The sequence below is a fragment of the Arachis hypogaea genome, chromosome 19 (genome assembly GCF_003086295.3).
Source record: "Arachis hypogaea cultivar Tifrunner chromosome 19, arahy.Tifrunner.gnm2.J5K5, whole genome shotgun sequence".
Classification (NCBI taxonomy): Eukaryota; Viridiplantae; Streptophyta; class Magnoliopsida; order Fabales; family Fabaceae; genus Arachis; species Arachis hypogaea.
The window spans coordinates 46,931,380-47,003,468 of record NC_092054.1 but is presented as its reverse complement, the minus strand read 5'-3'; the positions used below and the strand labels follow the sequence as shown (position 1 = coordinate 47,003,468).

The following is a 72,089-nucleotide window of genomic DNA, read 5'->3' as shown; positions in this document are numbered from 1 at the left end:
TATTATTCTTTATAAAAAAAAAAATTTAAAATACGATCATCAGATATTTTGCCCTATAAAAAGGGGAGGTAATAAACCTTTTCGTCCAAGTACATTCTGATAATTCATACACTAATTTGAGTATCGGAGTGTTTTTTGCAGATATCCACATCCTTTTGTGTATTCGAAGTCGAGGTATAATTCTGCCAATAAAAAAAAGTTCGGATTCATCCACCAGAAGACGAAATTCATCCTGGTAATTTATAGTTTGACTACAAAAGAACAATTGGCGCCTACTGTTGGACCTAAGAAAAACAAACCATTTTTTTCTTTTTCCTAGGTCTCACAATTTCTTCATCCACCTATGGTTGATCAACCTCCTCAACGCCCTCCGAGCTACTTCAGATGGTAACTGAGTTGTAATAAGCTAATCAGCGTATGGCGGAAGAGAATCAAAGAATAGCAAACCAAACTGGTCGAGTTGACCAATTCTCGAATTGAAAACAACAACAATTATAACGAATGAGAAGAGGATGAGGAACACGAGTCCGATCCGACACATGTTTTTGAAACCCAACCACACGAAGAAGGTCAACAAGCTGATGAAACCAATGACTTGGACAATGCCATAGGACTATTCACTACTAATGTCATGAACTTTCAAATGCCAAAGAGGCTTACTTTGCTGACGAACCTGACCGCATACGACGGATTGGGTGACCCAAAAGAAGAAGCACATCAAGAAATTCCGATCCATCATGATAGTAAACGGTGCTTCTGATCTTGTTTTATGTCGATGTTTTCCCACATTTTTAGACAGTCCTGTACTAGATTGGTTTTGTTGTTTGCCTGTAGATTCTATTTCTCATTTTCAGGAATTGGCAAAACTGTTCGAGGCTCAGTTCGCTGCATCTTCCATCTACTTACACGATTCCAATTATTTGAACACAATAAAGCAAGAACAGAATAAAAGCCTGAAGGACTATATTACTCGTTTTACAAAGATGGCCATTACTATACCAGATCTTCACTCTGAGGTACATCTGCACGCCATCAAAAGTGGCTTCGACCAGGTAAATTCCAAGAACCAATCACATTTGTAAAACCAAAGACACTCGCCAAGTTTTATGAACAGGCTAAAGGTCAAATGGAGATTGAGGAATTCCAACAAGCTCGAAAATCAGAAAAAATCCCCAACAATAATGATGACAAAAAAGCTCGGGACGGCAAGAAGACTTTCAAGCTAACTCCCTGTTATGACTCATACACGCAGTTCAACATAAAGAGAGACGATATAATCAAAGAGATCCTAAATTCGAAGCTCATTAAACCTCCCAGGAAGGCCGGTAACTATCAAGACACAAAGAATGTAGAAAAATCCAAATATTTCACATTCCACCAAAAGCATGGACACACTACTGACGAGTGTGTCATTGCCAAGGATTTGTTAGAGCGATTAGTTTGGCAAGGCCATCTAGATAAATATATAGTAGCCACATGCAGAAACGCACTACATCCTCTGCTGAACACACTTCTGCAGGACAATATTCTCCAGATAAGGAAAAAGAAACTCATCATCACCCTGACCAACCACGAGGAGTTATTCATTGTATATCTGGAGGTTTTGCAGGAGGAGGAGCATCAAGCTCATCACAAAAACGTTCATACTGAGCTATGCTCTCGGTAGAAGGAACTTCAAATGAGCCGAAGCTACCTCCTCATCTTCCATACATGACATTCCAGCCATTTGACTTTAATGCAAACATCACAAATCTGGACAACTCAGTTGTTATTTCTATCCAGTTAGGAGTGCTTCTAGTGCAGAAAGTACTGTTTGATCTTGGAAGCAGTGCATACATCCTATTTTATTAAACATCCTAAAAAATGAAGCTGAGCAATAATATACTTCAACCTTCTAGTGGAGACTTGGTGGGATTCTCAAGTGAAAGAGTCCCAGTATTGGGATCTGTGTTGTTACAAACCACACTGGTTGAGCATCATTTATCCAAAATCTCTGACATTCAATATTTGGTTGTCGATTGTTTCAATCCTTATAATTTAATACTTGGCCGACCTTTTTTAAATAAGTTTGGCGTCATAGTATCTACAATTCATCTTTGTGTTAAGTTTTCTATATAGGGCGACCTCATTACAACTATTCATAGTGACCATTGCGAAGCTCGCCAATGTTACAACATCAGTCTCAAGTAACCAAACCAAGCTATGGGAGCTCAAGTGAACAATGTCCACAATTCTGACGAGGTCCCAACACTGGCAGATATTGACCCAAGAGCCGAGTTCCTTGAACGACCAACACCAACGAAGGAATTACAGAAAGTATATTTTAATAATGATCCTAACAGGTTTACTTATGTAGGTATGACTCTAAGCCCGGAGGAAAAGATCGAAATTCAATAATTCTTACAGCAACATGTCGACCTATTCACATGGACTCCTGCTGATATGCTCAGGATTGATCCCTTGTCATTTCTCACAAGGTGGAACTCAACCCATTTGCCCGACCTATAGCACAGAAAAAGCTTAACCTCGGCATTGAGAAGAAACAAGCGTCCTTAGAAGAAACAAAAATACTCATCAATGCTGGCTTCATACAAGATATCAGATTTACAACATGGTTGGCTAATGTAGTAATGGTAAAAAAAAACACAATGGTAAATGGCGTATGTGCGTTGATTTCACCGATCTTAACAAAGCATGCCCAAAAGATACTTATCATTTGCCTTCTATTGATTCCTTAGTAGATAATGCTTCTGGTTATGCAACATTAAGCTTTATGGATGCATATTCTGGATATAACCAGATCCTAATGCATCACTCTAATCAAAATAAAACTGCTTTATAACTAAATATGGAAATTATCGCTATAAGGTCGGGCCTTTTGGACTAAAGAATGCAGGTGCAACCTATCAACGCCTCGTGGACACGGTATTTGCAAAGCAGATTGGACGAAATATTGAGGTCTATGTCGATGACATGGTCTTAAAAACAAAGCTCGGCAACAAACGTGTTGACAACCTCACTGAAATCTTTACTCAAATTAGACTCTACAACATGTGCCTAAATCCAGAGAAAATAATGTGCCTTTGCTGTACAAGGAGGCAAGTTTTTAGGATTTCTACTTACAAGCCGAGGTATAGAGGCTAATCCTGACAAATGATGAGAATTATTGTAGATGAAGAGTCCACAAACTGTAAAAGGAAGTACAACGTTTAACAGGGAGACTTGTTGCCTTATCTAGATTCTTACCATGTTTAGCTTCTAAGTCTTTTTGTTTTTTCCAAACATTAAAAAAGAAAAACAATTTCAACTGGACTAATGAATGTGAAAATGCTTTTTCTTCTCTAAAAATAACTCTTTCAAAACCCTTAATTTTACAAAAACTTTTTCAGGGGGAAGAACTTTATCTTTACCTATCAGTTACTGACTGGGCCATAAGCTCTGTTCTTGTTACAGAAAGAGACAAAATACAACGACCAATTTATCTTGTGAGCAAGTCATTACAGCATGCTGAGCTTCGATACCCAAAAATAGAGAAGCTGGCACTAGCGTTGATATTCTCGGCTAAACGTCTCTGACCTTATTTTTAGAGTCATGTTATCCACATTCAAACTGATCAACCATTGCGGCAAGTCCTACATAAACCAGAACTGGCCGACCGACTTATCAAATGGTCGGTTGAGCTTTCTGAATTTGACATAAGATACCAAAATAGAGGACCAATCAAGTCACAATATCTGGAAAATTTCATCGCCAAGTTCACTACTCCAAGTTCAGATGAGCAACACATTCAATTGACCCTTTATGTGGATGGCGCATCCAGTCCTCAAGGATGTGGTGTGGGAATCCTACTTGAAGGCGACAATGGTTTTGTCCTGAAACATTCCCAACATCTCTCTTTCAAAGAAAGTAACAACCAGACAGAATATGAGGCTTTAATTACAGGATTAAGGTTGGAAACTGAACTACAAATCTCGGAACTAAAGATATATTGTGACTCTTTACTTGTCGTACAACAGGTAAATGAACTTTTCCAAGTTAAAGACCATTTGCTGGCAAAATACTTAAACCTCATCTAGTCATTGATTTCAAACTTTACTACTATTCTGGGGGTTACCTAAAATATTAGGTCGGGTCTGAATGTGAGGTCCAAGTCCCCTCAAATGACAGCGTCTGACTTGTTGATGCCAAGGTGCCGCCTGTCCGAGTTCCTCGTGAGGAAGTGGGTAGTGGTATCTGCAAGAGACTCCGATGCTTAAGTTAGCAAGGGCTTTAGACAGGTGTCACTATAAGAAAAAGTAATATTTGTAACAAAAAAATTTGTTACAAAAAATCAAAATTTTAAAACCAAAGGAATTTGTAACAAAAAAAAGGGGTCGTTGCAGTATGTTCCGTTACAAAAAATTTTTGTAACAAAAAAAGAAATTGTTACAATTTAAAGTAATATTTTGTAATAAATTTTTCTGATACGAAAAATTGAAAGTCATTACAAAAGTGATAACAAATTTTGATCTTCAAAATATTTTTGTAACAATATATTTTTTCTATCATAAAATTTTATTACAAAATATAACTTGATTTTGTAACATTTTTTTCTTTAGTTACAAAAGCAAAATATTTATTTTGTAGTAATTTTTTTAATTCAAATTGCATGCATAATTTACCAAATTATTTTTTTAATTAACTGATATATTAACTACTTTACTAAGCAAGTCAACATTTATATAATATGTAAAAACATACATAATTCTAACATGTTTCATTTAACTAAAATTGTTTTAAGACAAGATAATATTAGTGAGTACATTGATTAGTTCTACAAATCATATTTCTTGCACAAGTTCAACCAAAAGTTAAAAGTCTAACATATATTAGTGTCTCTATGAGTCAAAATATTCTTGAGCCCTTAAGGTAGCATGTTGTCACCATTTTAACACTCCTATAAATAAGAAAAACCGAAACAGAAAATTAGAAACAAGATATAACACCAATTATAATTTTTTCCATTAACTTTTATCCAAAATGTTTAGAAAAATTTTGCTAGAACCTCCCCTAAAACTTGGATATTTTCACCGTCTACAGTTCCATAAAAAACAACCAATTCACTACTTATTTCTCAGCCAATACACAACCAAATTTATTAAACCAAATAATAGGACATTTGTCATTTCTCAACCATGACACAAGTAAAATATAATAAATAGATCCATATACAAATTAAACTATACTAATAATATACGAATCCTCTATGAATATGTATTAAAACCATAAGCAATTTTAGGAGTACCTTTAATTGTCTAGTTTCTTTCATTGTTAAACCATGCTATAAAAGAGTTCATAACGGCTTGTTGAGCTTCCAATTGAGCATTCACTCGAGGTAATTCCTCCTCTTGCTGTGTTCGTTGCTCTTCAAGTTTTTCTTTGAGCACATCTATCTCCTTTGTTCGCTCCTCATGGTCTTGCATTGCCTCTTCAAGTTGTGCTTGAATCCTTAACTTAGATTTTGAAGCCTTAATGTCATAACTTGCACCACTTTTCTCATCTCTCACAAGTAAAAAAGCTTCATTTGGAGTGATAGGATTTTCAGAATCATAGGATTCATTGATCATACAGCTAATATCATCCTGCAAAATCCAATTTTTGATTCTAAAACGAATAAAAGAATAAAAGGCCAGAGAATTCATAATATTATCCGGATTCTAGTTCCAAATGACAGTGACATTCTTCAGACTCAAAGGATAGTGGGGTGCCAAAACTATTTAGAGTTTTAGAACTATAAACCCCACTTTAAGGAAGACAGGAACTTAGTTGAGCACTTACTTCTCATGCAAAATCACATTCTAAGTTTGTATTAATTTAGGTTGCTTGAGGACAAGCAAAAAATATATCTCTTTGAAGTGTCTTTTCCGTGAGGATTTTGTCATTCCTCCTCCTGCGAATCCTCTATTAATCATATGGATGTGCCACTCCGGGATGTGAGAAGGGCGTTGTTGTCGTCCCTCTTCTTCTTCCCTTCTTTGCTTCCTCAGGTCATTTGACCTATCTGCCAGGTATCTATTGGTGCGGAATTTACAACCCACAAACTAACCGGCAAGTGCACCAGATCGTACCAAGTAGTACCCCAAGTTAATGAGGGTCGATCCCACGAGGATTGATGGACTAAGCAATAATGATTGAGTGATTTACTTAGTTAGACAAACAGAAAATGGTGTGTTGAGAGTTCAAAAGCATGAACAGTAAAGGTTTGTGAAATATATGGAGAAAACAGTTAAGGTTTCAGAGATATTTATTTTCCATATTAACTTTTCTTACCAACTATTTTAATCATGCAAGATTCAATTCATGCAAGACTATATATGACTAAACCCTAATTCCTTAGACCTCTTTAGTCTCTTCTAACCTTCATCAACTGCCAATTCCTTGGTCACTTGATTCCAATTAGAGGGTTAAGTTCAAATCTAGTTTATGTGCCACAGAAACCCTAATTACCCAAATATAAGAGGATTATATGTTACGTATCCCGTTAAGTCCAGATAATTAGTGATTTAGGAGAATTTATTTTCAAGTTGTTGTTCATGCAAAGAGCTTTTACATGTTTTACAACAACTCAAATAGAATAAGGGTCATACTTCCGTTCCACCCAAATTTATAAGATAAAGAACGAAAAGAATTCTTGAAATTGAAATCAACACATGAATTAAAATAGAAAAGTAATAGTATTAATCCATAGAATAAACAGAGCTCCTAACCTTAATAGTGGAGGTTTAGTTGCTCATGGTTCAAAGAGAAAACAAGGATTTTGAAAAACTGTAAAGTGCAGAATCAGGTAAGAGAGAAGAGAGGGGCCTGAAGGGCTGATTCTTTTCCCTTTTATATCTAATCCTAATTAATGTAAAATATATTTTCCTATTTTAAAATAAAATAAAATTTTAATCAGAATTAATAAAAGATTGCGTGCTGGCTTCTTGTGGATGCCTAACTTGGAGAAATTGGACTTGGACTTTGCCATGGCCGAAGAGATTGGAGTGGGCTTTCAAGCTTTGGCGCCTAACTTCGCTGGTGTGGCCTTCCTGGCGCCTAACTTCGAAATCATGGCACCTAACTTGGGAAATTCCAAGTTAGGCGCCACCTTGGCTGGAACGAATGAAGAAAAAGGGCATACTATTATATATTGTTAGAAAGCTCTAAAAGTTAGCTTTCCAATGCCACTAGAATCACGTCAGCTGGACCTCCAATGCTCAAGTTATGTATGTTAGAGTGCAGGGAGGTTAAGGTTGATATCATCATCCACTTTTTGCCTCTTCTTCTATAAAACTCGGTCAAATCCATCCAAATGCTACCTGAAATAAACAAAATTGAACACAACTCAAAGTAGCATTCATAGTGGCTAAAAAGTATTTAAATCTTTATTAAACTTAACAATTCAAATGCAAATTCACTAGGAAAAGATAGAAAAGATGCTCACGCATCATCTATCGAGCTGGCATTCTTTGGCCAACTTTTCTATGACGTTCTTCAGGTCGTAGCATTCATTGGTGGAGTGTCCATAGAGTTTATGGTATTCCCAGTACTCGGTCTGACTTCCCGTCTTCTTGTGTTTGATCGGATGGGGTGGTGGAATTTTCTCTTTGTGGCATATTTCTTTATAGACATCTACTAGGGAGACCCTGAGAGGAATGTAGTTGTGGTATTTTTGGGGTTTTTCCATGCTTGGCTCCTCCTTTATCTTGGGTTTCCATTCTCTATCCCGAGGTGAATAGGGTAGGTTGAACCTTGAAGGAGGTTCTCTTAGTCGGGAACTTTCTTCCATGTTGATGTATTTTTCTGCCCTTTCCTGTACCTCGTTTAAAGAAGACGGGTGTCGCTTGGATATGGACTGGCTGAATGGCCCTTCTTTCAGGCCATTGACCAAACCCATGATCACCGCCTCAGTTGGTAGGTTCTGGATTTCCAGGCAAGCTTTGTTAAATTTTTCCATGTATTCCGAGAGGCTTTGCCCGTCTACTTGCTTTACTCCTAGTAGGCTTGGGGCGTGCTTTCTTTTGTATTTTTGGATGGAGAATCTAGTCAGGAATTTCCTGGCCAGGTCTTCAAAACTGGTGACCGACCTGGGGGACAGGCCATCGAACCACTTTATCGCAGCCTTTGTTAAAGTGGTCAGGAAGGCTTTGCCACGAGTTGCATCAGAAGCGTCGGCTAGATAGATTCTGCTTGTAAAGTTACTAAGGTGGTGGCTCGGATTGGACATCCCGTCGTAGAGGTCCATGTCTGATCTCTTGAAGTTTCTGGGAACCTTAGCGTTTATGATCTCTTCTGTGAACGGATCTTGTCCTCCTAAGGGACTTTCGTCCCTGCCTGACCTAGTGGTCTGGGTTCGAAGGTCGGTCTCCATCTTCTAGAGCTTTTCTTCAAGCTCCCTATGCCGCATTACTTCTCTTTTCAATTCCCGTTCGGCCTCTTGCTGTCGCTCGGCCTCGCGTTCGAGTTGTCTGAAGCGATCTTGCTATTCGTGGACCATGCTCAGTATTTCCGTCGCTTAGGGATGTTTTTCTCCTTCGGGATGGCATGCGTCATAATGGGTTTTCCTCGGATGAGGGTTTCCCAGGGGTGTCTTTCTATAGGGTTCCTGTGTACGTTATGGTGGAGGGGGGAGCACGACGGCGTGATCCTCTGTTTGTACTTCTTCCTCAGGTTCGGATGCGATATGTCTGTCGTCTGGTTAGTTGTCCGCCATGGTTGTGGGATGACTTCCAGGGTCCCCGGCAATGGTGTCAATGTTTCAGGGATTACCTAAAATGTTGGGTCGCATTTGAACGTGAGGTCTAGGTCCCCTCAAATGGCAGCATTCGACTTGTTGATGCCGAGGTGCCGCCTGTCCAAGTTCCTCGTAAGGAGGTGGGTGAAGGTACCTGTAAGAGACTCCGATGCTTAAGTTAGCAAGGGCTTTAGGAAGGTGTTTAGTAGATTAGAACGTGAGTTATACCTGGGGGGTTGCCAGCATATTTATAGTAGAGTTTGATGACTTCCTTGTTGGCGCTAGTTCCATCTTATCTTATCTTATATCTTTTGTTGGAGCTTATCTCTCTAGTCACTGCTATCTAGAAGCCGTGACCTTGTTGCGTTGGGTACGTGGGGGTTTTTGGGCTCCTCAGTTGGTATCTGACCTTTTCCAAGTGCTCGGGTAAGGGATGGAGGGCTGATAATAGGATTTCTTATACCCTTTTTCACAGTATTTTTTAGTGTGTTTTTAGTTATATTTTATTAAGTTTTATTAAGTTTTAGTATGTTTTAATGCAAAAGTTACCTTTTGGATGCTACTTTGAGTTTCTGTATTTTTCTTATGATTTTAGGTGATTTTTGGGTAAAAATGGCAAAATCTGGCAAAGGTTGATTCAGATCAAAGAAAGGATAGCAGATGCTGTCAAAACCTGAACTCCGTACATTCTAATGAGCATATTTTGAGTTATAGAGGTCCAATTGATGCGCTCTCAATAGTGTTGAAAAGCTAACTTTCAGGGCTTTCCAGCAATACATAATAGTCTATACTTTTTATTCGGAATCATTGCCCAAAGTGGGCGTTGAATGCCCACCTCTGGAGTTCAACGCCCAAGAAGGACCAGCCTCCAAGTTGAACGCCCAAGACTGGAGTTCAATGGCCAAAGAGGAGCAAGCCCAGCGTTGAACGCCCAAGACTAGTAACGCCACCCAGGGAGCAAGGAAACAGCACGCTCACCCCCTTAATGGGTGCTCAACGCCCAAAAGCCCAAATTGAACGCCGAGCATACGAAGCACATGGCCAAAGTTGGCCCAAAGTGGATTTTAGAACTTCTTAGCTTATTTTATTTTCTTTTTGTAATTTTTAATTAAGAACAATATCTTTTAGGTTTAGTCTTAGAGTTTTTACTATAAATAAGGGACTTCCTTCTTCCTGAGGATCATGCCTCCCAGGAGGGGAGAAGCACAGACATATTACATTACACCTTCTTAAAGCAAGAGCAACTAAACCTCCTAAGTTAAGGATAGGAGCTCTGCTCATTCCAATGGATTAATATAATTACTTCTTCTACTTTAATATATGTTTGATTCCATTCTATGATGTATTTTCGTTCTTCATCTTTATGAATCTGGGGTGGAACGAGAGTGTGACCCCGTATTCTACATGACCTCTTGTGAAGCCTTAGCCGGATAGTATTGAGCTACAACTTGAGAGAACATCACAGGTTCCATGAGAGTATCTGGGCTAATTGGGATACGTGACATGAAATCTCGTTAGTCATGGGTAATTGAGCTCTCTGTGGCATTAAGACTAGAATACAGAGCATCGTTCTCCGATCCAGAAGATCTGACCTTGTCTGTGGCGTTTTGAGTAGGATCACCAGAGACTGAATTGCGTGAGCTTCACCTTCGTTCAGATTGGATGACCATTAGCACCGGCGTGTGATCTAGATCAGAGGAGATTAATGACCACTAGCCCTGGCTTTAATCACTTATAGCCTTGCCATTGAATGAATCACTCATTGCTAAAGTAGTCAGTAATAAGCATTAATCCAGAAGAACAAGCATCTCCAAGGCCTTAACTGATTTCCCATCATTGTTTCTATATCAGTTCTTTATTGTTTCCTTTATTGTTTTATTTTAAGCGCCTACAACAACAACAATTATCTTTCTATTTGCCTAACTAAGAACTACAAGATAACCACAGCTTGTTCAATCCAACAATTCTCGTGGGATCGACTTTCACTCACCTGAGGTATTACTTGGATGACCTGGTGCACTTGCTGGTTCAGTTGTGCGAGTTTCATTTTTGCACACCAAGGGCCCTCCTCTGAGGTCGGCCATTTTATCTTTGTTGGACCCAGCCTCATTCTCGGGCCAGGGTATGAACAACTACGTTTGAGATTCATCACATACCTTGGGGGCAAAATCACCGAGCAGATATCTTATCAAAGCTCAAAAGCACACAATCACATATTTCTTCTCTATATCAATCAACTTTGCTTACACCAAGTATCAATCTATCTGAAATTTTAAGTGTCGCTCAGGAAGAAGACTGGCGATGCCCCTATGGCCCTATGTGCAATATCTCAAAACCGGAAATATCCCACAAAATCTTCATGATGTTCGAAAATTCCGACGATAAGCATCTTTCTTCACAATATTCAATAATTCTTTATATAGACGAGGATTTTCTCGTCCTCTGTTAAAATGTCTTTCCAGGTCAGAGGTCGACCTTGCTATAGCAGAAGCTCATGAAGGTATTTGTGGAACCCACTTTGTTGCTCGAAGCCTATCCTCCAAGATACTTCATGCAGGATTATTTTGGCTGACCTTACAGCAAGATTATAGTGCCAAGGTGAAAGCTTGCTCTAATTGCCAGAAGCACTCTCCAATTATACACATTCTAGTTGAGGTATTACATCATTTTGACGTAAGTTGGCCTTCTAATCAATGGGGGCTTGATGTACTCGGCCCTTTCCCATTAGCACTAGGATAGGTAAAATTTCTTATTGTTGCCATTGATTAAAAATGGATTGAAGCTCAACCTTTAGCCAAAATAACATCTCAACAAATAATTTTCTTTGTTTGGAAAAATATTATATGTAGATTTGGTATATCTCGGCATATCATTACTGACAATGGTCTCCAGTTTGCTCATAAAAAATTCACCTCTTTTTTGCAGAACTTAAAAATAACACATCACTTCTCTTCAGTAGAGCACCCACAAAGAAATGGTTTAGAAGAAACAGCCAATAAGGTCATTTTACATGCCTTAAGAAAAAAATTAGATAATGCCAAAGGTCTCTGGGCCGAACTAACACCAGAAGTTATATAAGGATATAACACTACTATTCATTCAACAACAAAAAAATACCTTTTAGATTGGTATATGGATCTGAAGCCATGATATCTTTGCAGATCTCTTAGTCCTCCTTTAGGACTCTGATGGACGATTAAATTGAAGCTCGACGCATAGATCTAGACACAGTTGAAAAATCAGAGATATCACAACACTCTATCACCGAGCAATGCAGCAAAAGATAGCTCGGCGACACAACCAGAAAGTCAATCCCCGATCATTTCAAACAAACGATTTGGTACTAAGGAAAACAGAGCAGGCTAGACGACCTTCATCACATGAAAAGCTAGGCGCAAATTGGGAAGGCCCATTTCGAGTTATTGAAATTCTAGGAAATTGAGCATATCGTCTACAGTCCTTGGATGGTACAACTTTACCTAATACATGGAAAATATCTTCTTTAAAGCATTATTATAGTTAAAAGACAAGGATAGACTTGTACTCTTTTTCCTACTCACAAGATTTTTTTCATTAAAAGGGTTTCGCTGGGAGAGGTTTTAACGAGGTATGCCTACCTGCACCTTTGTAATAAAGGTCTATAAAAAGTTTATTCCAACTTCTGATTTATTTACTATTTGAATATTTTTATCAATTCAAGGTTGTGATTCATAACGACTAGTGCATTTTCTATAAATCAATCTTAACTCTAGTAAACAAAATATCCAACAATTGTTCAAATGAAACCAATTCATAAATTACCGATATCCAACATACTGAACAATCAAATAACACAGTATTAATCATGGTATAACATAATACCAACTACTTCCCATCAAACAGATCAAACAATTCAATTTCTGGTCACTACCTTCAAACTCGTAACCAAAACTATCTAACAAACCCATATATATACCTTGGAATATCAAACTATCAAAATCAAATAAGATTAAAAACTTATCCACTGATCAAAACGATCAATAAAGTGCACACTACCAATATCCAGAAAGATATAAAAAAACATACATTTGTCTTTAACTAAAATCAAACATAGAAAACCTAAGAGTTCCAATAACAAGTTACTCTGCAACATTTTCATCCCTTTCCTCAACAACTTCTTCATCGTCAATCAGACTCCCATCACGGACAAATTTGCCCGGATCCATCTGAGAAAAATCCTGTACAGAAACTAAGAACTTCGCTTGCATCAGTGCTCGCTCAAAACCCTTAGCGAATGCATCCATAATTTCAGTTTGTCGATTCTTCTCAGACTCCTTCAACTTAATCGTCACCTTAATAACTTAGTTTTGTAAGTTAAAAACTTTACTTTCTTTTTTCTTTGTAATCTCTGCCTCCTTCTCATACGTATTTTGAACTAACTTCAACTGCTCCTCCCTCTCTGTCAATTTCTTCTTCATCTCTACCAATAAACCTTCCTTCAAATTTAAGTCCTGGTTCAAAGTAGCCACCTCTTCAGTTTTCCCCCAACAACTTCTTATGTTTCACCTCCCTACTCTGACCAATACTAGCTAGTCGGAGTCCAAGAACCTAAAAGAAAAAAGATAGACAGAGTTATATTGCAAACCATATTCTGAAGAAAAATGAAACGATAGAATCAAACCTGCAAGAATTGATCTACAACAACATCACCAATTTCTTCAACCAAAGTCATATCAGCCGATGACTGCAACATTTCATCGGCTACAACCATATAAGGAAACTTCTCATTCCACAGGAACGAACCATCACCATTCTCAGAGAAACTGTGTAACCTCTATTGACTGTCTACAAAAGCACTAAGCTCTTCCAAAGGAATGTCCTTCTCCATTAAATCATCGGACACTTCCAAATCAACAACATCAGACTTCCTCTTTTTAAAGATTATCTTTCTTGTTCTAAGTTTTGGTTGATAAACCTCACCAACCCCATCCCCTTTGACAGGTTCGAGGAAGAACCTTCTCTCTCCAGATTTTTTGTTTTCAGTCGAGCTCTTAAAGTTGCCACGGAAACCCTAGGATATTTACCTAACAACATATTCAAACTCAAACTCAACCAATAGACATAAATATCCTCTATCACAAGCTTACCAAGATAGTTCAAAACAACCACTCTATCCTCCTCCCTTGGGAGCAACTCAAACACATACATCAAATTGTTTTGGTAAATAGACTCCACCAGAAAATCAATTACACACTCACTCATCGGTCTATTTCTTCTGGACCCAGAATATGTTGTGGTTGACAACACCAGTACAGAGAAAATTTCTCACCCAGATTTTCATCCAGGTAAAAAGGAAAATTTTCATCAACCAAATTAACTTTTAATAACATCTCTTTAAAATATTTGAAAGAGGATTTATAGAGTTTGAAAATTGAAAATCCAGGGGAGCTATTTAGGTTAACCTAAACTCACCTCCAAATCCCCTTGGCTTGAAACAGTGAAAAGAACAATTTTAGTGAAGGCTTTATTTTCAAAAATTCCATTAAAATTTCAAAGCACCTCAAAAACGCCCAACCTTTTGAGTGCAATTGGGAAGGATCACAATTTAGTTGTTTTAAAACTTTGCATTAAAAATCAATAAAGAGAAGCTTCACACGAAGTTCCTCTAACACACAGCTGTGCATATAAAATAACTCAAAACCACTCTTTCTATGAAACACACGCTCTACCATGGTGCATGGTAGCAACTCAACCTGAACATCCGAACCCTCCCTTATTATCTTTTTCACATCTAATTGACTCACACTATTTGCATCCATTAACACAGAACCCCGTATCTTCACATCATCAACCCACTCATATGAGCTATCATCATCAATCTTTTGTATCTTCTTTCCCTTTTTCTTATCCATCGTTTTTAGAAACCACAAGAAATATGAAGGAAGAAGCAAAAACAAAATACAAATAACAGAGTTTTGAAGCTTACATCTCTTACTCATTTCTTTAATACCTTCTTTTTCTACACATTTTTAATAAAGGAAATTAACTTTGTTTTAACTCTCAGGATTCTAGCACAGCATAAAGTTCAATTAATGAAATTGGTTGAACTCCTCTATACACTAAATCAAAATCGCTTCCCACTCTTTCAAGTCAACGGCTACCAATGCATTGGTAACTGCAGCAGTCTTTTCCCTTTCTGATTAATAAGATACGCTAAACAGGGGGCTCCCTAGTTATAACATGCCAAGTTAATACCCAATCATTCAAAGCTCAATCTACTTTATTAAAACACTAACAAGGCTGAGCTTGGGGGCTATGATATGGCTGTTATAATTCAGCGAATACATTATAACTCAGAGACAGACGTTAAAAGATCGGTTATCAACAAAATAGTCACCCAAATAAAAACGTCTTCATACCTCATTATTCTCTATAAAAGAGAAAAAATTTAAAATATGATCATCAGATACTCCATGATGAGCGGATTTTTGATGGTTTAGAATTTCTCAATGAATTCTCGTTGCAAGTATAGTTTCTAAACCAACAAATAATCCTTTCATGCAAAAAATTTGTTTGTCACAAGTAACAAACCCCAATAGAAATAATAACCGAAGTATAAAACCTCGGGTCATCTCTCAAGAAATTGCAGGGAGGTGTAGTTATTATTGGTTATGAAAAAGTATCTTTTTGGGGTTTTGAATTAGGAACAAGAAAAGTAAATTGCAAGAATTAAACTAATAGCTAATAAAGCTCTTGGCAAGGTATGAGAATTAGAAGTCCTATCCTAGCCATTCTTATCAATTGTGACATCAATTGTCCATTGCTCCCACTTAGTTAACCTCTAACTATGAAGAAAAGTCAAGCGAATGAATCAATTTGATTCCTCAAGTACTAGTCAACTCCTAAGGAAAGACTAGCTTTAGAGGGATCCAAATCAACTAGCAACTTTCAATTATCAATCAGCAAAGGAGTTTGATAACTCAAGAGTCTCCAATTACTCAACCAAAGCCAAGAAGAGAAAAATCTACTCTAAAATCCAACCAAGCATTTTGTCAAACACTTGGAAGGCATAACATAAAGGCATAGAAAAGCAATAAGAGAATGTAAATACTAAAACCAGCAATTGCAAAACCAATGATAACAAATAAAGCAAGAAGCAATAAACATGAAATACCTCAAATTGCATTAAATAGGGAATTGAATCTAACATGAAGAGTTCATAAATTAAATTGGGAAAATAAATAAACCAACAAGAGAAATAGATAAACTAAAGTACTAGAACTAATAAGAGTAGAAGAAAACTAAATTAAAGTAAAATAGAAATCTAAATTTGAAAAGGATTAAAGCTAAGAATCCTAAAACCTAGAAAACTACATCTAAACCTAAAATTATGTGAATGAATGTTGTCTGAATGAATGAATCATTGATTCCCCCACTCTGCAACCTCTAATCTGTGTTTTCGGGCTTGGAATTGGGCCAAAAGGAGCCTAGGAATCGCCCCCAGCATCTTCTGTAATTTCTGCACGTGGCGCATGTCATGCGTACGCGTCATTACGTGTACACGTCGATGGTCTTTTTCACGTGTCACGCGTACGCGTCAGGTACGCGCACGCGTTGCCATGCAATTTCGCTTTTCGCGCGCACACGTCAGGTATGCGCGCGCGTCGTTCCTCGCTGGTCAGCTCCTTAGTTTCTTATGTTCATTCCATTTTTGCAAGCTTCCTTTCCATCCTCTAAGCCATTCCTGCCCTATAAAGCCTGAAAACACTTAACACACAGATCACGGCATCGAATGGTATTAAAGGTCATTAAAAATACACAATTTAAAGGCGTAGGAAGCAAGTTTTCAATTATAGAACAGAATTAGGAAGGATTTGTAAAATCATGCAAATTGTATGAATAAGTGTGCAAAGACTTGATAAAAACCACTCAATTTAGCACAAGATAAACTATAAAATAGTGGTTTATCACTCCATCCTATAAAAATGGGAGGTAAGACACCTTTTCATACAAGTATATCCTGATCATCCATACACTAACTTGAGCTCGGAGTGCCTTTTGCTGGTACCCGCACCCCTCTGTGTATTCGAAGCCAAGGTATGACCCTGCCAAAGGAGAAAAGCTCAGATTCATCCAGCAGAAGACGAGATTTATCCTGTTTATTTATAGTTCGACCACACAAGAACAATAACAAACAAACATTTGCATATAACAATGAGTGCATGAAAATTAATGAGTAAAAATGAGATTAAATTGGATGTTAGTTCGTTCAACCTCCTCCATCTCATTGCAAATATACACCGACATCTGATCATCGGAATTAATGTATCACTACGAAAACTCCTTCAGCAAGTATACCGAATTGTCGTCAAGTAATAATAACTCTCAAAGAGTGAGGTCGAATCCCACAGAGATTAACGGATTAAGCAAACAATAGTTGATTGATTATTCTAGTTAGACTATCATAATTGGATGATGAGAAACAAGAAATGTAAATGACATAAAAGTAAAGAAAAGCAATAAAGTTCATGAAAGTAAATGGCATAAATGTAAAGTACAAGAAAGTAAAGTGCTGGAAATGTAAAGTGCAGAAAATGAAAATAACCATAAAGTAAATAAAAGAAAGAAAGATAAAATAAGCATTGGGATCAAGAGCTATTGCATTCTCTAGATTAATTAATTTCATCTCATCTTCAATCATGCAACTCATTGACCTCTTGGCAATCATGAGTGATTGAGTCCCAATTCCTTGGTAACTCAATTTCCCCAATCTTGATCAATAGCTAATTCCTTGGTCTAGTTGCTCATGAGAGGAGATAAAGCTTGTTCCCTGATTATACCACATATCCTCATAAATCCAAGTAGTGGGTAGATTAAATGTCCCAATATCCAACCCAAAACCCAAATCTACTCAAGTGTGAGAAAGGATTTCAAGCATGGTTTTATGATTCCTCTTCCAAGGTTCACATAAAACCGAAATACATTCAATCTCTTTTCCAAGATAATTGAATGCTAATATAAAGAACGAAATTCCTTCTAGTAAATCAAAGAGAGACGAAGAGAAGAAGAAGAATAAAAACAATTAATCCATCAAATAGCAATAGAGCTCTCTTTCCCAATGGAAAGAGTTAGTAATTCATAACTAAAATATTTACAAGTAAGAAAGTAGAAGAGAAGAAGAGAATGGTGGGAAGGAGGGTCCGAAGACTCACTCCTCCAATTGTGTCCAGAATGATAGATGATCCCCAATTTCTATGAAACTAAGGCCTTTATATAGGCTCTCCTAAATTACAAACTTAAATGAAATTGAAAGCAAATTACAATGAAATGAAAATAAACTATTCTAGATGCTTCTTGTGGCCTTGATTGGTTGACAATTGTGGCTTGAATAAGATTTGAAGTGGGCTTGGTTAAAGGTTGGGGACTGCAGGAAGAAGTTGGCGTGCCACGCCCACTTGAATTTGCCTTTGGAGTATGACCCACTTTGCAATGCTGAATAGATGGAGTTTTTTGGGCCTCAAATTGAATATCCATTATAAAGTATTGTATATTGTTAGAAAGTCCGAGATATCATCTTTCTAACACCACTAGAATCAACTCATTTGGACCTCTGTAGCTCAAGTTATGCCCATTTGAAGGTGAAGATATCAGTTTGTCAAATACCCAGTGTGCCACGCCTAGTCTTGGCGTGCCACACCCTTTGTGTCGTGAAACTGGCATGCCACGCCCATTCTTGGCATGCCACACCTTCAATGATGCATTAAATCTTGCTCTCTGGCCATTAGAACTGGCGTGCCACGCCCTTTTTAGGAAAGGAATTGGCATGCCACGCCCCCGAGCCGGCGTGCCAGGCCTAGGTTTGCAATGCTGAAATAATGGTCTTTTTCACCTCTATATTTAACGTCCACTATAAAGTGTTATATATCGTTGGAAAGCTCTAGATGTCATCTTTTCAATGCCACCAACATTACATCATTCGGACCTCTACAACTCAAGTTATGTTCCTTTCAAAATGAAGAGGCCAGGCTAGTAACTCTGCAGGGATGTGTTGTGCTCCTTGTGCTTTCGGGGTCAATGTCTTCCACAATTCTAGTGTCCATTATAAATTATTATATATGTTTGGAAAGCTCTGGATGTCTACTTTCTAATGGCACTAGAATCACTTCATTTTGAATTGTGTAGCTCAAGATATATTCATTTTAATGGGAGGAGGTCAGGCTGGCATATGCCCCGGCGTGCCACGCCCATAGTGGGGCTCAAAATTACTTCTCTGGAACTCAAGCCTGGTGTGCCATGCCCAAAACACCAAGTGGAACGCCCTCTTTGAGATCTTGGCTTCACAAACTTGACGTGCCACGCCCATAGCACCAAGTGGAAGTAACCAGGGGTGAAATTCGTCTTCAGAAAACACTGACGCACACTTACATGCCAGCGAATTTCTGAGTCTGCCTCGAGTCTCTTTTCTGTAGGATTCCTTCCATGTCTTTTCATTTCTTTTAAAATTCCTTGTAATTTTTATTTTCTACAATTTTCTTTTCCCTTGCAAGTTCTTTTCCTTTTTTCTTTAAAATTCTGTACTGTCTTTTAAATTCAAAACTCTATGACTACGTTGGAGGCATTTTATTACTTTCTTTAAAATTAAGGTCATTTACTTTGTTTTCATATTTTCAATTCTAAGTTTTTTAATCTTATTTTACATTTCAATTTTTTTTAATCGTTCGAAGAATGGAATATTTGGTGCACATTTGAAAATTGGTACTCACAAAGAGGAGTAAGTTTCACTCCTAGAATTTAGATATCGAACCAACTAAGATTTACTAAAAATCTGCATAACAAATTGGCACACCTGGTGGGAAAGTTTACAAAGTGTCAAAAACATCTTTTACTGATCTTGAACAAATGATTTAGTTTAGGCAACTTCAAAGTGACAGAATTATGAATATGGTTGATGAAGTTTCAAATAGCAATATTGAGTCATCTATGAATAATAATGTCCCTGTAATAATTCCACAAATGTTAGTAGAACTAACATCACAAACAGAAGGAAGCATTCAAAATCCAGGAAATGGTTTTGGAGATAATAATATAATTAAGGTTTAATTACTCTGTTGGTTCCTATAGTTTCGTGAAATTTTCAATTAGCTCCCTATACTTTTTTTCCTTTTAATTGGGTCCCTCCACCAATTTTTTTTTTCAATTAGGTCCTTCTTGGTAGTAATTGGCTTAATTGTATAGGGACCCAACTAAAAAAAAATAGTGCATGGAATCAAATAAAAGGAAAAAAAAAGTGTAGGGACTCAATTAGAAAAAAAATTGGTGCAAGGACACAATTAAAAGAAAAAAAAAGTATAGGGACCTGACGTGCGTAAAATTGCCGATTAAGAATTTATAGTGAAAATAGTGTTGCAAATATAGTTCTTAACTGACGAAAATTCTGCTTATCAATTTAGAAAGAGTTGTCACAATTTAAGAATAAAATACTGGGAGTAGAAATCCCAGGTCGTCTCCCAACGAGTTGACAAAAGAGTGCTATTTTATTAGTCAGGAATTTTTCCGAGAAATTTTAGAGTTAGAGAATAGAAAAATAAATGATTATAAATTAAAGCAATGAAAATTTACGAGAGAATTTATATAATTAAAATAAAAGCCTTGACCGGGAGAAGATTAATTGGAAGTTCTATCCTTGTTGAATTTTTCCAAGTGTAATGGTAATAGGTTGTTGTTTCTACTTAGTTATCACTTACCAAATAAAGGAAAGTCAAGTAACTGAACCAGCTCCAATTCACAAGTCCTAATCCTCTCCTAAGGAAGGATTAGGTTAGTGACTAGAGAGCCAGCCAACAACTTCCAATTTCCAATTAACATTTGAGTATTTCAACTCAAGGGTCTCTTTTTAATCAACTCCCAAGTCAAGTTGGGCGTTTACTCCATTGACATGAATGCCATTTTCATAAACGATAAAAGGGAAAGAAAAGAAGACATAGAAATTCAAATAAAATAATAACAAAAATTTAATTAAAGGTAAAAATAATTCTTTGCATTAATAAATTCCAAAACTATAGACATCCATATCTGAATAGGGTTAATGGGTGATTAAAAGAGTAAGGGAATAAGGAAACAAACTAGAATAAAGGAAACTTCAATAGAGGTAGTAACTCTTCTCAATATCCAAATCAAAAGCATAAAACTCTAAAATTATGAATATGAAGAACCCCAGAGGAAGTAGTATTTTCTCTTTAAGATTCAAAACTAAAACTAAAAACTGTGTAAAAGTGAATGTGTCAATGTGTGTTGAGTCTTTGCTTGTCTCCTGGCTCTAGTTTGTGTTTCTGGACCGAAAACTGGGTCCAAACTCAGCCTAAAATTGCCCCCAGCATTTTCTGTGATTTCTGCACGAGGCGCATGTTATGCGTACGCGTCAGTTACACGCACGCGTCGCCGTGCAATCTCGCTTCTCACGCATACACGTCAGGTACGCGCACGCGTCGCTGTGAAAATCTCCAGATTGCGCGCACGCATGAGTACGCATACACGTCGATGCTCGCTGGTCATCTCCTTTGTTTCTTGTGTTCCTTCTATTTTTGTAAGTTTCCTCTTCATCCTTTAAGCCATTCCTGCCCTATACAGCCTGAAAACACTTAAAACACAGATCACGACATCGAATGGTATAAAAGGACATTAAAAATATACAATTTAAAGGCTTAGGAAGCAAGTTTTCAACCATAGAACAAAATTGGGAAGGAATTGTAAAATCATGCAATTTGTATGAATAAGTGTGCAAAGACTTGATAAAAGCCACTCAATTTAGCACAAGATAAACCGTAAAATAGTGGTTTATCAATCTCCCCACACTTAAACATTAGCATATCCTCATGCTAAGCTCAAGGAGATAGAAAGAATGAATGGGGGAAAGTAAGACTCATGTAATGCAACCTATGTATGTGAATGCAGCTATATGCTAAGATGTTTCTATCTACTTAGTTAAAAGTAAACAAGTTCTCCAAGACAAACATAAATCAGATTCCACTAATTCAAATCACACAGTAAAAGACAAGTAAACTTGTAAGAAGATAGCTCATGAAAGCAGGGAACATAGAGTCAAGCATTGAACCCTCATTGGTAGTGTATATGCACTCTAATCGCTCAAGTGTCTAGGGTTAATTCACTCTACTCTTCTCTAGTCATGCTTTCTAAAACTTGTTCTTCATCTAACCAATCAACAAATATTTAGTGTACAAATGCAAACATCATGAGATCTTTTCAAGGTTGTAATGTGGCTAAGGTAAGGGTGAGGATATATGTATGGCTAAGTGAGCTATAATATGAATCTTTGACTAACTTAAGTTCTCATCTAACATACACATTCTATATCTATGAAATTATTCCTAGCTACCCATAATCTCACTTTTGGTATGTTTCACATACTCATATGTCAAACTTTCTTTAATTTCACCACATATGCATTGATCTTTTATTAAACTTAACATTGGGGTAATTTTGTCCCCTATTTATTATTTATTTATTAAAATCATTTTTTTTGAATATGAAAGCAAACATAACATTTCAATGCATATGGTTTTTCTGATTTCACATGAGTAAGCACCAAATTCCCAATATCTTGTCAATAAAACTTAGCATTTTCTCATTGATGAGCGGATAATTTATACGCTTTTTGACATAGTTTTTAGTATGTTTTTAGTAGAATCTAGTTACTTTTAGGGATGTTTTCATTAGTTTTTATGTTAAATTCACATTTCTGGACTTTACTATGAGTTTGTGTGTTTTTCTGTGATTTCAGGTATTTTCTGGCTGAAATTGAGGGACTTGAGCAGAAATCAGATTCAGAGGTTTCAGAAGGACTGCTGATACTGTTGGATTCTGACCTCTCTACACTCAAAGTGGATTTTCTGGAGCTACAGAACTCGAAATGGCGCGCTTCCAATTGCGTTGGAAAGTAGACATCCAGGGCTTTCCAGAAATATATAATAGTCCATACTTTGGCCAAGAATAGACGATGTAAACTGGCGTTCAACGCCAGCTTTCTACCCAAATCTGGCGTCCAGCGCCAGAAAAGGAGCCAAAACCAGAGTTGAACGCCCAAACTGGCACAAAAGCTGGCGTTCAACTCCACAAATGGCCTCTGTACGTGCAACACTCAAGCTCAGCCCAAATACACACCAAGTGGGGCCAGGAAGTGGATTTATGCATCAAGTACTTACTCATGTAAACCCTAGTGACTAGTTTATTATAAATAGGACCTTTTACTAGTCTTTTTGACCATCTTTGGTCTCAGTTTTAATCCGTTGTTCATCTTAGGAGACTATTGATCTCGTTTAGGGGGCTGGCCATCTCGGCCATGCCTGGACCTTTCACTTATGTATTTTCAACGGTAGAGTTTTTACACTCCATAGATTAAGGTGTGGAGCTCTGCTGTTCCTCAAAGATTAATGCAAGTACTACTGTTTTCTATTCAATTCATCTTATTTCGCTTCTAAGATATCCATTCATACCCAAGAACGTGATGAAGGTGATGATTATGTGTGACGCTCATCATCCTTCTCCCTTAGGAACGCGTGCCTGACAAACACTTCTGTTCTACATGAAATAAGCTAGAATGAATATCTCTTAGATCTCCTAACCAGAATCTTCGTGGCGTAAGCTAGAATGATGGCGGCATTCAAGAGAATCCGGAAAGTCTAAACCTTGTCTGTGGTATTCTGAGTAGGATTCAATGATTGAATGACTGTGACGAGCTCCTAACTCGCGATTGCAGGGCGTTAGTGACAGACGCAAAAGGATAGTAAATCCTACTCCAGCATGATCGAGAACCGACAGATGAATAGCCGTGCCGTGACAGGGTGCGTGAGCATATTATTCACTGAGAGGATAAGATGAAGCCATTGACAAGGGTGATGCCTCCAGACGATTAGCCGTGCCGTGACAGGGCATTGGATCATTTTCCCGTGAGATGACTGAAAGTAGCCATTGACAATGGTGATGTATCACATAAAGCCAGCCATGGAAAGGAGTAAGACTGATTGGATGAAGATAGCAGGAAAGCAGAGGTTCAGAGGAACGAAAAGCATCTCCACCCGCTTATCTGAGATTCTTACCAATGAATTACATAAGTATCTCTATCCCTATTCTATTATATAATATTCGAAAACACCATTATCACTTTATATCTGCCTGACTGAGATTTACAAGGTGACCATAGCTTGCTTCATACCAACAATCTCCGTGGGATTCGACCCTTACTCACGTAAGGTATTACTTGGACGACCCAGTGCACTTGCTGGTTAGTTGTACCGAAGTTGTGACAATTATGAATTAAGATCAGAGCACCAAGCTTTGGAGCCATTACCAGGATTTGTTCGAGCCTGGAGATCACAATTTCGTGCACCACTCATCAACCCAAGTTTTTGGCGCCGTTGCCGGGGATTGTTCGAGTTTGGACAACTGACGGTTCATCCTGTTGCTCAGATTAGGTAATTTTCTTTTTATTTTATTTTCAAAAATTTTTCAAAAAATATTTCAAAATTTTCTCATCTATTTTCGAAAAAAAAAATATAAAAAAAATGTTTTCAAATATTTTTATTCAAAATTTTTAAGAATGAATTCTAGTGTTTCATGAAGCATGTTGAAGCCTGGCTGGCTGTAAAGCCATGTCTATTCCTTTGGGAATGAGTATGTCAGGCATGTCATATCTGAATTACATGCTGAAGCTTGGCTGGCCATTGGCCATGTCTAGTGTTTTGGACCGGAGCTTTCATTGAAAGCTTGGCTGGCTAGTGAGCCATGTCAAATTCCTGGACTGAAGCTTTAGACTAAGAATGCAAGATTCCTGGAATTCATATTAAAAATTTTGGAATCCTTATTTTCCCTTTTCAATAAATTTTCGAAAAAAATCCAAAAAAATTATAAAATCATAAAAATCAAAAATATTTTCTGTTTCTTATTTGAGTCTTGAGTCATATCATAAGTTTGGTGTCACTTGCATATGCATCTTGCATTTTTTCGAAAATATCATGCATTCATAGTGTTCTTCATGATCTTCAAGTTGTTCTTGGTAAGTCTTCTTGTTTGATCTAGATGATTTTTTGTTTTGTGTCTTTTCATGTTTATCATATGCATTCTTGAATTCTTAGTGCGTAAGCATTAAAGAATTCTAAGTTTGGTGTCTTGCATGTTTTCTTTGCATTAAAAGTCTTTCAAAATTGTGTCTATGATGTTCATCTTGGCATTCAAAGTGTTCTTGGTGTTCATCTTGACATTCATAGCATTCTTACATGCATCACATGTTTTGATCTAAAAATTTCATGCATTGCATAATTTTCATGTTTTTCATAAAAGTTTCAAAAATAAAAAAAATATCTTTCCCTTTTTCTCTCATCAAATTCGAAAATTTGAGTTGACTTTTTCAAAAATTTTTAAAAATCAAGTTGTTTCTTATGAGTCAAATCAAATTTTCAATTTGAAAATCTTATCTTTTTCAAAATCTTTTTCAAAAATCAAATCTTTTTCAAAATTCTTAGTTATTTTCGAAAATTCCAAAAATATTTTTCAAAAATCTTTTTCTTATTTTTTTATACCAAATTTTCGAAAATAACATAATCAATTAATGTTTTGATTCAAAAATTTGAAGTTTGTTACTTGCTTGTTAAGAAAGATTCAAACTTTGAGTTCTAGAATCATATCTTGTGATTTCTTGTGAATCAAGTCATTAATTGAGATTTTAAAAATCAAATCTTTTTCAAAAACTAATTTCTATCATATCTTTTCAAAAATATCTTCTTATCTTTTTCAAAAATTTGATTTCAAAATATCTTCTCTAACTTCCTAACTTCTTATCTTTTCAAAATTTGTTTCAACTAACTAACTAACTTTTTGTTTGTTTCTTAACTTTTTCAAAACTACCTAACTAACTCTCTCTCTCTCATTTTCGAAAATATCTTCTCCCTTTTTCAAAATTTCTTTTTAATTTATTAATTATTTTAATTTTTAATTTTTAAATCTTAATTTTCGAAAATCACTAACATTTTTTAAAAACTATTTTCAAAAATCACTAACTCCTTTTCAAAATTAATTTTCGAAAATTCCCTCCTTCTCTCTCATCTTATTTTATTTATTTATTCATCTACTAACATCTCTTCCTCACATCATCACCAAATTCGAACCCCCTCCTCTATCTGTGTTCGAATTTCTTCTTCTCTTCTTTTACTAACAATAAGGAACCTCTTTACAGTGACATAGAGGATTCCTCTTCTTTTCCTTTTTCTTTCCTCTTTCTTATGAGCAGGGACAGAGAAAAAGGCATTCTTATTGAAGTTGATCCAGAACCTGAAAGGACTCTGAAGATAAAATTAAGAGAAGCTAAATTACAACAATCCAGAGACAACTTGATTGAAAATTTTGAACAAGTAAAGGAGATGGCAGCCGAACCCAACAACAATGCAAGGAGAATGCTTGGTGACTTTACTGCACCAAATTCCAATTTACATGGAAGAAGCATCTCCATTCCTGCCATTGGAGCAAACAACTTTGAGCTAAAACCTCAATTAGTTTCTCTGATGCAGCAGAACTGCAAGTTTCATGGACTTCCATCTGAAGATCCTTTTCAGTTCTTAACTGAATTCTTGCAGATATGTGATACTGTTAAGACTAATGGAGTAGATCCTGAAGTCTACAGGCTCATGCTTTTCCCTTTTGCTGTAAGAGACAGAGCTAGATTATGGTTGGATTCTCAACCCAAAGACAGCCTGAACTCTTGGGATAAGCTGGTCACGGCTTTCTTAGCCAAGTACTTTCCTCCTCAAAAGCTGAGCAAGCTTAGAGCTGATGTTCAAACCTTCAGACAGAAAGAAGGTGAATCCCTCTATGAAGCTTGGGAAAGATACAAACAGTTGACCAAAAAGTGTCCTTCTGACATGCTTTCAGAATGGACCATCCTGGATATATTCTATGATGGTTTATCTGAGCTATCAAAGATGTCACTGGACACTTCTGTAGGTGGATCCATTCACCTAAAGAAAACGCCTGCAGAAGCTCAAGAACTCATTGACATGGTTGCTAATAACCAGTTCATGTACACCTCTGAAAGGAATCCTGTGAATAATGGGAAGCCTATGAAGAAGGGAGTTCTTGAAGTTGATACTTTGAATGCCATATTGGCTCAGAATAAAATATTGACTCAGCAAGTCAATATGATCTCTCAGAGTCTACATGGAATGCAAGCTGCATCCAACAGTACTCAAGAGGCATCTTCTGAAGAAGAAGCTTATGATCCTGAGAACCCTGCAATAGCAGAGGTAAATTACTTAGGTGAACCTTATGGAAACACCTATAACTCATCATGGAGAAATCATCCAAATTTCTCATGGAAGGATCAAAAGCCTCAACAAGGCTTTAATAATGGTGGAAGAAACAGGTTTAATAATAATAAACCTTTTCCATCATCCACTCAGCAACAGACAGAGAACTCTGAACAAAATGCTTCTAATTTAGCAAATCTAGTCTCTGATCTATCTAAAGCCACTGTGAGTTTCATGAATGAAACAATGTCTTCCATTAGGAATTTGGAAGCACAAGTGGGCCAGCTGAGTAAAAGGATCACTGAAATCCCTCCCAGTACTCTCCCAAGCAATACAGAAGAGAATCCAAAAGGAGAGTGCAAGGCCATTGACATAAGCAAAATGGCCGAACCCAATGAGGGAGAGGAGGACGTGAATCCCAAGGAGGAAGACCTCCTGGGACGTCCAGTGACCAATAAGGAGCTTCCCTCTGAGGAACCCAAGGAATCTGAGACTCATCTAGAGACCATAGAGATTCTATTGAACCTCCTTATGCCCTTCATGAGCTCTGATGAGTATTCCTCTTCTGAAGAGAATGAGGAGGTTACTGAAGAGCAAACTGCCAAGTTTCTTGGTGCAATCATGAAGCTGAATGCCAAATTATTTGGCATTGATACTTGGGAAGTTGAACCTCCCTTGTTCATCAATGAACTAAGTGATCTGGATCAACTGACATTGCCTCAGAAGAGACAGGATCCTGGAAAGTTCATAATACCTTGTACCATAGGCACCATGATCTTTAAGGCTCTGTGTGACCTTGGTTCAGGAATAAACCTCATGCCCCTCTCTGTAATAGAGAAACTGGGAATCTATGGGGTGCAAGCTGCTAGAATCTCATTAGAGATGGCAGACAATTCAAGAAAACAGGCTTATGGACAAGTAGAGGACGTGCTAGTAAAGGTTGAGGGCCTTTACATCCCTACTGATTTCATAGTCCTGGATACTGGAAAGGAAGAGGATGAATCCATCATCCTAGGAAGACCTTTCCTGGCCACAGCAAGAGCTGTGATTGATGTTGACAGAGGTGAAATAGTCCTTCAATGGAATGAGGACTCCCTTGGGTTTAAAACTCAAGGATCTCCCTCTGCAACCATGGAGAGGAAGCAGAAAAAGCTTCTCTCAAAGCAGAGTCAACCAAAGCCCCCACAGTCAAACTCTAAGTTTGGTGTTGGGAGGCCACAACCAAACTCTAAGTTTGGTGTTGAACTCCCATATCCAAACTCTAAGTTTGGTGTTGGAAAGTCTCAACAAAGCTCTGCATATCTGTGAGGCTCCATGAGAGCCCACTGTCAAGCTATTGACATTAAAGAAGCGCTTGTTGGGAGGCAACCCAATTTTTATTTATCTAACTATATTTTTCTCAGTTATATGTCTTTATAGGTTCATGATCATGTGGAGTCACAAAATAAACAAAAAAAAAAAAAAAAAATCAAAAACGGAATCAAAAACAGCAGAAGAAAAATCACACCCTGGAGGAGCATCTGTCTGGCGTTCAAACGCCAGAACAGAGCATGGTTCTGGCGCTGAACGCCCAGAATGGGCAGCATCCTGGCACTGAACGCCCAGAACAAGCATGGTTCTGGCGTTCAACAGAAATGGCAGCAAATGGGCGTTGAACGCCCAAAATGGGCACCAACCTAGCGCTGAACGCCCAGAGTTGTGTGCAAGGGCATTTTACATGCCTAAATTGGTGCAGGGATGTAAATGCCTTGACACCTCAGGATCTGTGGACCCCACAGGATCATCTCAGGATCTGTGGACCCCACAGGATCCCCACCTACCTCATCATCTCTCTTTCCATTCATGATCATCCCTTCTGTTTTCCATTTACCACTCACATCCATACACCCACTACCTTCAAAATTCAACATCTCTCTCTCTCCCACCCAATCCCACCCATATGGCCGAATACACACTCCCATCCATCTCCTCCATATCTTCTTCTTATTCTTCTATTCTTTCTTCTTTTGCTCGAGGGCGAGCAACATTCTAAGTTTGGTGTGGTAAAAGCATAGCTTTTTTGTTTTTTCCATAACCATTGATGGCACCTAAGGCCAGAGAAACCTCTAGAAAGAGGAAAGGGAAGACAAAAGCTTCCATCAAGGGTCTATAGCTCAGTGGTAGAACATTTGACTGCAAATCAAGAGATCCCTGAGATACCTCAGGGGATACATTTTCTTCCACACAATTATTGGAAGCAACTAAGAGTGAAACATCAAGAGCACTCCATCATGCCTCATGAAATAAGAGAAGATCAAAAAGCAATGAGGGAGGAGCAACAAAGACAAGGAAGAGACATAGAAGAGCTCAAGGACATCATTAGTTCCTCAAGAAGGAAACGCCACCATCACTAAGGTGGATTCATTCCTTGTTCTTATTTCTTCTGTTTTTTGTTTTCTATGTTATGTGCTTATCTATGTTTGTGTCTTCATTACATGATCATTAGTAGTTAGTAACTATGTCTTAAAGTTATGAATGTCCTATGAATCCATCACCTCTCTTAAATGAAAAATGTTTTAAATCAAAAGAACAAGAAGTACATGAGTTTCGGATTTATCCTTGAACTTAGTTTAATTATATTGATGTGGTGACAATGCTTCTTGTTTTCTGAATGTATGCTTGAACAGTGCATATGTCTTTTGAAGTTGTTGTTTAAGAATGTTAAATATGTTGGCTCTTGAAAGAATGATGACAAGGAAACATGTTATTTGATAATCTGAAAAATCATAAAAATGATTCTTGAAGCAAGAAAAAGCAGCAAAGAATAAAGCTTGCAGAAAAAAAAAGAGAAAAAAAAAGGGGCAAAAAAAAAAATAGAAAGAAAAAGAAAAAACAAGCAGAAAAAGCCAATAACCCTTAAAACCAAAAGGCAAGGGCAAATAAAAAGGATCCCAAGGCTTTGAGCATCAGTGGATAGGAGGGCCTAAAGGAATAAAATCCTGGTCTAAGCGGCTAAACCAAGCTGTCCCTAACCATGTGCTTGTGGCGTATAGGTGTCAAGTGAAAACTTGAGACTGAGCGGTTAAAGTCAAGGTCCAAAGCAAAAACAAAGAGTGTGCTTAAGAACCCTGGACACCTCTAATTGGGGACTTTAGCAAAGCTGAGTCACAATCTGAAAAGGTTCACCCAATTATGTGTCTGTGGCATTTATGTATCCGGTGGTAATACTGGAAAACAAAGTGCTTAGGGCCACGGCCAAGACTCATAAAGAAGCTGTGTTCAAGAATCATCATACTGAACTAGGAGAGTCAATAACACTATTCAAAATCTGAAGTTCCTATAGATGCCAATCATTCTGAACCTCAATGGATAAAGTGAGATGCCAAAACTATTCAAGAGGCAAAAAGCTATAAGTCCCGCTCATATGATTGAAGCTCTGTTTCATTGATAGTTTGGAATTTGTAGTATATTCTCTTCTTTTTATCCTATTTGATTTTCAGTTGCTTGGGGACAAGCAACAATTTAAGTTTTGTGTTGTGATGAGCGGATAATTTATACGCTTTTTGACATAGTTTTTAATATGTTTTTAGTAGAATCTAGTTACTTTTAGGGATGTTTTCATTAGTTTTTATGTTAAATTCACATTTCTGGACTTTACTATGAGTTTGTGTGTTTTTCTGTGATTTCAGGTATTTTCTGGCTGAAATTGAGGGACTTGAGCAGAAATCAGATTCAGAGGTTGAAGAAGGACTGCTGATGCTGTTGGATTCTGACCTCTCTGCACTCAAAGTGGATTTTCTGGAGCTACAGAACTCGAAATGGCGCGCTTCCAATTGCGTTGGAAAGTAGACATCCAGGGCTTTCCAGCAATATATAATAGTTCATACTTTGGCCAAGAATAGATGACGTAAACTGGCGTTCAATGCCAGCTTTCTACCCAAATCTGGCGTCCAGCGCCAGAAAAGGAGCCAAAACCAGAGTTGAACGCCCAAACTGGCACAAAAGCTGGCGTTCAACTCCACAAATGGCCTCTGCACGTGCAACACTCAAGCTCAGCCCAAATACACACCAAGTGGGCCCAGGAAGTGGATTTATGCATCAAGTACTTACTCATGTAAACCCTAGTGACTAGTTTATTATAAATAGGACCTTTTACTAGTCTTTTTGACCATCTTTGGTCTCAGTTTTAATCCGTTGTTCATCTTAGGAGACTATTGATCTCGTTTAGGGGGCTGGCCATCTCGGCCATGCCTGGACCTTTCACTTATGTATTTTCAACGGTAGAGTTTCTACACTCCATAGATTAAGGTGTGGAGCTCTGCTGTTCCTCAAAGATTAATGCAAGTACTACTGTTTTCTATTCAATTCATCTTATTTCGCTTCTAAGATATCCATTCATACCCAAGAACGTGATGAAGGTGATGATTATGTGTGACGCTCATCATCCTTCTCCCTTAGGAACGCGTGCCTGACAAACACTTCTGTTCTACATGAAATAAGCTAGAATGAATATCTCTTAGATCTCCTAACCAGAATCTTCGTGGCGTAAGCTAGAATGATGGCGGCATTCAAGAGAATCCGGAAAGTCTAAACCTTGTCTGTGGTATTCCGAGTAGGATTCAATGATTGAATGACTGTGACGAGCTCCTAACTCGCGATTGCAGGGCGTTAGTGACAGACGCAAAAGGATAGTAAATCCTACTCCAGCATGATCGAGAACCGACAGATGAATAGCCGTGCCGTGACAGGGTGCGTGAGCATATTATTCACTGAGAGGATAAGATGAAGCCATTGACAAGGGTGATGCCTCCAGACGATTAGCCGTGCCGTGACAGGGCATTGGATCATTTTCCCGTGAGATGACCGAAAGTAGCCATTGACAGTGGTGATGTATCACATAAAGCCAGCCATGGAAAGGAGTAAGACTGATTGGATGAAGATAGCAGGAAAGCAGAGGTTCAGAGGAACGAAAAGCATCTCCACCCGCTTATCTGAGATTCTTACCAATGAATTACATAAGTATCTCTATCCCTATTCTATTATATAATATTTGAAAACACCATTATCACTTTATATCTGCCTGACTGAGATTTACAAGGTGACCATAGCTTGCTTCATACCAACAATCTCCGTGGGATTCGACCCTTACTCACGTAAGGTATTACTTGGACGACCCAGTGCACTTGTTGGTTAGTTGTACCGAAGTTGTGACAATTATGAATTAAGATCAGAGCACCAAGCTTTGGAGCCATTACCAGGATTTGTTCGAGCCTGGAGATCACAATTTCGTGCACCACTCATCAACCCAAGTTCCCACAATTCCTCACACTTAAGTGACACACAATCTTTATCTTAAGCTACCCAAAGATTCAAATGGGGTATTCATTGTGTTTTTTTTGTTTAAAGCTATTGATGTTGTAATATAAAGAACAAATGGGGATTAAAAGGCTCAAAGTGGCAAACAAGGATAATTGAAATGGTGGGCTATTTGAGATAAGTGAGCTAATAACAATCAATGGCCTCAATCATATGTATGCATGCAAATACACTAAACAATGGACATACAGAATGGAAAAAACCATAGATTGCAATCATAGAGAAGAAAACACACAAGAATAAAATTTATGGTTAAATAATATAACCATATAATTAAGCTCAAAATCTCACAGGTTGTGTGTTCTTAGCTATAAACCATGTTCCAAATTACAATCTTCAAACAAGTTTAACAAAAAAGTTTTTAATTTAAATTAGTGAAATACTATGAAATAGGGTCTTGAAAAGAAACTCATTACTTTAACCAAGCGAAACATACATGCAAACAATTATTATCATGTAATCTATCCTATCTAACAAAATAAAATAAAATATAATATTGGTGTTAAGAGAGAGGGATTACCTTCGGAAGTCAGGGACTGACCTCCCCACACTTAAGGCCTGGCACGGTCCTCCGTGCCGTCAGTAAGGAGCAAAGTAGGGTCGGAAGCATCGCCTTCGCTGTCTGGCTCGCCATGGCTCCCTGTGCTACTGGATGAGGGGGAGTCCAGGGTGTCCTTCTATTTCGGAGGTGGGTGGGTACCAACTATGAGGTCCTTCAGATAGTTGTATTGGTGCTTGTTACGGCACTCCATTTGCTCCATCCGCCGGTCTTGTCGGTCGAACCTCTCAAGGATCTGAAAGAACATCTGATGGGTGGATGGTGCTTGTGGTGTGGATGATGGTGGAGTAGAAGAAGGAGAAGTATCCAAAGATGGGCCTGCAGGCCGGCTCGCAGAGGGAATTGGTGGTCTGATGTACTTTCCATGCGGGACATACTGACCGACCCTTGGGATCATGACCTTCGTGTCTCCTGCCCGATAGGACACACCTGCTGCAGAGACTAAATCTGAAATCAATGCGGGGAAAGGCAGGTTGCCCGCTAACTACATGTGTCCTATGACCTGCCGGATGTGTCGGGGCAGGTTAAGAGGTTGCTCTGTCAGGATGCACCAGATGAGAACAGCCATGTTCGCGGTAAAGGTGGACTCGTGAGTGCTCGGAAAGATATAGTGGGACATAATCTGTGCCCACACGCGAGCCTCCAAGGTAAGTGATTGGGCTGAGATGCTCTTGGATTTTGACCGATGCTGCCCATAAATCCAGGTGCTGCCAGGTTGGGCTATAACTCCAAGGACACCATCTCAGTCAAACTGATACATCTGGCGCTTAAGAGAGGCTTCTTGATAAGCATCCAGTCCCTCTGGGCTAGGTGAAAGATCCAGTGCTCGCTGTATGGCACTCTCGGAGACAGGAACTTGCTCTGACGAACATAGACAGACTACAGAGTTGGCGAGTGGAAGTTAGCGTAGAATTCAACTACCCATAATAGGTTAACCCCTCGTGGCTGCCTTCTTAAAAATCCCCATTGTCTCCTCTCGATGCGGGACTCCACAAAATTAACAAAGTGTGTTGGGACATTGAGTAGATGTTCATTATTGCAGTTACTCTCAGCTAGGATGGGGAACATCTGCTCGTAGTAACAGTTGGTGAACCGGGTGGAGTCCCGTGCAGGAAAGGCTTTCTCCGCTTCATCAACTTTGATGATCCTCTTCACCCGCTTTGTTGGCGGTTGGACGCTAGTAGATGGTTGCGCCTTAGCCAGAGTTCTCTTGGTTCCTCTCTTTGCCGGTGTCTTATCAGCAGCCTTCTCTTTTCTTTTCTTGGTACCCATGCCTAAGGAAGAAAGAAAGAGGGAGAATGTTAAATATAGATAACTAAAAAACCGGAAGGAAGAAATTCCAAGTGATAATGAATGCCAAAGAAAAGATGATAGCTTAAATACATGGTAGCTACAACATGTAGGTAAGACATCAATTAAGAGCAAGAAGGCAATTCATATTAATTAGATGTAAGAGGGTAAAAGCATGCAAGTACTAGGCATGAGAAGCATAAATCAAGCATCAATTATTAGATGTGCCAAATTAAAGAGCACTTGTATGATGACAATTGTGAATGATAATCCCAATACATGTGGAGTACAAATGTTGTGAAAAAGAGGCATTCAAGTAAAAGAGTAAAAGAAAATAGGATTCAAAATGCCATAAGAGCTTTTTCACAAACACTTGGTGTGCAAGTTAAAATAATAATGAAAATAATGAATCCAGTATATGAGAGCCAAATTTAAATGTCAATTGTCAAATCACTCCTCATAAGATCCACAAGCTCAATTATAATAAGGTACTACCCAAATAAAGTTCCAACACCAACATAAAAATGCATGAAAAAGAAACCATAAATAACTATGCTAAAAGAAAAATTGAGAAGAAAGAAAAATAATTGAATGCAAAAATTAAAAGAAGAATGGAAGAGTAGATGGGAGGAAGAAAAGAACCTTAGGTTGAAGATGAAAAAGGGAAGAAGAAAGTAGTAGATAGTAAAAAGGAATAAAGAGGAAAGAAGAAAGAAGAAAGAAGGAAGAATAAGGATTGGAAAAGAATTAGGATTGGGAGGGGGATAATTGAAATCTAGCAGCGTACTGGTTTAATTGTGCGTCGCATGCGACGCGTACGGGTGCATCACGCGTATGCGTGGGTCGCGCAATATTGATAATGACGCATAAGTGTCTGGCACGCGTGCGCGTGCCTTTGGTTGTGCGAATCATGCGAAGGCAACCCTGAGCACGCACAACTCTCGGGTTGAAATGCATGAGAGCCAAAAAACATACGACGCGTGCGCTTCAGGCACGCGCACACGTGGATAGCGACATAGTGAAAATGACGTGCATGCGTCAGGGACACGTATGCGTGATGGAGTTTGTGCTTCTAGCACAGTTCCAGCCCCAAACCATCACAACTCTCTGTTCAAGCACCAATTTATGCCGATTTCCAGGGTCACGCGTACGCGTCAGGGACGCTTACGTGTGGGCTGCTGAAATCGCAAGCAACGCGCACGCGTGAGGTACGCGTACACGTGGGCAAAGCACGCTTCCAGCGCCACACCAATTTGTGCGCAAAGCACCCTTCCAACGCCACACCTGCCCAACTCTCTGTTTACTTCCTTGGTGTTGCGAATTCACGCATGACGCGCACGTGTCAGGGACGCTTGCGCGTCGAACACATTTTTTTTATGCAGAATGCAGGTGATTATGCAAAAATTATGAATGAACATTGATAAAAACAAAATAAAATAAAACTAGGAATGAAAAGGAACGATCATACCGTGGTGGGTTGTCTCCCACCTAGCACTTTGCTTTTACATCCTTAAGTTGGACGGTCCACAAGCTTAGTCTTCTTCTGTGGGTGGATCCTCCAAGAGGAAGATCTTTAGCTCCTTGTTGTGCTTCATCTTCTCACCATGATACAGCTTTAAGCGATGTCCATTGACCTTGATGAATTTGGAACTTGAAAGATGACTCAGGTGAGAGACTCCGTATGGTTCTGCCTTTTCCACTCTATAGGGGCCTTCCCACCTTGATTGCAGCTTGCCTTGCGTGAGCCTCAATCTGGAGTTGTAAAGGAGAACCAGCTCCCCAGGTCTGAACTCTCTTCTCTTGATATGTTTGTCATGCACAGCTTTCACCTTCTCTTTATAGCCTGGAGTTGCACATGCTTCGAGTCAAAGGTTCTCCGGTTCTGCTAGTTGTATCTTCCTTTCAGCACCGGCTTTCTCAAATCCCATGTTGCATTCCCTTACAGCCCAGAAAGCCTTGTGTTCCACCTCCACTGGGAGGTGGCAAGCCTTTCCGTAGACTAGGCGGAAGGGACTCATTCCGATGGGTGTCTTGTATGCTGTCCGATAAGCCCAAAGCGCGTCTACAAGCCTGGTGCTCCAATCCTTCCTATGAGGCTTGACAATATTCTCTAGTATGTGCTTTATATCCTTGTTAGACACCTCTGCTTGCCCATTGGTCTGAGGATGGTAAGCTGTTGCTACCTTGTGAACAATGCTATGTTTCTTCAGTAGACCTGTTAATCTCCTGTTACAAAAATGAGTGCCTTGATCACTCATGATTGCTTGTGGTGATCCAAAGCGACAGATAATATGGTTTCTAACAAAGGAGACAACAACGTTAGTATCATCAGTACGGGTAGAAATTGCTTCCACCCATTTAGAAACATAATCTACAACTAACAATATGTATAAGAAACCACTAGAGTTTGGAAATGGACCCATGAAGTCAATGCCCCAAACATCAAAAATTTCACAAAACAACATAAGTTGTTGGGGCACCTCATCCCTCTTGGATATATTTTCAAACCTTTGGCATGGGGAACAAGATTTACAGAAGACAGTGGCATCCTTAAAAAGAGTGGACCACCAGAATCTACAGTCTAAAATTTTTCTAGCTGTTCTTTGAGGACTAAAATGTCCACCACTCTCAAAAGAGTGGCAGGCCTCTAAAATTGACTGGAATTCTGATTGAGGTACACACCTTCTAATTATCTGGTCAGCATCATACCTCCATAAATATAGATCATCCCATATATAATATTTGGACTTGCTTTTCAGCTTGTCCCTTTGATGCTTAGTAAAATTGGGAGGGAAGGTATGACTAACTAGATAATTAGCTATAGGTGCATACCAAGGAACTACCTCAGATATTGCATGCAAGCTATCAAATGGAAAAGCATCATTGATAGGATGGAGTCACTCTTAATGTGCTCTAGGCGACTCAAGTGGTCCGCCACTAAATTCTGGGAACCACTTCTATCTTTGATTTCTAAATTAAATTCTTGCAGCAACAATATCCAACGTATTAACCCTGGTTTGAACTCTTTTTTAGCTAATAAATATTTTAGAGTGGCATGGTTTGAGTATACTACCACCTTAGTTCCAAGTAAGTAGGCTCGGAATTTATCCAGAGCAAAAACAATAGCCAGAAGCTCTTTTTCAGTGGTAGTATAATTAGACTGAGCAGCGTCTAAGGTCCTAGAAGCATAGGCAATTATGAAAGGGTCCTTACCTTCGCGCTCAGACAGCGCCGCTCCTATCGCATGGTTGGAGGTGTCACACATAATCTCAAATGGCTGGCTCTAGTCTGGCCCTCTCACAATCAAAGCTTGAGTCAAGGCAATCTTCAGCTTATCAAACGCTTCCATGCAGTCCTCACTCAACTCGAACTCAACATCTTTCTGCAGCAGTCTGGATAAACGCAATGCTACCTTACTGAAATCCTTGATAAATCTCCGGTAGAAACCTGCTTGACCAAGGAACGAACGGACTTCCCTCACGGAGGAGGGGTAAGGTAAACTAGAAATGACATCTACCTTTGCTGGATCAACTGAAATACCAGTATTAGAAACAACATGTCCTAGACAATACCTTGTTTTACCATAAAATGACATTTTTCAAAATTTAATATAAGGTTTGAACTAACACACTGGTCTAATACTCTAGATAAACTATCCAAGCAAAGATTAAATGAATCACCATACACACTAAAGTCATCCATGAAAACTTTCATACAGCTCTCAAGAAAATCTAAGAAAATGCTCATCATGCATCTTTGAAACATAGCTGGTGCATTACATAAGCCAAAAGGCATCCTCTTGTATGCATACTGATGAGCGGATAATTTATACCCTTTTTGGCATTATTTTTACATAGTTTTTAGTATGTTTTAGTTACTTTTTATTATATTTTTATTAGTTTTTATGTAAAAATCACATTTCTGGACTTTACTATGAGTTTGTGTATTTTTCTGTGATTTCAAGTATTTTCTGGCTGAAATTGAAGGACCTGAGCAAAAATCTGATTCAGAGGCTGAAAAAGGACTGCAGATACTGTTGGATTCTGACCCTTCTGCACTTGAAGTGAATTTTCTGGAGCTACAGAAGTCCAATTGACGCGCTCTTAATTGCGTTGGAAAGTAGACATCTTGAGCTTTCCAAAAATATATAATAGTCTATACTTTTCCCGAGATTTGATAGCCCAAACTGGCGTTCAAACGCCCACTATTGACCCTTTTCTGGAGTAAAATGCCCAAACTGGAGTTAAACGCCCAAACTGGCACCCAAGCTGGTGTTTATCTCCAAGAATGGCCTATTCACGTGAAAGCTTCAATGCTCAGCACAAGCACACACCAAGTGGGCCCGGAAGTATACTTCTGCACTATCTGCACTTAGTTACTCATTTTCTATAAACCTAAGTTACTAGTTTAGTATAAATAACACTTTTTACTATTGTATTCACATCTTTGGATGAACTTTATCATCTTAGGACTTGGTGGCTGGCCATTTGGCCATGCCTAGACTATTTTCTCTTATGTATTTTTTACGGTGGAGTTTCTACACCTCATAGACTAAGGTGTGGAGCACTGCTGTTCTTCATGAATTAATGGAAGTACTATTGTTTTTCTTTCAATTCACACTTACTTCTTCTCCAAGATATACTCTTGTACTTAATTCAGTTAAGTCAGAATGAAGGGGTGACCCGTGACAATCACCCACTATCTTCGTTACTCGCTTAGCCAAGATCTGCGTACTTGACAACCACAAGCGGTCTACATGATGTTCAACGTAGTCATTAGACGACAGCCAGAGTATATTCTCTTGGGTCTCTAATCCACGGACTGAGTCCATGAGATTAGGATCTTCGTGGTATAGGTTAGAACCATTGGCAGCATTCTTGAGATCCGAAAAGTCTAAACCTTGTCTGTGGTATTCCAAGTAGGATATGGGAAGAGATGACTGTGAAGAGCTTCAAACTTGCGAATGTTGGGTGCAGTGATAGTGTGCAAAAGGATAAAGGTCCTATTCCGACGCTAGTGAGAACCGACAGATGATTAGCCGTGCGGTAGCTGTACCTGGTATTTTTCATCCGAGACGAGAAATCCGACAGTTAATTGTGCAGAGATTGTACCTGGTATTTTTCATCCGGAAGGATCATACAGCTTGTCATGGAAGGGAGCACGCATGATTGGAAGAAGACAATAGGAAAGCAGAGGTTTAGAAGCAACAAAGCATCTCCAAACGCTTATCTGAAATTTCCACCAATGAATTACATAAGTATCTTTATTTTATTTTATGTTTTATTTATCTTTTAATTATCAAAACTCATAACCAATTGAATCCGCCTGACTGAGATTTACAAGATGACCATAGCTTGCTTCAAACCGATAATCTCCGTGGGATCGACCCTTACTCACGTAAGGTATTACTTGGACGACCCAGTGCACTTGCTGGTTAGTTGTGCGGAGTTGTGAAAAGTATGAATCACAATTTTTTGCATCAAGTTTTTGGACCGAAGCTTTAGACCAACATTGCACGAATCCTGGAATTCTTATTAAAAATTTTGAATTTCTTTATTTTCTTTTTTCAAAATAATTTCAAAAAAATTACAAAAAAAATTTAATAAAACCATAAAAACTAAAAATTTTGTGTTTCTTGTTTGAGTCTTGTGTCAAATTTTAAGTTTGGTGTCAATTGCATGTTTTTCTTTTTTCTTAAATTTTCGAAAATATATGCATTGTGTTCTTCTTTGATCTTCAAGTTGTTCTTGATAATTTTCTTTGTTTAATCTTGTGATTTTCTTGTTTTGTGCTTTTTGTTATTTTTCATATGCATTTTCGAATTCATAGTGTCTAAACATTAAAAATTTCTAAGTTTGTTGTCTTGCATGTCTTTCTTTTCTTAAAAAAATTTTCAAAAATATGTTCTTGATGTTCATCATGATCTTTAAAGTGTTCTTGGTGTTCATCTTGACATTCAAAGTGTTCTTGCGTGCATTATTTGTTTTGATCTTAATTTTTTATGTCTTGTGTCATTTTGTTGTTTTTTCTCTTTCGTCATTAATTCAAAAATAAAAAATAATATCTTTCCCTTATCTTACTCATAAATTTCGAAATTTTGAGTTGATTTGGTCAAAAATTTTTAAAATTTAGTTGTTTCTTGTTAGTCAAGTTAAAATTTCAATTTAAAAATCTTATCTTTTCAAATCTTTTTCATTTTTCATTTTTTATATTTTCGAATATCTTAAATAAATTTTTAAAATCTTTTTCTTAATTTTATTTCACATTTTCGAAATTATTGCTAACATTTAATGTTTTGATTCAAAAATTTCAAGCTTGTTACTTTCCTATTAAGAAAGGTTCAATCTTTAAATTCTAGAATCATATCTTTTAGTTTTTTGTTAGTCAAGTCATTAACTTTAATTTCAAAAATCAAATCTTTTTAATTTCTTTTTCAAATCTTTTTCAAACTAAATTTCAATCATATCTTTTTCAAAACTTAATTTCAAAATCTTTTTCTAACTTCTTATTTATTTTCAAATCTTTTTCAATTAACTACTTGACTTTTTGTTTGTTTTACTATTTCTTATCTTTTTTTAAAACCACTTAACTACTATTCTCCCTCTAAATTTCGAAAACCACTAACAACTTTTTCAAAATTCTTTTTAATTAACTAATTGTTTTAAATTCTAATTTTATTTTATTTCTTTTCTTAAATTTCAAATTCTAACTTATAATTAAAATAAAAATAAAAATATTTTTCTTTTCTTTTAAACTAATATTCGAATACTCTCTCTCTCTCTCTCTCTCTCTCTCTTATCTCTTTCTATTTATTTATTTAATTACTAACACTTCTCTTATTCTTAAAATTCGAACCCTTTCCCTCTCTCTGTGTTCGAATTCTCTTTATTCTCTCTCTACCTCATTTTTCTATTTTTCTATTCTTCTACTCACATAAAGGAATCTCTATACTGTGACATAGAGGATTCCTCTTCTTTTTATTCTCTTCTTTTTCATATGAGCAGGAACAAGGATAAGGACATCATTGTTGAAGCTGATCCTGAACCTGAAAGGACTCTGAAGAGGAAGCTAAGAGAAGCTAAAGCACAACACTCTGGAGAGGACCTTATAGAATTTTTCGAAAAAGAAGAAGACATGGCAGCCGAACCCAATAACAATGGTGGAGATGCAAGGAAGATGCTTGGTGACTTTACTGCACCAACTTCTGACTTCTTTGGAAGAAGCATCTCAATTCCTGCAATTGGAGCAAACAACTTTGAGCTTAAACCTCAATTAGTTTCTCTAATGCAGCAGAATTGTAAGTTTCATGGACTTCCATTGGAAGATCCTCATAAGTTCTTAGCTGAAGTCTTGCAAATCTATGACACTGTTAAGATCAATGGGGTTAATCCCGAGGTCTACAGACTTATGATTTTCTCCTTTGCTGTAAGAGACAGAGTTAGGATATGGTTGGACTCACAACCTAAAGAAAGCCTGAACACTTGGGAAAAGTTGGTCAATGCTTTCTTGGCCAAATTCTTTCCATCTCAAAAGTTGAGCAAGCTTAGAGTGGAAGTCCAAACCTTCAGACAGAAGGAAGGTGAGTCCCTCTATGAAGCTTGGGAAAGATACAAGCAATTGATCAGAAGGTGTCCTTCTGACATGCTTTCAGAATGGAACATCTTATGTATATTCTATGATGGTCTGTCTGAATTGTCCAAGATGTCATTGGACCATTCTGCTGGTGGATCTCTTTATCTAAAGAAAACGCCTGCAGAAGCCCAGGAACTCATTGAGATGGTTGCAAATAACCAGTTCATGTATACTTCTGAAAGAAATCCTGTGAATAATGGGACGACTCAGAAGAAAGGAGTTCTTGAGATTGACACTCTGAATGCCATATTGGCTCAGAACAAAATATTGACTCAGCAAGCCAATATGATTTCTGATGAGCGGATAATTTATACGATTTTTGGCATTATTTTTAAGTAGTTTTCAGTATGTTTTAATTACTTTTTAGTATATTTTATTAGTTTTTATTCAAAATTCACATTTCTGGACTTTACTATGAGTTTGTGTGTTTTTCTATGATTTCAGGTATTTTCTAGCTAAAATTGAGGGACTTCAGCAAAAATATGATTCAGAGGCTGAAGAAGGACTGCAGATGCTGTTGGATTCTGACCTCCCTGCACTCGAAATGGATTTTCTGGAGCTACAGAAACCCAATTGGCGTGCTCTCAATTGAGTTGGAAGGTAGACATCCAGGGCTTTCCAGCAATATATAATAGTCCATATGTAACACCCTAACTACCAAAGCTCACACTTTCGGCTGCGCGACTCTGATAGTTCGGACATTACGACGACTTTATATTATTTAATACTAAAATATGAGCCTGTTTAAAACTTTAAATCGCAATACCGATCCAAAAATACTTTCATCCAATATCATACATCCATAAATACCATACAACTTACAAAACTCATAAAGAGTACATCCATATATATACATACATATATATAAGTAATATTACAACCATAATCCAATACAATTCCTATCCCTCTTACAGATTATATCAAGATAAAGGCGAGGGTACAATAAACCATAGCTAAAACAATACAGAGCATCACAACAATTAAATAAGCTCTTCGTAACTTCTGCGCCCATATCCTGAAAGGGGAAAAATGTAGGGGGGTGAGAACATCATCCTCGAAAGGGTTCTTAGTAGAGGGTTTTTGGGAATTACTGTAATAGGATACGTGAAGATAACCGCACCAGTGATTCATAACCGTCTTATGCCTCTTTTCAAAAACAACGGTTTACAATAGAAGTAAAGTCGGAAATCTTTTCTGAAAGAGGAACCATTCAATTCTCAAAAACTCAAAAGCCTTTCAAAACGGTTTATCTATACTGAAACAAAATAGGCTTTCATATTTTATTCCAAATCAGAAACATAAAACCGAAATCAACCATCGGTTCATCTCATTCCAACCACGGCCCTAGGCCCAAACAATCCAACAATCAACCAATCACCACAGTCCAACAGAATCCCAGTAGCAAACACAAATAGGAAGTTCAAGCACAAACAAACAGTTATTACAAGTAGAACAGTTAGCAATTAATCACATAGGCAAACCAAGTATAATATGCACACCCAACCAATGTCACACAAATGCATATGATGCATGCCTGTCCCTAGTGGCTGATGATATCATCTGTCGGTTACCAAGCCAACCCGACGTGTCCGGTAGCTAACCCGGACATAGTCTCTCTGTTGTGCTTTATTATCATTAGAGGGTGTCTGCGCCCTGTCGCCATTAGAGGGTATCGGTGCCCTGTCACCCTTACAACCAGGGAGAAAACACAAGCATACTCGCATACAACATTCATCTCAGCCATCCGGCTTAAGTTCACAATTCATTCAATTGCATACATGCATTTATACTCAACCATGGATCACCATCCATCTCAGCCATCCGGCTCATGGTTCAATTCAGAACCAGCCAATTTATCAATAAATACAGCCCTTCGGCTTAAGTTCATAATTCATAATCAGTCATATGGCTCACAACTCATTCGGCAATCAGCCATAGTTCAATAGCATACACGGCCATTCTGGCTCACAACAAAACAACACTTCCACCATTCAACATCATCAAATTCATAAAACCGGCATTTAAGCCATAAATCACTTTTCTCAAGCCATTTCACTTTGAAATCAAATTTCAACTCTTTTTAGCCTTGGCTTTAAAGATCTCATTTCTCAAATCATCTCAGGCTCATAAGCCAAATTTACTCAAAGTGAGTTCCCTTTTTAAAACAAAGCCACTCTCGGCATTCTCTTTCCAAAACTTCCAAAACCATGGAAAGTTAAAGATTCTTTTTGGGAACATTCATATCACCCATCCAATAATGGGATTTTATAACAAAAGTTTCTTGCCAGAGTCCCAAGTCTTTAGGGAAGGTCAACTTATATAAATTCCTTAAAATTCATTGAAACTTTTAAAATCATAGATTCCCAGTTAAAGTAAACAAAACTGAATTTATTATGAAACCGATCATACAAAATCACAAGTTCCAACCCGGTCCAAAAATCAACTCATTTGAAACGGAACCGGTTCATTTGAATCAAACCACTTTCAGGTTTCTTTTTGGAACCCATTTTTCTAGCTCTTCCAAAATGCCTCAAACTTGATTACTCAATCAAAAGTCTAAATTCCTTTAAAATCACTAAAAGCTCCTTTTTATATTGAAATCAATATTAGAGCATCATTCTTTCCTTCAGTGATTCAAACTGTACAAATAGTTCGTTTCTAAATAAGCCGAACTCAACGCATAAAGTAAATTAAATAAATTAAGCTTGAAAACATAAATATCCTCTTAATAAATCAATTAATACAATTTCTCAAATCCAACCCTTTTTAAATAACTTTACAAACAAGAGTAGAATTTTGTAGAAATTTCGGCAGCACCTCCCCTAAAACTTGGACTTTTGCCACCCGGTTCGGGTCCCAACTAAACCGATTCTCATTCCTTTTTAATAACCCAAAACCAGAAATCAATTCAAAAGCAAACTAAATCCAACAGTCGCCTCAGTGGCATATCTCAAGGAAACTATTTCAGAAATCAACTCAATATCAATCAATTTAACTCATTTCCAAAGCTTTAAAGAATCGGTTCAGCAACAAATCATTTATCAAAACCAAATCAGTGAAAGCAAACCAGGCTGAATTCCAAAGAGTATTCTATCTTTCACATCATCAAAACAATTGACTCAATTCAAACCAATCCTCAACAGAATAAACTCATATTTCAAATCTTTAAAGAATCAACTTTAAAACATTACATTTCACAAAGCTGCACAACAATTCAGCCAAACAAACATTCATAAGCTTTCGAGACAATCAAATAATACATAAGGCCGATACAATCACCAAATACACATTTTCTCACATCAGTATCCATATGTAATAATTCCAATACATAAAGTATAGTTTTGGAAAGCGCCCGTACCTCAAAACGCAAATCCATAATCCACACGCCTCATAAGTTCTTTTCACCTCAACTCGAAATCAAAGGCAGCTTCAAAGCACAGCCCCACACATTTTCGCAGCAGCATAAACAGCTCTAAATTACAACAAGCAACCTCAGTTACTAAACTCTAAGAACATTAATACCGTAAGGGCTTTAATACACGTACGGGACACTAACGTAGGGCTTTCAAAACATAATTTCTTACCGGAATTTCAACACGAAGCAGCTGCGATTTTGAACCGGCCCGACAGCAGCTCCGGCGGCGGCCAGAAGCTCTGGTGGATCAACTATAAAAATCACGCAGCATCAAAACCTTCTCAAAGTCCAAAAAGGCAGAAACCTCAAATAAAAACCTTACCGGAAGAGTTCTCCGGCGACGGCAGCGAGGTTCTCCAGTGACAGAGGCTCGGCCTAAAGTTCCGGCGGTGATCCCGGAAGTCACAGAACCACTCCCGGCGGTCAAAACACAGGGGCACAGCTTCCTCCTCCGACCACGACACCTGCGGCGGCCTGAATCCTTTTCCGGCGACGGTAAGAACCCCAACAGCGCGGTGCGGTTCAGTCTGCTCCATAGCACAGCGGCGATCCTTGGGCGATGACGCGCGCGACGGAACGCACGGCCTCCCTCTCCCCGCAGCTCTCTCCCTCTTCATGTGAACTTTTCCCCTCTTGGGATCCAGCTGCTGCAACGTTCCTCTCTCCCAACTTAGCGATGACAGTGGCGCGGTGGTGCGACGGCTAGACGGCGATCTGAGGCAGGGAGGCTCGGCCGCACGAACAGAACCTTTCCTCCGCCGATCTCCCTCTCTCACAGTCGCACAGTCTCTCTCCTCTGTGTTCTCTCCTTCGCGACGGCAAGGGCCGCGAGACGCGGCGGATTGGACAGTGACGCGACGGCACACTCTCTTCTCTCTTCACTCGGTGCGCCATGGCGGCGGCAAGGTGGCAGCTGGACGAGGCGACGGCGGCGCGACGGCGACGCCCCTCCTTCCCCTCTTCCTTTCTGATTCCCATGTCTGTTTTCTTTCTTTCCTTCCTCAGATAGTTGTGTGTGTGTGTGCTTAGAGTAGGGTGGCGGTTGTTGCTGCATAGTTAGGGAGCTGGGCGGCGGCGGTAGTGAGGCCAGCCACCATCGCCCCTCCTCTCTTCCCCACTCCTTCTCCGTTTTGCTACTGTTGCTATGTATTGGTTTGAGGAAAAAGGGGGGAGCATTTGTGTTGCTGCCGCTGGGTTGGGGGAGAAGGTAACCGGGTCACGGGTTATGGTTTCAGGGTTAGGGTTTCATTTTCAAAATTAGGGTTAAGGGCATTATGGTAATTTCACATAAAATTGGGAATAATATAGTAATTGAAACCCAAATTAAATCCAACACTATTTGTACATAGAAAATACTATTTGCTCATCAATTTTACAAATTATTTTCAATAAAATGCCCAAATCCAATAACTAGAAATAATATAATTAAATCATTTATTTTCCAAAGTAGCAGTATTAATATTTAAAATATTAATTATTTAATCCAAACCATATAAAAATCCTTATTATTTCACAACTACCAATTTTATAATTTGAATATAGAAAATAATCCAATAATTGTTAAATTGGATAATAATCTCAATTTATTTCAAATTCAATAAATCAAAACTTGCTTTAATTTTCTTTAATAAAGAAATTTCCGAAATTAAAGATACAGAAACACTGAATTTGAAATTAGCTAATGATAGCCCTTTTTCAAAGGTTTTGGGTCTTACATTCTACCCACCTTATAAAAATTTTCGCCCTCGAAAATTGATACAAAATGAAAGAAATTTCATAACAGTTCACCCTTGAACACATTTAAGGAAGAAGCAAAAATTTCTCATCATATAAACATATATATGATTTTCAAATATTTTGATTGTCATATGCATAAGGGTGCAAAGGTAGGAGTGTGATTACAAAGCAAACGTTACAAGGGAGGCTCGATGCAAAAGATAACATGGGTCAATCATGTGATAGTAGGGCAAAGCATCAAAGGCTATAAAACAGGATGGAGTTAAAACGATGTGCTCAATATCCGCACACTAATCTCATATCGACCTCAAGGTTTCAACTTTCTAACTCCATCAAGCACTTTACAATCCCATACTCGATCACAAGCCTTACAACCGCAAACCCGTCCGCAAGGAACAAAACACCCACAACTCATAACGTTGCACACCTACCGCTTCAACTTCCGTATACACATATCACGCCTTAAAGAACTAACGCATCGCGTTACTACGTCTACAAGTCGCACGTGATATCAAAATAATTCTCGAGTCTACTCAGAAGGATACAAGACTTTAGAAAGGAGAGTCAAATGTCAAGGATAATACTCAAAGATTTGGGAGAATGTATCTAGGTCCAGATAAACAAGGACTCTCAAGCAATGAAGTTTGCTAGACTCAACTCAATTGGCAACTTCAAAGATGACCCTTGGATCGAAGAAGTTCAATAGGATCAATAAGAAGAAAATCATTGCATCAGTTTGAACAAATTCAAGCTGAGTCGAAGAAGTATGAGGTTCACAAAAGAGAATATCTCAAACCCAAGGCAAAGCTCACAAAACTCAAGAGCATAATTAAAAGTACTTCTGAATACATTGTTCTTAAAAGAATCAAAAACTTGCAGGAAAATCACTTCGCAGTTTAAAAGAAAAGTTAAGCAACAAGCCTCCTTCAAGAGAAAAATAAAAGCATAAACGTGGTTTTGCTTTTAATACATTTTCATGTTGAAGTAGATCATGTAGAGTTTTAAGAACAAAATGCACACAGGTTTGGCTAAGAGCAAAAATATTTCCTCAACTATTTTAGAAAGATAGTTAGGTGCACAATCTTAACCAAAAGTAGTTCAGAAGACTCGGAAGAAAATCAAATGCTTGTTCAAAAATTCTCAAAGTCCATATTCAAACAAGCGTGTATAACATTTATAGCAAGGACGAAAGAGGAAGTTAAACTCTTTTTAGAAAAGAAATTCCGAGGTAAAAATTTACTTACAATCTGGTTAGGAAATAAGTGGTGCGTTACAAACAAACCGGTTTCCACTAAACAAGGAAGCTTTTCAAAACTTCATTTAAAATAGCGCATGCCGATTTTTAAATTAACTTCATCAAAATTGAACAATGGTTCCAATCTCAATCAAGCAACAGAAAGTAAATTCCGTTTAATATTTCTTCAAAGAGAATTCAAAACTTCTTTAAAAGATTCAAAACAAGACTCCAAAAGTGTTCTTGAAATCACCATCTCAGAAGAATATTCAAGAAAATTAGCATTATACTTAAAAGGAGTCAAGCCATGCAAGAAAGAATCTTAAATCAATGTAGTTCAAGCAAGATCCAATAGGTATGAGAAATCAAACAAGCTTTCAATTGATCCAAAAGAATACAAAAGTTATAGGAAAAGGCAACTCAATCATTAGTAGTTTTTCAAGAATAAATCTTTGACTAAAAACTCTGGTAGAGATAATGAGAGGATAAACGATGCACTATTTTGAAACGAATTAAATTGACCCACATAAGGATGAGATTCACAAGAGAGGACAAACCAAGATCAGTGGTAATGTTCACAAGATGTAAAAGATTAGTTAAAAACAGGGTCACGTATGACATTCATAGAGGTGAAAAGCTTAAGAAGGAACGAGTCCGTTCATAAGAAGAAAGCTATGAGTCCAACATTTTCAAAAGAACAACAATGGCATAAACCATGTAGTATGCTAAATCAGGGTCAAATCAAAATAAATTAAGTAAGGTTTATCAAATGAAACTCAACTGGGATAAAAGCGAGAAATCCCCTTTCTTTCCAGAATTTTGAAAAATACCCCAATACACAATCAAATGAAGATGTGCGTTGGCACTATAGTAAAATTACTAGAAAGTCAAATTGTATTTGAAGTAAATGCAGTTCCGCAAACCAGTAAAAGTACAGGTGATGTATTAGAAATAAATAGTTGTTAAACTGTATAAGAAATCTCCAAAGTTCCACATATAGATAAGTGTATATCTAGTCAACAGCAATTTTTATAAAAATCTCAAAATTAGCTGTAATCACTGTCAAATAAGAGGAAAACTGAATCAACAAGTTCTCTAAGAATGAACTCGGAACCCAGAGTTAAAAGTCACAGCACATTAAGACAAGTTCAAGACTATATCAAAGAATACTTGAATCAAGAAGAACTCAAACAGAGGAAGATAGATGCAACAAGGATCTTAAACCAGAATATGCACTTAAGGTCAAACAAGAATGCATATGGATAGAGGAATAGAGTTGAAAAATCAAACTACTTTCAAAAAGGACTAGCAAACAAGAACTTCAAGTTAGGATATAAAAGAACAGGTTGACTCGAACAAAATTCAAGACACACAACTGAATAGCCTCGAGAAATAGTTTCCAACTTTTCCAAAACCCGCAATTCGCTTTACTCAAAACTCGGATTTCATCTATGATAAGCCATCAGTGCTTTCATATACATAATTCACTAGTATTAAGCCAGCCAAACTTAATACCAAGAATTATACAATGCAAGACTAACAGCGTTAATCAATAGACTGTCATGTGCATAAAGCTCTAATTCTGGTCATTCGACAAGACCTAATACATGACAAACACTCAGAGTATGCAACTAAAGCATAGCCGGTCCATTCCTCAGGCTCTACAGAAAGGACTGCTCTGATACCATAATGTAACACCCTAACTACCAAAGCTCACACTTCCGGCTGCGCGACTCTGATAGTTCGGACATTACGACGACTTTATATTATTTAATACTAAAATATGAGCCTGTTTAAAACTTTAAATCGCAATACCGATCCAAAAATACTTTCATCCGATATCATACATCCATAAATACCATACAACTTACAAAACTCATAAAGAGTACATCCATATATATACATACATATATATAAGTAATATTACAACCATAATCCAATACAATTCCTATCCCTCTTACAGATTATATCAAGATAAAGGCGAGGGTACAATAAACCATAGCTAAAACAATACAGAGCATCACAACAATTAAATAAGCTCTTCGTAACTTCTGCGCCCATATCCTGAAAGGGGAAAAATGTAGGGGGGGTGAGAACATCATCCTCGAAAGGGTTCTCAGTAGAGGATTTTTGGGAATTACTGTAATAGGATACGTGAAGATAACCACACCAGTGATTCATAACCGTCTTATGCCTCTTTTCAAAAACAACGGTTTACAATAGAAGTAAAGTCGGAAATCTTTTCTGAAAGAAGAACCATTCAATTCTCAAAAACTCAAAAGCCTTTCAAAACGGTTTATCTATACTGAAACAAAATAGGCTTTCATATTTTATTCCAAATCAGAAACATAAAACCGAAATCAACCATCGGTTCATCTCATTCCAACCACGGCCCTAGGCCCAAACAATCCAACAATCAACCAATCACCACAGTCCAACAGAATCCCAGTAGCAAACACAAATAGGAAGTTCAAGCACAAACAAACAGTTATTACAAGTAGAACAGTTAGCAATTAATCACATAGGCAAACCAAGTATAATATGCACACCCAACCAATGTCACACAAATGCATATGATGCATGCCTGTCCCTAGTGGCTGATGATATCATCTGTCGGTTACCAAGCCAACCTGACGTGTCCGGTAGCTAACCCGGACACAGTCTCTCTGTTGCGCTTTATTATCATTAGAGGGTATCTGCGCCCTGTCGCCATTAGAGGGTATCTGCGCCCTGTCACCATTAGAGGGTATCTGCACCCTGTCGCCATTAGAGGGTATCGGTGCCCTGTCACCCTTACAACCAGAGAGAAAACACAAGCATACTCGCATACAACATTCATCTCAGCCATCCGGCTTAAGTTCACAATTCATTCAATTGCATACATGCATTTATACTCAACCATGGATCACCATCCATCTCAGCCATCTGGCTCACGGTTCAATTCAGAACCAGCCAATTTATCAATAAATACAGCCCTTCGGCTTAAGTTCATAATTCATAATCAGTCATACGGCTCACAACTCATTCGGCAATCAGCCATAGTTCAATAGCATACACGGCCATTCTGGCTCACAACAAAACAACACTTCCACCATTCAACATCATCAAATTCATAAAACCGGCATTTAAGCCATAAATCACTTTTCTCAAGCCATTTCACTTTGAAATCAAATTTCAACTCTTTTTAGCCTTGGCTTTAAAGATCTCATTTCTCAAATCATCTCAGGCTCATAAGCCAAATTTACTCAAAGTGAGTTCCCTTTTTAAAACAAAGCCACTCTCGGCATTCTCTTTCCAAAACTTCCAAAACCATGGAAAGTTAAAGATTCTTTTTGGGAACATTCAAAATCACCCATCCAACAATGGGATTTTATAACAAAAGTTTCTTGCCAGAGTCCCAAGTCTTTAGGGAAGGTCAACTTATATAAATTCCTTAAAATTCATTGAAACTTTTAAAATCATAGATTCCCGGTTCAAGTAAACAAAACTGAATTTATTATGAAACCGATCATACAAAATCACAAGTTCCAACCCGGTCCAAAAATCAACTCATTTGAAACGGAACCGGTTCATTTGAATCAAACCACTTTCAGGTTTCTTTTTGGAACCCATTTTTCTAGCTCTTCCAAAATGCCTCAAACTTGATTACTCAATCAAAAGTCTAAATTCCTTTAAAATCACTAAAAGCTCCTTTTTATATTGAAATCAATATTAGAGCAACATTCTTTCCTTCAGTGATTCAAACTGTACAAAAAGTTCGTTTCTAAATAAGCCGAACTCAACGCATAAAGTTCATTAAATAAATTAAGCTTGAAAACATAAATATTCCTTAATAAATCAATTAATACAATTTCTCAAATCCAACCCTTTTTAAATAACTTTACAAACAAGAGTAGAATTTTGTAGAAATTTTGGCAGCACCTCCCCTAAAACTTGGATTTTTGCCACCCGGTTCGGGTCCCAACTAAACCGATTCTCATTCCTTTTTAACAGCCCAAAACCAGAAATCAATTCAAAAGCAAACTAAATCCAACAGTCGCCTCAGTGGCATATCTCAAGGAAACTATTTTAGAAATCAACTCAATATCAATCAATTTAACTCATTTCCAAAGCTTTAAAGAATCGGTTCAGCAACAAATCATTTATCAAAACCAAATCAGTGAAAGCAAACCAGGCTGAATTCCAAAGAGTATTCTATCTTTCACATCATCAAAACAATTGACTCAATTCAAACCAATCCTCAACGGAATAAACTCATATTTCAAATCTTTAAAGAATCAACTTTAAAACATTACATTTCACAAAGCTGCACAACAATTCAGCCAAACAAACATTCATAAGCTTTCGAGACAATCAAATAATACATAAGGCCGATACAGTCACCAAATACACATTTTCTCACATCAGTATCCATATGTAATAATTCCAATACATAAAGTATAGTTTTGGAAGGCGCCCCTACCTCAAAACGCAAATCCATAATCCACACGCCTCATAAGTTCTTTTCACCTCAACTCGAAATCAAAGGCAGCTTCAAAGCACAGCCCCACACATTTTCGCAGCAGCATAAACAGCTCTAAATTACAACAAGCAACCTCAGTTACTAAACTCTAAGAACATTAACACCGTAAGGGCTTTAATACACGTACGGGACACTAACGTCGGGCTTTCAAAACATAATTTCTTATCGGAATTTCAACACGAAGCAGCTGTGATTTTGAACCGGCCCGACAGCAGCTCCGGCGGCGGCCAGAAGCTCTGGTGGATCAACTATAAAAATCGCGCAGCATCAAAACCTTCTCAAAGTCCAAAAAGGCAGAAACCTCAAATAAAACCCTTACCGGAAGAGTTCTCCGGCGACGGCAGCGAGGTTCTCCAGTGACAGAGGCTCGGCCTAAAGTTCCGGCGGTGATCCCGGAAGTCACAGAACCACTCCCGGCGGTCAAAACACAGGGGCACAGCTTCCTCCTCCGACCACGACACCTGCGGCGGCCTGAATCCTTTTCCGGTGACGGTAAGAACCCCAACAGCGCGGTGCGGTTCTGTCTGCTCCATAGCACAGCGGCAATCCTTGGGCGATGACGCGTGCGACGGAACGCACGGCCTCCCTCTCCCCGCAGCTCTCTCCCTCTTCATGTGAACTTTTCCCCTCTTGGGATCCAGTTGCTGCAACGTTCCTCTCTCCCAACGTAGCGATGACAGTGGCGCGGTGGTGCAACGGCTGGACGGCGATCTGAGGCAGGGAGGCTCGGCCGCACGAACAGAACCTTTCCTCCGCCGATCTCCCTCTCTCACAGTCGCGCAGTCTCTCTCCTCTGTGTTCTCTCCTTCGCGACGGCAAGGGCCGCGAGACGCGGCGGGTTGGACAGTGACGCGGCGGCACACTCTCTTCTCTCTTCACTCGGTGCGCCATGGCGGCGGCAAGGTGGCAGCTGGACGAGGCGACGGCGGCGCGACGGCAACGCCCCTCCTTCCCCTCTTCCTTTCTGATTCCCATGTCTGTTTTCTTTCTTTCCTTCCTCAGATAGTTGTGTGTGTGTGTGCTTAGAGTAGGGTGGCGGTTGTTGCTGCATAGTTAGGGAGCTGGGCGGCGGCGGTAGTGAGGCCAGCCACCATCGCCCCTCCTCTCTTCCCCACTCCTTCTCCGTTTTGCTATTGTTGCTATGTATTGGTTTGAGAAAAAAGGGGGGAGCATTTGTGTTGCTGCCGCTGGGTTGGGGGAGAAGGTAACCGGGTCACGGGTTATGGTTTCAGGGTTAGGGTTTCATTTTCAAAATTAGGGTTAAGGGCATTATGGTAATTTCACATAAAATTGGGAATAATATAGTAATTGAAACCCAAATTAAATCCAACACTATTTGTACATAGAAAATACTATTTGCTCATCAATTTTACAAATTATTTTCAATAAAATGCCCAAATCCAATAACTAGAAATAATATAATTAAATCATTTATTTTTCAAAGTAGCAGTATTAATATTTAAAATATTAATTATTTAATCCAAACCATATAAAAATCCTTGTTATTTCACAACTACCAATTTTATAATTTGAATATAGAAAATAATCCAATAATTGTTAAATTGAATAATAATCTCAATTTATTTCAAATTCAATAAATCAAAACTTGCTTTAATTTTCTTTAATAAAGAAATTTCCGAAATTAAAGCTACAGAAACACTGAATTTGAAATTAGCTAATGATAGCCCTTTTTCAAAGGTTTTGGGTCTTACACCATACTTTACCCGAATGTTGATGACGCAAACTGGCTTTCAAACGCCAACTTCATGCCCTATTTTGGAGTTAAACGCCAGAAATAGGATACAACCTGGCGTTTAACTCCAAAAAGAGTCTCTACACATGAAAGCTCAATGCTCAGCCCAAGCACACACCAAGTGGGCCCGGAAGTGGATTTCTACATCATTTACTTATCTTATGTAACCCTAGCTACTAGTTTAGTATAAAAACTACTTTTAGTGATTTATTTTACATCTCTAGTTAGTCTTTGAATAATTTTATGTTCAGAGATCATGTTTAGGGGGCTGGCCATTCGGCCATGCCTGAACCTTCATCACTTATGTATTTTCAACGGTAGAGTTTCTACACACCATAGATTAAGGTGTGGAGCTCTGCTGTTCCTCATGAATTAATGCAAAGTACTATTGTTTTCTTATTCAATTCAAGCTTATTCCTATTCTAAGATATTCGCTTGCACTTCAACCATGATGAATATGATGATCCGTGACACTCATCACTATTCTCAACCTATGAACGTGTGCCTGACAACCACCTCCGTTCTTCCTTGGATTGAGCGTTTATCTCTTAGCCTCCATTCCGAAAGATCGGAGTCTTCGTGGTATAAGCTAGAATTATTGGTGGCTATTCTTGAGATCTGGAAAGTCTAAACCTTGTCTATGGTATTCCGAGTAGGATCTGGGAAGGGATGACTGTGACGAGCTTCAAACTCACGAGTGTTGGGCGTAGTGACAGACGCAAAAGGATCACTGGATCCTATTCCAACATGATCGAGAACCGACAGATGATTAGCCGTGCGGTGACAGCGCATTTAGACCATTTTCACTGAGAGGATGGGAATTAGCAATTGACAATGGTGATGCCCAACATACAGCTTGCCATGGAAAGGAGTATGAATGATTGGATAAAGGCAGAGGAAAGCAGAGGTTCAGAAGGAACAAAGCATCTCCATACGCTTATCTAAAATTCTCACCAATGAATTACATAAGTATCTCTATCTTATTTTCTGTTATTTATATTTTAATTATCAAAACTTCACAACCATTTGAATTTGCCTGACTGAGATTTACAAGATGACCATAGCTTGCTTCAAGCCAACAATCTCCGTAGGATCGACCCTTACTCACGTAAGGTTTATTACTTGGATAACCCAGTGCACTTGCTAGTTAGTTGTGTGGAGTTGTGAAAAGGAATTGAGATTATGAACGTGCGTACCAAGTTTTTGGCATCGTTGAGATCACAATTTCGTGCACCAAGTTTTTGGCGCCGTTACCGGGGATTGTTCGAATTGGACAACTGACGGTTCATCTTGTTCCTCAGATTAGGTAATTTTATTTTAATTTTAAGCTTTTTTTTATTATTTTTATTTTCAAAAAAAAAATCAAAAAAATAAATTATTCTTTGGCCTCAGAATTTTTAAGAATGAATTCTAGAGTTTCAGATGATGCTTCTATCATCACAGGAGCTAATTGATTCCCATCAATTTGGCTGTTGTATGTAATGTCCTGCTGAAGCTTGGCTAGCCATGTCTAATCTTTTTAGACTGAAGCTTTAGACTAAGGTTGCATGATTCCTGGAATTCACATTAAAATTTTGAAATCCTTATTTTTTTTCCAAATAATTTTTGAAAAATACAAAAAAATTTAATAAAATCATAAAAGCCAAAAATAATTTTATGTTTCTTGTGAGTCTAGTGTCAATTTGTAAGTTTGGTATCAATTGCATTTTTTTTAATTTTCATTAAAATTTTCAAAAACTCATGCATGGTGTCCTTCATAATCTTCAAGTTGTTCTTGATGATTTTCTTTTTTTGATCTTTGCATTTTCATATTTTGTGTCTTTTCTTGTTTTTCGTATGCATTTTTAATTTGTTAGTGTCTAAACATTGAAAAATTCTAATTTTGGTGTCTTGCATGTGTGTCTTTTCTTAAAAATTTTCAAAAATAAGTTCTTGGTGTTCATCTTGACATTCAAAGTGTTCTTGGTGTTCATCTTGACATTCAAAGTGTTCTTGCATGCATTATGTGTTTTGATTCATAATTTTCATGTTTTGAGTTTTTTTGTTGTTTTTCTCTCTCTTCTTAAAATTTTAAAAATAAAAAAAAATATCTTTCCTTCATTCTTCTCATAAATTTCGAAAATTTGAATTGATTTAGTTATAAAGTTTTAAAATTTAATTGTTTCTTATGAATCAAGTCAAATTTTCAATTTAAAAATTCTATCTTTTTCAAATCTTTTTCAAAAATCAAATCTTTTTCATTTTTCTTTTATGATTTTTGAAAATTTTAAAAATGATTTTCAAAATCTTTACTAACAATTAATGTGATTAATTAAAAAATTTTAAAGTTTGTTACTTGCTTATTAAGAAGGGTTCAATATTTAAATTTTAGAATCATATCTTTTAGTTTCTTGTCAAGTAATCAACTTTAATTTCAAAATCAAATCTTTTTAAATTCTTTTTTCAAATCTTTTTCAAAATAAATTTCAATCATATCTTTTTCAAAATCAATTTCAAAATCTTTTCTAACTTCTTATCCTTTCAAAATTGATTTTCAAATCTTTTTCAATTAACTACTTAACTTTTTGTTTGACTTTAAAAGTTTTCTATTTCAATCATATCTTTTTTAAAACCACCTAACTACTTTTCTCTCTCCAATTTTTGAAAATCACTAAAAACTTTTTCAAAAATCTCTTTTTATTTAATTAATTCATTTAGTTTCAAATTTTATTTTATTTCTCTTTTAAATTTTGAATTATAACTAATATTTAAAATAAAAACAAAAATATTTTTATTTTATTTTATTTAATTTTTGAATTCTTCCCCCTCTCATCTCTTTCTCTTCACATTCTTCTATTCTTCTCTTCTTCTACTCACATAAAGGAATCTCTATACTGTGACATAGAGGATTCCATATTTTCTTTGTTCTCTTCTCTTTCATATGAACAGGAACAAGGATAAAGACATTCTTGTTGAAGCTGATCCTGAACCTGAAAGGACTCTTAAGAGGAAACTAAGAGAAGCTAAAGCACAATACTCTGAAGAGGACCTAACTGAAATTTTCGAAACAAAGAAAACAGAGATGGCCGAACCCAACAATAACAATGCAAGGAAGGTGCTTGGTGATTTCACTATACCAACTTCCAATTTCTATGGAAAAAACATCTCAATTCCTGCCATTGGAGCAAACAACTTTGAGCTTAAGCCTCAATTAGTTTCTCTAATGCAACAGAATTGCAAGTTTCATGGACTTCCATTGGAAGATCCTCATCAGTTCTTAGCTGAATTCTTGCAAATCTGTGACACTGTCAAGACCAATGGAGTTGATCCCGAGGTCTAAAGGCTTATGTTTTTCCCTTTTGCTGTAAGAGACAGAGCTAGAACATGGTTGAATTCACAACCTAAAGAAAGCCTAAACTCTTGAGAAAAGTTGGTCAGTGCTTTCTTGGCCAAATTCTTTCCACCTCAAAAGATGAGCAAGCTTAGAGTGGAAATTCAAACCTTCAGACAGAAGGAAGGTGAGTCCCTCTATGCAGCTTGGGAAAGATATAAGCAATTGATCAAAAGGTGTCCTACTAACATGCTTCCAGAATAGAGCATCATATGTATATTCTATGATGGTCTGTCTGAGTTGTCAAAAATGTCATTGGACCATTCTGCAAGGGGATCTCTTCATCTGAAAACCCCTGCAGAAGCTCAAGAACTCATTGAAATGGTTGCAAATAACCAGTTCATGTACACCTCTGAGAGGAATCCTGTGAACAATGGGACACCTCAGAAGAAGGGAGTTCTTGAAATTGATACTCTGAAGGCCATATTGGCTCAGAATAAAATATTGACTCAGCAAGTCAATATGATTTCTCAGAGTCTGAATGGATTGCAAGCTGCATCCAACAGTACTAAAGAAGTATCTTCTGAAGAAGAAGCTTATGATCCTGAGAACCCTGCAATGGCAGAGGTGAATTACATGGGAGAACCCTATGGAAACACCTATAATCCTTCATGGAAAAATCATCCAAATTTCTCATGGAAGGATCAACAGAAGCCTAATCAAGGCTTTAATAACAATTATGGTGGAAGAAATAGGTTTAGCAATAGCAACCCTTTTCCATCATCTTCTCAGTAACAGACAGAGAATTCTGAACAGAGCCATTCTAGCCTGGCAACCATAGTCTCTGATCTATCCAAGACCACACTAAGTTTTATGAATAAAACAAGGTCCTCCATTAGAAATTTGGAGGCACAGCTGGGTCAGCTGAGTAAGAAGATTACTGAAACTCCTCCCAAGTACTCTCCCAAGCAATACAGAAGAAAATCCCAAGAGAGAGTACAAGGCCATAACAATGACCAACATGGCCGAACCTGGAGAGAGTGAGGAGGACGTGAATCCCAGTGAGAAAAGTCTCATGGGACGTCCTCTGGACAGAAAGGAGTTCCCCTTTGAGGAACCAAAGGAATCTGAGGTTCATACTGAGACCATAGAGATTCCACTGAACTTCCTTCTGCCATTCATGAGCTCTGATGAATATTCTTCCTCTGAAGAGGATGAAGACATCATTGAAGAGCAAGTTGCTAAATATCTAGGAGCAATCATGAAGCTGAATGCCAAGTTAATTGGTAATGAGACTTGGAAGGATGAACCCCCCTTGTTCACCAATGAACTGAGTGCATTAGTGAGGCAAACGTTACCTCAGAAGAAATCGGATCCCGGAAAATTCTTCATACCTTGTACCATAGGCACCATGACCTTTGAGAAGGCTCTATGTGACCTGGGGTCAGGGATAAACCTCATGCCACTCTCTGTAATGGAGAAACTGTGAATCTTTGAGGTACAAGCTGCAAGAATCTCACTAGAGATGGCAGACAAATCAATGAAACAGGCTTATAAACTAGTAGAGGACGTGCTAGTAAAGGTTGAAGGCATTTACATCCCTGCTGATTTCATAATCCTAGACACTGGGAAGGATGAAGATGAATCCATCATCCTTGGCAGACCCTTCCTAGCCAATGCAAAAGCTGTGATTGATGTTGACAGAGGAGAGTTGGTCTTTCAGTTGAATGAGGACTACCTTGTATTTAAGACTCAAGGGTCTCCTTCTGTAACCATGGAGAGGAAGCATGAAAAGCTTCTCTCAATACAGAGTTAAACAAAACCCCCACATTCAAACTCTAAGTTTGGTGTTGAGAGGCCACAACCCTGCTCTGATTATCTGTGAGGCTCCATGAGAGCTCACTATCAAGCTATTGACATTAAAGAAGCGCTTATTGGGAGGCAACCCAATGTTATTTAATTATATCTATTTATTTTCCATTGCTATTTTATGTTTTCTTTAGGTTGATGATCATGTAAAGTCAAAAAAACAAATGAAAAATAAAAAAGCAGAATGAAAAATAGCTCACCCTGGAGGAAGAGCTTACTGGAGTTTAAACGCCAGTAAGAAGCAGCAGACTGGTGCTTAAACGCCAGTAAGAAGCATCAGACTGGCGTTTAACGCCAAAAAGAAGCATCAAGCTGACATTAAACGCCAGAAACAAGCACCAGACTGGCGTTTAACGCCAGAACAGAGCATCATGTTGGCGTTTAACGCCAAGAAATGGAGAAAAGCTGGCGTTTAATGCCAGAAACAAGCAACAGTCTGGCGTTAAACGCCAGGATTGCACTCTAAGGGCATTTTTGCACGTCTCAATGGAGCAGGGATGCTAAGTCCTTGACACCTCAGGATCTGTGGACCCCACAGGATCCCCACCTACCCCACCTCTTCTTCTCTCTTCTTCACACCTTTTCATAACACTCTTCCCCAAATACCCTTCACCAATCACCTCATTCACTTTTCCCCAAAACACCACCTACCTCCAAATTCAAAATCTTTTCCCTCCCAAACCCAACCCTAATACACGAAACCTAACCCTCCGCCCACCCCTATATAAACCCCTCACCACTCCTTCATTTTCACACATTTTAACCACTACTTCTACCCCTTGGCCAAACCACATATCTCCCTCTATCTCCTCTATTTTCTTCTTCTTCTACTACTTTCTTTCTTTTTTTACTCGAGGACGAGCAAACCTTTTAAGTTTGGTGTGGTAAAAGAATTACTTTTTGTTTTTCCATAACCATTAATGGCACCTAAGGCTAGAGAAACCTCAAGAAAGAGGAAAGGCAATTGCTTCCGCCTCTGAGTCATGAGAGATGAATAGATTCCCCTCAAAGGTCCATCAAGGCCACTTCTATGAAGTTGTAACCAAGAAGAAGGTGATCCCTGAGGTCCCAACAAAATTATTGGGAGCAAATCAACACCTCCTTAGGAGAATTGAGTTCCAACATGGGACAACTAAGGATGGAGCACCAAGAGCACTCCATCCTCCTCCATGAGATTAGAGAAGATCAAAAAGCTATGACCGAGGAGCAAAAAAGGAAAGGAAGAGACATAGAGGAGCTCAAGAGTACCATTAGTTCTTCAAGAGGAAGAAGACGCCACCCTCACTAAGGTGGACCCGTTCCTTAATCTATTTGTCTATTTATTTTTCTGTTTTCATTCTCTATGCTTTATTTATGTTTGTGTCTTCATTACATGATCATTAGTGTCTAATGTCTATGCCTTAAAGTTATGAATGTCCTATGAATCCATCACCATTCTTAAATGAAAAAATGTTTTTAATAAAAAAAGAACAAGAAGTACATGATTTCAAATTCTTCCTTGAAATTAGTTTAATTATTTTGATGTGGTGACAATACTTTTTGTTTTCTAAATGAATGCTTGAACAATTCATATTTTTGAATTTGTTGTTTATGAATGTTAAAATTGTTGGCTCTTGAAAGAATGATGAAAAAGGAGAAATGTTATTTGATAATCTGAAAAATCATAAAATTGATTCTTGAAGCAAGAAAAAGCAGTGAATGACAAAGCTTGCGAAAAAAATGGCGAAAATAAAAGAAAAAAAAGAGAAAGAGAAAGAAAAAGCAAGCGGAAAAAGCCAATAGCTCTTTAAACCAAAAGGCAAGGGTAAAAAGAATCCAAGGCTTTGAGCATCAGTGGATAGGAGGGCCCAAAGGAATAAAATCCTGGCCTAAGCGACTAACCCAAGCTGTCCCTAACCATGTGCTTGTGGCGTGAAGGTGTCAAGTGAAAAGCTTGAGACTGAGCGGTTAAAGTCGTGATCCAAAGCAAAAAAAGAGTGTGCTTAAGAACCCTGGACACCTCTAATTGGGGACTTTAGCAAAGCTAAGTCACAATCTAAAAAGGTTCACCCCGTTATGTGTCTGTGGCATTTATGTATCCGGTGGTAATACTGAAAAACAAAGTGCTTAGGGCCACGACCAAGACTCATAAAGTAGCTGTGTTCAAGAATCAACATACTAAACTAGGATAATCAATAACACTATCTGAATTCTAAGTTCCTATAGATGCCAATCATTCTGAACTTCAAAGGATAAAGTGAGATGCCAAAACTGTTCAGAGGCAAAAAGCTACTAGTCCCGCTCATCTAATTGGAGCTAAGTTTCATTGATATTTTAAAATTTATAGTATATTCTCTTCTTTTTATCCTATTTGATTTTTAGTTGCTTGGGGACAAGCAACAATTTAGGTTTGGTGTTGTGATGAGCGGATAATTTATACGCTTTTTGGCAATATTTTTAAGTAGTTTTTAGTATGTTTTAATTACTTTTTAGTATATTTTTATTAGTTTTTATTCAAAATTCACATTTCTGGACTTTACTATGAGTTTGTGTATTTTTTTGTGATTTCAGGTATTTTCTGGCTGAAATTGAGGGACTTGAGTAAAAATCTAATTCAGAGGCTGAAGAAGGACTGCAGATACTGTTGGATTCTGACCTCCCTGCATTCGAAATAGATTTTCTGGAGCTACAAAAACCTAATTGGCGCGCTCTCAATTGCGTTGGAAAGTATACATCCAGGGCTTTCCAGCAATATATAATAGTTTATTCTTTGCCTGAGTTTTGATGACGCAAACTGGCGTTCAAACGCCAACTTTCTACTCTATTCTGGAGTTAAACGCGAGAAACAAGTTACAAATCAGAGTTAAACGCCAGAAACAGGCTACAACCTAGCGTTTAACTCCAAAAAGAGTCTCTACACATGAAAGCTCAATGCTCAGCCCAAGCACACACCAAGTGGGCCCGGAAGTGGATTTCTACATCATTTACTTATCTTATGTAACCCTAGCTACTAGTTTAGTATAAAAACTACTTTTAGTGATTAAGTTTACATCTCTGGTTAGTCTTTGAATAATTTTATGTTTAGAGATCACGTTTAGGGGGCTGGCCATTCGGCCATACCTGGACCTTCATCACTTATGTATTTTCAACGGTAGAGTTTCTACACACCATAGATTAAGGTGTGGAGCTCTGCTATTCCTCATGAATTAATGCAAAGTACTATTGTTTTCTTATTCAATTCAAGCTTATTCCTATTCTAAGATATTCGCTTGCACTTCAACCATGATGAATATGATGATCCGTGACACTCATCACTATTCTCAACCTATGAACGTGTGCTTGACAACCACCTCCGTTCTACCTTGGATTGAGCGTTTATCTCTTAGCCTCCATTCCGAAAGATCAAAGTCTTCGTGGTATAAGCTAGAATTATTGGCAGCCATTCTTGAGATCCGGAAAGTCTAAACCTTGTCTGTGGTATTCCGAGTAGGATCTGGGAAGGGATGACTGTGACGAGCTTCAAACTTGCGAGTGTTGGGCGTAGTGACAGACGCAAAAGGATCACTGGATCCTATTCCAACATGATCGAGAACCGACAGATGATTAGGCATACGGTGACAGCGCATTTAGACCATTTTCACTGAGATGATGGAAATTAGCCATTGACAACGGTGATGCCCAACATACAGCTTGCCATGGAAAGGAGTATGAATGATTGGATGAAGGCAGTAGGAAAGCAGAGGTTCAGAAGGAACAAAGCATCTCCATACGCTTATCTGAAATTCTCACCAATGAATTACATAAGTATCTCTATCTTATTTTCTGTTATTTATATTTTAATTATCAAAACTTCACAACCATTTGAATTTGCCTGACTGAGATTTACAAGATGACCATAGCTTGCTTCAAGCCAACAATCTCCGTGGGATCGACCCTTACTCACGTAAGGTTTATTACTTGGACGACCCAGTGCACTTGCTGGTTTGTTGTGCGGAGTTGTGAAAAGGAATTGAGATTGTGAACGTGCGTACCAAGTTTTTGGCGCCGTTGAGATCACAATTTCGTGCACCAATTTCTCAAAATCTGACTGGAATGCAAGCTGCATCCGGCAGTACTAAAGAAGCCTCCTCTGAAGGAGAAGCTTATGACCCTGAGAATCTTGCAATGGAAGAGGTGAATTACATGGAAGAATCTTATGGAAACTCCTATAATCCTTCATAGAGAAATCATCCAAATTTCTCATGGAAGGATCAACAGAAGCCTCAACAAGGCTTCAATAATAATGGTGGTGGGAGAAATAGGCTTGGCAATAGCAAGCCTTTTCCATCATCTTTTGAGCAACAGACAGAGAATTCTAAGCAGAGCCTCTCTGACTTAGCAACCATAGTCTCTGATCTATCTAAGACCACTCTCAGTTTCATGACTGAAACAAGGTCCTCCATTAGAAATTTGGAGGCACAAGTGGGTCAGCTGAGTAAAAGAGTTACTGAAATCCCTCCTAGTACTCTCCCAAGCAATACAGAAGAGAATCCAAAGAGAGAGTGCAAGGCCATCAATATACCCAACATGGCCGAACCTATGGAGGAGGGAAAGGCAGTGAATTCCAGTGAGGAAGACCTCAATGGACGTCCACTGACCATTAAGGAGTTCCCTATTGAGGAACCAAAGGAATTTAAGGCTCATGTAGAGACCATAGAGATTCCACTGAACTTACTGTTGCCATTCATGAGCTCTGATGAGTATTTTTTCTCTGAAGAGGATGAAGATATTGTTGAAGAGCAAGTTGCTCAGTATCTAGGAGCAATCATGAAGCTGAATGCAGGTTATTTGGTAATGAGACTTGGGAGGATGAACCTCCATTGCTCATCAATGAACTAAATGCTCTGGTTCAACTGAAATTACCTTAGAAGAAACTGGATCCCGGAAAGTTCTTAATACCTTGTACCATAGGCACCATGACCTTTAAGAAGGCTCTGTGTGACCTGGGGTCAGGAATAAACCTCATGCCACTCTCTGCAATGGAGAAACAAGGGATCTTTGAGGTACAAATTGTAAGAATCTCATTAGAGATGGCAGACAAATCAATGAAACAGGCTTATAGACTTGTAGAGGATGTCTTAGTGAAGGTTGAAGGCCTGTACATCCCTGCTGACTTCATAATCCTAGACACTGGGAAGGATGAGGATGAATCCATTATCCTTGGAAAACCCTTCCTGGCCACAGCAAGGGCTGTGATTGATGTGGATAGAGGAAAGTTAGTCCTTCAATTGAATGAGGACTACTTTGTGTTTAAGGCTCAAGGATCTTCTTCTATAACCATGGAGAGGAAGCATGAAAAGCTTCTCTCAATACAGAGTCAAACATAGCCCCCACACTCAACTTCTAAGTTTGGTGTAGGGAGGCCACCATCAAGCTCTGAGTCTCTGTGAAGCTCTCTAAGAGCTCACTGTCAAGCTATTGACATTAAAGAAGCGCTTATTGGGAGGCAACCGAATGTTATTTAATTATATTTATTTATATTCCATTGTCATTTTCTGTTTTCTTTAGGTTGATGATCATGTGAAGTCATAAAAACAACTGTAGAATTAAAGCGGAATCAAAAACAGTATAAAAAATAGCACACCCTGGAGGACAGGCTTACTGGCGTTTAAACGCTAGTAAGGGTAGAAGAATGGGCGTTTAGCGCCCAGTTTGGCAGCATTCTGGGCGTTAAATGCTAGAAATGGTAGCTAGACTGGCGTTAAATGCCAGAAAAGGGTGTATGGTGTCTGGCTGGCGTTAAACGCCAGAAAAGGGTGTCTGGTGGGCGTTAAACGCTAGAAATGGGCATCAGCCTGGCGTTTAACGCCAGAAAAGGTAGCAGAGTTGGTGTTAAATTCCAGAAATGGCACACAGAGGGCGTTTAAATGCCAGAAAGGTGCAGAGAGCAGAATTCCTTGACACCTCAGGATCTGTGGACCCCACAGGATCCCCACCTACTCCAACTCACTCTCTCTCCTCTTCACACCTCTCCATAACACTCTTCTCCAAATACCCTTGACCAATCCCATCAATACCTCTTTCCCAAATACCATTCACCTATCAAATCCTATCCTCTTCCCCACAACCTCTTCACCACTCACATCCATCCATCATAAAACCCCACCTACCTCACCATTCAAATTCAAAACATTTCCCTCCCAAACCCAACCCGTCATACACGAATTCCCCCTCTCTCTTACCCTATAAATACCCCTCCTTACCACCTTCAATTTCACATATCATACACACTTACACCCCCTTGGCCGAAACCAGCCTTCCCCTCCATCTCCTCCATTTCTTCTTCTTCTACTCCTTTCTTTATTCTTTTGCTCGAGGACGAGCAAACCTTTTTAAGTTTGGTGTGGGAAAAAGCTCTGCTTTTTGTTTTTCCATAACTATTAATGGCACCTAAGGCCGGAGAAACCTCTAGAAAGAGGAAAGGGAAGGCAATTGCTTCCACCTCCGAGTCATGGGAGATGGAGAGATTCATCTCAAAGGTCCATCAAGACCACTTCTATGAAGTTGTGGCCAAGAAAAAGGTGATCCCCGAGGTCCCCTTCATGCTAAAAAAGAGTGAATATCCGGAGATCCGACGTGAGATTCAAAGAAGAGGTTGGGAAGCTCTCACCAACCCAATCCAACAAGTCGGAATCTTAATGGTTCAAGAGTTCTATGCCAATGCATGGATCACTAAGAACCATGATCAAAGTGTGAATCCAAACCTAAAGAATTGGCTCACAATGGTTCGGGGGAAATACTTGGATTTCAGTCCAGAAACTGTAAGGTTGGCATTCAACTTGCCAATAATGAGAGGAGATCCTCATCCTTTTACTAGAAGGGTCAACTTTGATCAAAGGTTGGACCAAGTCCTTATGGACATCTGTATGGAAGGAGCTCAATGGAAGAGAGACTCCAAAGGCAAGCCGGTTCAACTGAGAAGGCTTGACCTCAAGCCCGTGGATAGAGGATGGTTAGAGTTCATCCAACACTCTATCATTCCTACTAGTAACCGGTCTGAAGTTACTGTGGACCGGGCTATCATGATCCATAGTATCATGATTGGAGAGGAAGTAGAAGTTCATGAGATCATATCTCTAGAACTATACAAGGTGGCAGACAAGCCCTCCACTTTGGCAAGGTTAGCCTTCCCTCATCTCATCTGTAACTTATGCAATTCAGCTGGAATTGTCATAGAGGAAGACATTCTCATTGAAGGAGACAAGCCCATCACTAAGAAGAGGATGGAGCAAACAAGAGAGCCCACTCATGGACCTCAACAAGAGCATGAGGAAATTCCTCGTCAAGAAATCCCTGAGATGCCTCAAGGGATGCACTTTCCTCCACACAACTATTGGGAGCAACTCAATACCTCCTTAGGAGATTTGAGTTCTAACATGGAGCAATTAAGGATGGAGCACCAAGAGCACTCCATTATCCTCAATGAAATCAGAGAGGACCAAAAGGCCATGAGAGAGGAGCAACAAAGGCAAGGAAGAGACATAGAGGAGCTCAAGCACTCAATAAGATCTTCAAGAGGGAGAACTAGCCGCCATCACTAAGGTGGATCCGTTCTTTAATTTCCTTGTTCTTATTTTTCTGTTTTTCGGTTTTCATGCTTTATGTTGTGTCTGTGTTTGTGTCTTTATTACATGATCATTAGTGTCTAGTGTCTATGTCTTAAAGCTATGAATGTCCTATGAATCCTTCATGTTTCTTAAATGAAAAATGTTCTCTGAAAAAGAAAAAAGGAGTACATGAATTTCGAATTCTATCTTGAAATTAGTTTAATTATTTTGATGTGGTGGCAATTGATGACAAGTCATCCTAGCCCATTTTAGCTAGTCTTTTTCTTTTGTTTTCATTAGAATTATGCACTTTCTTGAGCTACAAGCAAGCTAATTGAGTAGATTTTCATGTTTCCCTTGATTGAACCAACCATATATGAATTCATGCCATTTCATGAGGTTTTGTGCTATATTTGTTGCATATTGTGAAAGATTGAATATCTCATGATTTTGAGCATAGCTTTGATGAGTTTGGTTGATTTATGATAGGTGAAGAAAGCTTGGAGAAAGGTTGAAGCAAAGAGGAATGGCTAGAAGTGAAGAATGGAATAAGTAAAATTGAACCGGGTTGCATGAAGTTAGCCCCAACGTTAGCCCCCTAACTTGGAGGCTAACGTTGGGCATGAAAATCACTCCCTGGGCTCCCCACGTTTGAGCCAACGTTAGCCCCCTAACTTGGAGGCTAACGTTGGCACATGACATTGCAAGGAAGTGGCCAACGTTAGCTCTAACGTTAGCCCCCTAACTTGGAGGCTAACGTTGGAACTTGAGAGTTTCTCCCCTGGGCACCAATGTTTGCGCCAACGTTAGCCCCCTAACTTGGAGGCTAACGTTGGCACTTAAAATACAAAGGGGGAAGGCCAACGTTTGCGCCAACGTTAGCCCCCTAACTTGGAGGCTAACGTTGGCACTTGAACCACAAAGGGAGGGGCACCAACGTTTGCGCCAACGTTAGCCCCCTAACTTGGAGGCTAACGTTGGCGCCACTAGCACTAAGCATTGCCAACGTTAGGGTCAAAGTTAGACCCCTAACGTTGGCACCAACGTCCACACCAGGAAATCATGCTTGCTGCCATGAAAAGTTAGGGTCAAAGTTAGACCCCTAACTTTGGCCCTAACGTTGAAACCAACTTTGGCTAACTTCATTTCCGGTTCAATTGGTTCACTTCGGTTCTTCTTCAAACTTCAAGAGCAATCAACCAAGGCCTCTTTCAACCCAATTCCACCAAGAACAAAGGCCCAACTCAAGGCTTGAAGATCATTTTGGAAAGTGTATAAATAGGATAGAATTCAAGTTATTAGGGGGCTTTCCTTTTGGAATTTTCATAATAGTTTTCGGAGAGCTTTTGAACTTGAGTGAACTTTAATTTCTTTGCTTTCATTGCTTTCATTTTCCATTTACTTTTGTCTTGGATCTTGGATTGGAGAATTGAAGAAATTCTGTTTCAATCTCAATCTTGGATCTCTCTGTTTATTTACTGCTTAATTGAATTCCATTTCCGGTTCATTGTTCTTCATCTCTTTTCTTTGCAATTTACAATTTCCTTGCTATTGTTCTTGTTGGATCTAGGAAGGCATTGAGATCTAGACTTGGTTTTCTAGTCTCTGGGTCCTGAGATCTAAATTTCTCATTTCAATTCCCTGTTTATTGCTTTTTCTGTTCATTTACTTTACTGCTTCAAGATCCGGTTCAATCCCAATTCCCTTTTACTCTTCTGTTTGATGCAATTTAATTTTTCCTTGTTTAATTTCTGCAAATCCACATCCCAATCCCCTTTACATTTCAAGCAATTTACATTCCTTGCACTTTAAGATTCCGCAATTTACATTTCTTGCACTTTAAGTTTCTGCTATTTAATTTCTTGTTCTTTAAGTTTCAGCAATTTATTTCTTGTTCTCTTTACTTCAATGCAATTTAATTCTGCAAGTCACAAAACCATCAACCAAATCTTGATTTGCTTGACTAAATCAACCACTAAACTAAAATTGCTCAATCCTTCAATCTCTGTGGGATCGACCTCACTCCCGTGAGTTTTTATTACTTGATACGACCCGGTGCACTTGCCGGTTAGATTTGGGTATTTTGGGAGAAATTTATTTTTCACCAAAATATCTCATCAAGTTTTTGGCGCCGTTGCCGGGGATTGAATAGATTGACAATGATTAAGTGAGGTGGTAATCTAGATCAAGCACTTTTTCTTTAATTTAGAATGACCCACTAACTGTTTGAATTTTTGCTTAAGCTAACTAAAACTTCATTCTAGCAATAGATTGAAGTGCTACTGGTTTGTGTGCTCTTATGTTCTGCTTGTATGTCAGGTACAAGAAGAGCCATACCCAATTTTCATGAACAAGACGAAAGAACTCTCAGGAGGTTAAGAAGAGTCGAAAGAGGGAAAAGTATTGTTGGAGAAGAGGAATCAGACGAAGAATTCCACGAGATGGAAGGAGATACATCTAATCCAGGAGAAGGAGTCAATAATCCACCACAACAGAGGAGAGTATTGGCTTCCTACACCTTTGCAAATGCTAGACATTGTGGAAGTAGCATTCTCACCCCTAATGTCAATGCAAATAACTTTGAACTAAAGCCACAACTCATCACATTGGTCCAGAACAATTGTTCATTTGGGGGAGGACCATTGGGGGATCCAAATCAACATCTATCTACCTTCTTAAGGATCTGTGACACTGTCAAATCCAATGGTGTGAACCCTGAAACTTACAAGCTTCTGTTGTTCCCGTTCTCATTGAGGGGCAAGGCTGCACAATGGCTTGAAACTTTTCCCCAAGGAAGTATCATTAGTTGGGATGACTTGGTGACTAAATTTCTAGCTAAATTCTACCCACCCCAAAGAGTCATCAGGCTGAAAACCGAGGTGCAGACATTCACACAATTAGATGCTGAATCCTTGTATGAAGCATGGGAGAGGTACAAAGCCTTAATCAGAAAGTGTCCTCCAGAGATGTTCAATGAATGGGACGTGCTGCAAAATTTCTATGAAGGCCTGACATTGAAATCTCAGGAGGCATTGGATCATTCTGCTGGAGGTTCACTACAACTGATGAAAACTGCTGAGGAAGCTCAGAATCTTGTGGACATGGTGGCCAACAACCAATACTTCTTTGCTCATCAAAGAAGTCGCCAACCATCACAAAGAAGAGGAGTAATGGAACTAGAGGGAGTGGACTCAATCCTAGCTCAAAACAAGATGATGCAGCAGCAAATTCAACAACAATTTGAGCAAATGGCCAAGAGGATTGATAATCTTCAAGTTGCAGCAGTCAACACTAGCCAACCGTCAACCACATGGGAACAGAGTGGAGAAACTCAAGAAGAACAACAACAAGAGCAAGTTCAGTATATGCACAACCAGGGACCAAATGAAGTGTATGGTGATACATACAACCCATCCTGGAAAAACCACCCAAACCTCAGATGGGGAGATAACCATACCCAAAACCAACAACCATGGCAGAGGAACTCAAACCAACACAATCCAAGAAACAACCAAAATCACAACCAGCAGCAGACTAACCAAAACCCCTTCAGAAAACCTCAAAACAACTACCCCAACATCAACCAATACCAATCTAATAACCAATCCACCAACCAAAATGCCTACCATCCACCATCCACATCTCATAACCCACCTCAAATATCACCTGACGCCCAAAGAATCACTCACTTGGAAGCCATGATAGACAAAATGTTGAAACACCAAGAAATGGTAGCAAAGAATCAGGAAGCCTCTATAAAGAGCTTAGAGAGACAGATGGGGCAAATCTCCAAGCAAGTATTTGTTGAGAGATCTTCAAACGCACTGCCCAGTGACACAATCCCAAATCCCAAGGAGGAATGCAAGGCAATACAATTGAGGAGTGGGAGAACATTGATAAGCAACAATGACACTACAAGGAAGCAAGCAGAAAACATCAAAGAACCAACAGAGGATGAGAATCAAACAAAGGCAGATGAGGATAAAGAGCAAGGGGTGATGCCAAACAAAGACACTGAGAAACTCAAAGAGAAGAACACCCAGTCACATAGCTCAAAGGAAGTAGCTCAGGAGCAGCAGCAAATGGGAAAAAGCATCACACCCCCACTATCATACCCTCAGAGGTTCAACAAAGAGGTTAAAGACCAGCATTTTCACAAGTTCCTTGAGATCTTCAAGAAACTGGAAATTAATATTCCCTTGGCTGAAGCACTTGAGCAAATGCCTCTATATTCCAAGTTTCTGAAGGATCTCATCAACAAGAAAAGAAGTTGGCTTGAAACGGAAACCATACTACTCACCGAGGAATGCAGTGCTGTGATTCAACGAGGTATTCCACCAAAACTTAAAGATCCGGGAAGCTTTGTAGTCTCATGCACTATTGGCAAGATAATTCTCAACAAGGCTCTCTGTGACCTGGGAGCCAGCATCAATTTAATGCCTCTCTCAATGATGAGAAAACTTGCCATAGAAGAGCTTAAACCCACCAGGATGTCACTAGTCATGGCTGACAGATCAATCAAGACACCCAATGGAATTGTGGAAAATCTGTTGGTGAAGATTGGAGAGTTTATCTTCCCAGCAGATTTTGTAATTTTGGACACTGAAGAAGAAGGAAACGATTCAATCATTCTTGGAAGGCCATTCCTACATACAGCAAGGGCCATTATTGATGTAGAAAAAGGGGAAATGACCTTCAGGGTCCATAATGAACAAATGATCATAAATGTGTTCAAATCAATGCAAAACGCTCCTGAGCAAGAGGATTACATGAGAGTGGATATGATAGACAGTTTGGTGGAAGAAA

General features: G+C 38.4%; 2 non-coding genes across 2 annotated transcripts; both read right to left on the bottom strand.

Annotated features, from left to right (window-relative positions):
* Window positions 1–26,556: 26,556 nt before the first annotated feature.
* LOC112780694 (small nucleolar RNA R71) lies at window positions 26,557–26,664 on the bottom strand. The gene has a single exon (XR_003191512.1). It is a non-coding gene; the product is annotated as a small nucleolar RNA R71 (small nucleolar RNA).
* Window positions 26,665–41,785: 15,121 nt separating this feature from the next.
* On the bottom strand, window positions 41,786–41,893 carry LOC112781775 (small nucleolar RNA R71). Its single transcript, XR_003192535.1, has one exon. It is a non-coding gene; the product is annotated as a small nucleolar RNA R71 (small nucleolar RNA).
* Between the last annotated feature and the right edge of the window lie 30,196 nt (window positions 41,894–72,089).